This window comes from Marmota monax, unplaced genomic scaffold, assembly GCF_021218885.2.
Source record: "Marmota monax isolate L192 unplaced genomic scaffold, Marmota_monax_Labrador192_F-V1.1 WCK01_AAM20220418_F8-fsc00081, whole genome shotgun sequence".
NCBI classification, from domain to species: Eukaryota; Metazoa; Chordata; class Mammalia; order Rodentia; family Sciuridae; genus Marmota; species Marmota monax.
In genome coordinates this window covers 5,540,342-5,612,430 of record NW_026695234.1, presented here as the reverse complement: position 1 = coordinate 5,612,430, position 72,089 = coordinate 5,540,342, and the positions used below count along the sequence as shown (strand labels likewise).

At 44.8% G+C, this 72,089-nt stretch overlaps 2 protein-coding genes across 2 annotated transcripts; one reads left to right on the top strand and one right to left on the bottom strand.

The window, feature by feature from the left end:
* Positions 1-19,025: 19,025 nt before the first annotated feature.
* Positions 19,026-31,788, top strand: Il10ra (interleukin 10 receptor subunit alpha). Its single transcript, XM_046438674.2, has 7 exons — positions 19,026-19,175; positions 21,596-21,716; positions 22,306-22,487; positions 23,691-23,860; positions 24,491-24,641; positions 26,096-26,217; positions 29,374-31,788. The coding sequence occupies exons 1-7, from the start codon at positions 19,109-19,111 to the stop codon at positions 30,289-30,291; spliced, it is 1,731 nt and encodes a 576-aa protein (XP_046294630.1). The 5' UTR covers positions 19,026-19,108; the 3' UTR covers positions 30,292-31,788.
* An 11,472-nt stretch (positions 31,789-43,260) lies between these two features.
* On the bottom strand, positions 43,261-49,301 carry Smim35 (small integral membrane protein 35). Its single transcript, XM_046438602.1, has 5 exons — positions 49,253-49,301; positions 48,505-48,651; positions 47,544-47,577; positions 46,669-46,803; positions 43,261-46,457 (listed from the first exon to the last, which is right to left on the bottom strand). The coding sequence occupies exons 1-4, from the start codon at positions 49,299-49,301 to the stop codon at positions 46,704-46,706; spliced, it is 330 nt and encodes a 109-aa protein (XP_046294558.1). The 3' UTR covers positions 43,261-46,457; positions 46,669-46,703.
* Between the last annotated feature and the right edge of the window lie 22,788 nt (positions 49,302-72,089).

The window sequence follows — 72,089 nt, the reverse complement described above, 5'->3', positions numbered from 1 at the left end:
ATGTTCATTATAGTGTTTGAAGTAAGAATTTCTGTCTAATGCCAAACAAGAGAGAAATTTGCTAGGTAGATTATGGTATTTTCAAACATTGAACAACACATACAAATAAAGGTTCTGAAGACCCCTCTTGCACCAGGCATTAATCTTTGGGGTACCAGATTGTAGAAGGGTTGGGGAGGAGTGTTCAGGGCACCCTGGAGTGAAAGGCAGATCAGGTGGTCATGCTCTTAGTAACAGAGCTAAAAACTCAACTAAGGACTTAGATGAAAATCATGCTGACATTAAAAGTGCTTGGAGTGTAAATGCATTTATCAAGACTCACCAAACTATACACTTAGGATCCACAGTTTTTATTCTATGTAACTATAACATGTTTTTAAAAATTACTGTGGTATACAGTAATGGTCAAAAGCCTATATTCTGAATGCAGATGGATCTGGCCTGGAAATACCAACTACACCCATTCCTAGAAGGGTTATTCAACCTGGGTAAGCCTCAACTTCCCATCTATAAAGTGAGAATAATGAGAATATCTACCTCATAGGATTGTTGTGAGGATTAAGTAAGATAATAAAAACTACATTAACATAAAGCTCAACACTTAGTTTTAATAAATGTTAGCCACTACTTGATAAGATAGAAAAACACATATGATAAAACATGAAATATAAAATGCAAATATTAAATTATATCCATGGTATGATTAAAACCACATTTTTAAAAGCTGTTTAGTCTACATATAAAACAAAGATGGGGAGAAAATACACAAATGTAGTAACTGCAGTAGTTATTTTGTGGGACCATGGGAGATTGATTTTTCTTTCTTTACAAACTTTCTGCAACTTCAAATATTCTTTAATAACATGCACTGCTTTGTAATGAAGAAAAACTTTTTAAAATTTTAAATGTAAGAGATCATTGCAAAATCCCATTTTTGGGACATTAGAGTATTTCAGAGTGCTAGGGTAGATTCCACCTTTCCTTGGAATACTTGGAAGGGCATTGCCATGGTTTAGATATGGTTGAGTTTGTCCCCAATGTTCATGTGTTGAGAGTTTGAGCCTAGTGTAGCAACACTGGGAGGTGGTGGACCTCTAAGAGGTGAGGCCTAGCAGGGAATTGTTACTGGTCCCTCAGCACCCTCTGACTTCCTGCTTCACAATGTGATTTCTCTTTCACACACATTCCTGCCATGATCCATCTGTCATTGGGTGATGCAGCCATAGGGCCCTCACCAGAGCTGTTGCTCCACTCTTTGGATGCATTATACAGAGGGGAAGGATTAGGATAAAGATGACCGCAGATCTCCCATCATAAACAATGCCAGGAAGAAGACTGTGGAGCAACACCTTTAAAGCACTGAAAGGAAAACACAGAAAATCTAGAATCCTCTAAGCAGCCAATATTGCTGAAAAATACAGGTAAAATAAAGACATCTTCAAACACATAAAAGCTAAAAGAATTTTCACAAACAGAACCACACTGCAAGAAATGTAGAAGAAAATTCTTCAGGCAGGAGGAAAATGATACCAGATAGAAATCTGGATCTACATAAAGGAGAATACTTGGGAGAATCATGACTACACTGTAAATATATGGGTTCTTAAAAATCACTCAAATTTCTTTAAAAGATAATGGACTATTAAAGAAAATTACAATATATTGTGTAATAAAGTTTGTATGTAAAATGTGTGATAAAAAATAGCATCAAGACTAGGAGAGGAGAAATGCACGTGTGCTTTTGTGAAGTTCTTGTACTATGGATACAGTGGCATACTATCACTTGATGGTAAGCTGTGTTAAAGATACATACCACAAACCCACAAGCAACCACTAACAAACACCACCACAACAAAGGGCTATAGTAATAAACCAACAAAAACATTTTAAAATACTCAATTCATCCAAAGAAGGCCCCCCCCCCAAAGTGGCAGGAGAACACAGAAGAGACAAAAACAAACAAACAAAAAATGATAGAATCCAACCTAAACATATCAATTATCATTTTTAAATGTAAAGTATCCAAATATCCCAATTAAAAGACTGGGGTTGCAAGCCTGGATAAAAAAGCAAGATTCAACTATTCGCTGACAACAAGAAACACACTTTAAATATAAAGATACTTATTGGTAAAAAGTAAAAGGACAGGGGCTGGGGTTGTAGCTCAGTGGTAGAGTACTTGCCTAGCATGCATGAGACACTGGGTTTGATCCCCAACACCACATAAAAATAAATAAATAAATAAAGATTGTGTCCATCTACAACTAAAAATAATTTTAAAGAAAGTAAAAGGGCAGGAGAAATAGAGATATATACCATTATAGTCAGAGATTTCAACACCCTTCTTTCAGAAAATCAACAAGAATATAGTACATTTGAATAGCACTATCAATCAACTTGACCTGATTGACATTCATAGAACATTCTATCTAATGACAATCACATATACCCTCTTTTCAAGCATACAGAGAATTTGCCAATATATATCATATTCTAGGCTACAGTGCAATTAAATTAGAAATCAATATCATAAAGATATCTGGAAAATCCCCAAATGTCAAAAAACTGAATCCTATACTTCTAGATAACCCATTGTCAAATAAGAAACTACAGGGCAATTACAAAGTATTTGAACTGAATGAAAACAAAACAAAACAAAAAGTGTGGCATATGCCTATAATCCCAGCAGCTCAGGAGGCTGAGGCAGGAGGATCGAGAGTTCAAAGTCAGTCTCAGCAAAAATGATGCACTAAGTAACTCAGTGAGATCCTGTCTTTAAATAAATATACAATATAGGGCTGGGGAAATGGCTCTGTGAGTTGAATGCCCCTGAGTTCAATCCCTAGTATAGAAGAAGAAGAAGGAGGAGGAGAAGGAGAAGGAGAGGAGGAGGAGGAGAAAAGAAAGAAAAAGAAAATGAAAAAAATATGTGAAGGTGTAAAATGCTGCTAAGCAGTACTTAAAGGAAAATTCACAATACTAAGTGCCTACACTAGAGAAGATGTATCCATTCATAAGCTCATCTTCTACCTTAATAAGTTAGAAAACAATACAGAACATTAAACCTCAAATAAGCAGCAGAAGAAAACAATAAAAATCAAAGTAGAAGCTAATGAAATAGAAAATTCACATTATGATTGATGTATGTACATTCCATGTATGTATTATATGTCAAAATACATTCTGCTGTCATGTATGACTTAAAAAATAAAAATAAATAAAAAAGAAAAAGAAATAAAATAATAATTAAAAAAAGAAAAGAAAATTCAACAACAACAACAAAAAATAAATGACACCAAAAGTTGATTCCGTGAAAAGATTAATAAAATTGATAAGCTCTGGCTAGACTGATTAGGATGAAAAGAGAGAAGATACAGATTTTTTTTCAGTATCAGGAATGAATGAGGTGACATCAATCCACATATATTAAAAGGATAGTAAAGCAATGCCATGAATAACTGTATATCAAAAAATTTAAAACTTGGATGAAACGAACTAATTGTTGAAAAACAAAAATTACTATGGCTCATTCAACAAAAAGAAAAACCAAAAACAACAACAACAAAACACAGATAATTTGAACATCCCTACATCTGTAATTTGGAACTGTACCTAAAAACCTTCCTACAAAGAAAACTTCAGGCTCAGATGACTTCACTGGTGAATGTTACCAAACATTTAATGAAGAAATAATGCCAACTCAAACAAATTCTTTTCAACAATTAGAGAAAATCTTTTTATGAGGTCAGAATTACCCTAAGACTAAAACCAGATAGAGACATTAGCAGGGAAAGAAAATTAAAGACTAAAGAATAAAACCAAGACTTCTGAGGGCTGGGGTTGTGGCTCAGCGGTAGAGCACTTGCCTAGCATGCGTGAGGCCCTGGGTTCGATCCTCAGCACCACATAAAAATACATTTTAAAAAAGGTGCAATACCTTTGTGTCCAACTACAACTAACAAATAAATATTTTGTTTTTATTTTTTTATTGGTTGCTCAAAACATTACAAAGCTCTTGACATATCATATTTCATACATTAGATTCAAGTGGGTTATGAACTCCCATTTTTAAAATATTTTGTATTTAAAAAAGACTAAAACTTCTGATAAACACAGATGCATCCTATAGTTACACAAGTAGAAGCCAACAATATATCAAAAGAAAAATACATCATGATCAAATACATCATGAGGTTTATCCCAGGGATTCCGGGTTGAATTAACATTTGAAAATCCCTCAATGCCATTCAATTCACCACATTAACAAACTAAAAAGGGAAAACCATAGGATTCTCTCAATAGACGCACAAAAAACACCTGAAAAAATTTAACATCCTTTCCTGATTTAAAAATTCTCAGCAAACTGAAAATAGAAGAGAATTTCTTCAATCTTATTTTATTTTTAAAAATCCACAAAACCCTGACAACTATCCTCAGACTTCTTGGCAAGAGACTCAATGTTTCCCCCATCTAAGATCAGGAATAGGGCAAGGCTCACCAATCCTATTCAACATTTTACTGGAGACTCTAGCCAGGATAAACAGTCCAGAAAAAGAAATAAAGAGCATCTAGATTGGATGGAAGATGTAAAACTGATTTCATTTTCAGGTAACATGATCACATAAGTGGAAAACCAAAACAAACAAACAAACAAACAAAACCCAAAAATACTAGTAGAACTAGTGAGTGGTAACAGGCAAAGTAACAAGTTGCAAGATTCATATACAAAAACCCAGTATATTTTTTATATTAGCAACAAATCATCAGAAATTGAAATTTATAAAACAAATACATCAAAAATGAGCCCTATTCTGAGTCATAAATCAAGCCTCAATGGCTTTCAAAAATTTAAGCCATGTAAGGGTGTTCCACAAATCAATAAACAATGAAAAAGTTAGAAAACCCTCAACTGCCTAGGAAGCAAACAGTGTACTCCCAAATAATCCAAGAAATCAAAATGAACATTTAAAGTATTTTTACCAAGGTGATACACATAACAAAAACCATGGCACAAAGGGAAACTGGTAATCTTAAATATATAAATTAGAAATGAAGGAAAACTGAAAATCAATCATCTAAGTTACCAGCACAAGATGATAAAAAAGGCCAGGTGAGGTGGTCCATGCCTATAGTCCCAGCTACTGGGGAGGCTGAGGCAGGAGAATTGCAAGTTCAAGGCCATACTGGGCAATATAGCAAAACCATAAAAAGAGAGAGAGAGAGAGAGAGAGAGAGAGAGAGAGCGAGCAAATCTTAAATCTTAAGAAAGTAGAAGGGAATATATAATAAAAGATAAGAACAAAAGGTTAGGAATTGAAAATATAGAATTAAAAACTCCAAAAACTCATTCTCAAAACATTAATACATTTGATTTAAAAATTTAGCAAGAACTGATTTTTATTTTTTGGCATAAAGCAATCAGGGTTTTTCTTTTATAGTTACACATAGTAGTTGGATTCATTTTCATATAATCAGAATCAAGGAATCAGTTTCATCCCCTTTCCCTCCTTTTTAACCTTCCGCCCCACCCATTCTCTCTCCTCTACTTATCTTCCTCTTACTCCTTTGTTTATTATCTAAATTTTTTTTAGTTGTAGATGGCACAATAACTTTATATTATTTATTTATTTTTACGTGGTGCTAAGGATGGAACCCAGTGCCTCACACGTGCAAAGCAAGCACTCTACCGCTGAGCCACAACCCCAGCCCTTATTTATTTTTGATTGGTACTTTCTACATATACCATAAAGGTGAAATTCCCTTTGGTACATTTATATATGACCATAACATAATCGTATTAAATTAATTCCGTATTCCCTTCCCTCTCCTATATACCCCCTCTTGCACTCCACCTCCTACTTCACTGACCTTCCCTGTATTTAGGATATCGGATGCCACCCTCCTTGGTCTTTTCTCCTTTATTTTGCTTTAGCTTCCTAATATAAGAGAACACATTTGACCCTTGACTTTCTGAGTCTGGCTTATTTCGTTTAGCATGATGTTCTCCGTTTCCATCCATTTACCAGCAAATGCCATTATTTCATTCTTCTTTAGGGCTAAGTAAAACTCCATTATGGACAAATGCACATTTATACACATTTTCTTGACCTACTCATTTGTTGATGGGCATCTGGGTTAATTCCACAATTTGGCTATTATGAATTGTGCTGCTACAAACATTGAAGAGGCCATATTGCTATAGTTGGCTGATTTTAGTTCTTTTGGATAAATACCAAGGAGTAGGATGGCTAGGTCATATGGTGGTTCCATTTCTAGCTTTTGGAGGAATCTACATATTGCTTTCCAGAAATCATTTACTAATATTCAGTCCCACCAATAATGTATGAGTGTACTTTTTCTCTGCATCCTCTTCAGAGCTTATTATTATTTGTGTTCTGGATAATTGCCATTCTGACTGAAGCGAGATGAAATCTTAGTGTAGTCTTGATTTGTGTTTTTCTGATTGTTAGAGATGTTGGACTTTTTTCCATACATTTGTTGGCCATTTATGTTTCCTCCTTTTGAGAAATATCTGTTTAGTTCTTGTGCTCATTTACTGACTGGGTTATTGTTATTATATTTTTTTTAGCATTGAGCTTTTTGAGCTCTACTAATTCCCTGTCAGAGGAGCAGCTGGCAAAGATCTTCTGCCATTCCAGAGGCTCTCTCTTCATGTTCTTGTTTCCTTTCCTGTTCAGAAGATTTTTAATTTGACAAATTGAATGGAATGGAAAAATTCTTCAAAAAGGCTATTTAACAAAAATATGAGAAGAAACGGAAAATTGGAATATTCTAATGTCCATCAAAGACATTGAATCTCTGCCTCCCAGTTCCCTGCCAGACTCCTCAGGGTTTGCTGTACACATGTGCAGAACATGAGTTAAAAGATTAAAGAAGAAGCTGTATGCATATTTGGGGCTCCTGATTCTATGGCTCCCTCATTCCTGAGATCATTCCTTCTCAACTTCTAGCGGTCTGGCAGCTCTGAACCCCACCTCTGGCCCAGTTCTGAGCTCGTCAGGACACACTCTTCTGTGGACCATAGTTCTGTGAGCCCTCCCCCAAGCTTTGCTTGTTCTCTAGTGACTTCAAAATAGCTGGGTTCGTTCATTTTGTAGGTTACATAACTTTTGGGGAAATGATCTCAAATGTACAGACTTCTGAAAGCATTGCAAGAATAATACAAAGAACTCCTGAGTAGACACAGCCTCTTCAATGGCCAGCATATTTCCCTGATTGGTTTCCTTTGTTGATAGTAGATAGGTGACATACGTCTTTGTGTGTGTGTGTGTGCGTGTGTGTGTGCGTGTGTGTGTGTGTGTGTGTTTAAATGAACTCAGATTTTCTAGAACATTTTCAGATTCATTTTTAAAATGAGGAACATAGCACATAGAGTTCCCCTATTCCCTGCAGTTTCCTCTATTATTGACATTTTAGGTTAATGTTGTTCACTTCTTATAATTAATGAGTCGATTATCATTAACTATAGACCATACTTTCATCACATTTCCTTAGCTTTTACCTGATGTCTTTTTTTCTGCTCGAGGGTCTCACCCAGGCTATCATATTAGGTAAGTTGTCACATCCTCCTTAGGCTCCTCTTGGCTGTGACGGTTTCTCAGACTTTCCTTGTTTTTGATGAGCTTGACAGTTTGAGACTTACTGTTCTGGTATTTTCTAGGGTGCTCCCTCTTGGAATTTGGTGGATGCCTTTCTCATGGCTGTGTGGGATTGTGTGTTTGGGGGAAGTGGAACACAGAGGTGAAATGGCATTCAAATCTCACCACACAAGGGTACATATGGTCAACTTAAGGAGTGAGGAATTTTTCCCCCATCAACCACTAATGGAATATGGACTTCTTTATAATTAATGGAATTAATATGGAATTCATTATGATTGATTCTTTACAGTTAATTAATTCCATATTATAATAACTTATTTATTTATTTATTTATTTTTGTAATACTGGGGATTGAACCCAGGAGTGCTTTGCCAATAGGCTACATCCTCAGTCCTTTGTTAAATTTTTATTTTGAGACAGGGTCTTGCTAAGTTGCTGAGGCTGACCTTGAACTTCTGATCCTACTGCCTCACTCTCCAGAGTCACTGGGATTACAAGCATGAACCACAGCTCTGGGCTTATATGGAATTCTTGTACATAGGAGATTTGTCACCTCTGAGACAAAGTGTTATCCAGTAATCGTTTGTATTGGAATAAACTTTTGGCCGATAACAGGTATGAACTCTGAGCTGGATCTCCCCATTTCTAACACTGATCAGACACTCACAGGGTACCATACTCTGTGCTAAACACTTTCATGTATTTATTTCCTTCAGTCCTTGCAATCACACTGTGCAGTGAGTATTATTGTGCCCATTTCATGCACAAAGAAACTAAGACTCAGAGTCACTCTATTTGTGAGCCCCACTGTATTCCTGTGCACACATAACCTAAAATTTGGAGTGCCTTTCCTGACCCTCTTTGTCCACCAAGCTAGGTGCAGCTAAGTGGGCCCTGTCTTGACTCCTCCACACATTTCTCAGTCTATTCCTTTCTTTTAAACATTTTTTTTGCTGCAGATGGACAGAATACTTTTAATTTATTTGTTTATTTTTATGTGGTGCTGAGGATCGAACCCAGTGCCTCACACATGCTAGGCAAGTGCTCTACCACTCGAAACTCCAGCCCCTCTGCTCTAGGGTCTCACCAAGGCTATCATATTAGGTAAGTTGTGGCTATTTCTGAGGTTACTCATCCCCTCTTCCCTGCTGGACCGGATTGTACAGTAACTAGGCATCCCATTTGCTCCAGAGCCCACGCAGAATCCAGTCCCAGAATTTTCCATGGGTGCCTGGACACTCAGACAACAAGACATCAGTCACCATGACAGACCCAGAGAGCAGCAGCCCCACACCTCCAGGCTCATCAAGTGCCTCTGCCACCCAAGGGCAAGAATAGTGCCTCACACTTATGAGGGCCAGAGAGATCTAGAAGCCTGTTTCACACTCTGAACAAAATCCCCCACCCAAACAATAAAGGTGAGAGGACAGGGAGGGAGCTGAATATTCAAAAGCCGTTATGGTTGGAAAAGAAAAGCAAACCTGATCACTCAGGGCGGTTACCCCTCCAGCCCCCACAACTGCCAGCAGAGGAGGGAGCATGGGTAAGGAAGGCTCAGCCACCTTAGAGATGAGCACTCACTAAGACCTCCCCTCCTCAGCATCTCCCCTGGGCCTCGAGCTGGGCACCACAATGGAGTGAAAGCTGGGCTTGGCTACAGAATCTTGCTGGATTTTCTCAAAAGCCCCAGGAAGATTAAGGGAAGGGATTAAGACCCTTACTTTCCTCTGGACACTGAGGCCTAGAGAGGCAGTGGCTTGTCAAACACAGTCCAGTAAATTGGCATGCTGTCTGACTCCTTGGGCTTTTCACATGGGATAATCTGATGAAAAACACTGGAGCCACGCCCATTAAAAAAAAAAAAGTCAAGCAGAGGCATCTAATAGCAGTGGTCAGTAACAAAGGTGTAGATGGGAACTGTTGGCCAGAATAGTACTTCCCAAACCTGGAGCACCCTGGGTTAGAATGGCTCATGTTCATCAAGGGAGGTTCTCTGGACAGTACTGAGTATTCTGCAGGAGGGAAGAGAAGGTCGGACGGGTCCCCACTCCCAGGACATGCATCTCCTCTGAATGAAGGCCATCTCCTGGAGAGTTGTGCCTGAGGTGGGGTAAGTAGCAGATATGAGTCTGAACCCTTAAACCTCATGTGCCCCTCTACCTGCTGCCCTTGCCTCCAGACCCAGAATCTCCAACACCAGGTCTGCCATGCTTTAGGCTTTTATTAGAAACTCTTGTTGACTGGAGTTTAGATAGAGGTCTGGTCCCAACCCAGAGCTAGGAGAGTTTCGTCGCTAAACCACATGCCACACCAGGCAGGAAGTGGAAAGATGGGCCTCTGTTAGGAGCAGGAAGGAAGGGCCCCTGGATGCAGCATGGTGGCCAAGTGTGAAGACTGGGATGGGGGTGCAGAAGAGACACTCCATAATGATCCCCTCGGGGTCTCGGAAGCCCTACTTCCCACCTCTGGGCCACCCCAAGCCCTGCACAACCTGGCAGGGCCATTCTGTTCCAAGTCTGTCACCTGTCTCGGCTTCCTGTAACTTTCTTCCCTCCTTCTTTATCTGGTGACTCCAACTCATTCCTCAGATTTCAACTCAAAAACACCTCCTCACAGAAGCTTCTTCAGGCCTTTCTCACCAGGGAAAGCCCCCATTGCAGCTCTCCTGGCACTGAACCTGGTTGTGACTTGCATTTCCTCCAGGTGACTATTTGATTCACATCCATTTCCTCTTCTAGAATGTAAGTTGCATGAGGGCCCTGCTTTGCTCAGAGTGTATTCTCAGCATCCCCCACACTGCTGGTATTGAGTAAAATGTTCAAAGAATGTGTGTTGAATAAATGCATGAATGAATGTGTACAGACATGACTGTTGAAACTTGACCAGCCTCGTTTGTTGGATAAAAAATGATTCCCAGAGATATTCACATCTGAACCCCTTGAACCTACCTTATATAGAAACAGGGTCTTTTCAGATGTGATTGAATTAAGGATATTGAGATGGGGAGATTTTCTGGATCCTTGGGGATAGGCAGGTTCTGACCTACCTCCACAGAGAAGACAAGGAATCTGGCAGCCATCAGAAGCTGGAAGATACAAGGAATGGATTCTTCCCTACCGGCCACAGAGGGAGTGCAGCTCTGCCAGTACCTTGATTTTAGCCTAGTGAAACTGATTTCGGACTTCTAACTTCCAGAACTGTGAGATAAGAAGTTACTATCGTTTTTGGATCACCCATTTTGTAATTTTTGTTACAGCAGCCACGGAAAACTAATACGCCTTGACCTCCCTCCTCAGTCTAACCCCAATCCTCTTCCCATCAACCTTCTCCATGACCACACTCTTTGAGGGAAAGAAAAGAAACTAAAATGGGAAGAAGAAAAGGGGAATCAAGGATAAAGAAAGGGAAGGGTGAGGGTAAAAGGGGCTAGATTATGAGTATGTCAGGGTTGTGGGATTTATTCAGATGCCAGAGGCTAGGCCCAAGCTGCAGGAAGGAGCCCTGTGCCCATGCTTCTCCCACCCCTCTCCCAAAGAATATTCCTGAGGGGAAGGGGGAAGGACTGAGAGTTCTCCAATCCTCTGTCTGTCTGCCTGTCAGTCACTGTCTGTCAGCCACTAGTTATGATCCCCAGGAAGGAGCCAGGTGAGTCTCTCTCACCTGTGAGTGGAAGGTGTAGCCATTGTGGACTTTGTAATCAAATTGGGACTTCAAAGAACTGTTATTAACTTACACTTTAATATGTGGTGACTTGATCAGAATTGGCCTGGGGAGAAAAAAATGAAGTCCTAAGCTCAGGAACACTGGGCAATAGAAAGAGGCTGGGACAAAGAACCAGAAGAAGTACATCATTTGTGAGTGGACAAGGAGCATGTTCCAGGGTTCCAGGCCCAGCAGATGAGCAAGCACCTAGTAATCACATGGTAACCTTCTGTAATTTATAAAGCTGGCACAAGGAATGACCACTCATAAGAATTTCATAAATCTCAGAGCGTTTGTTGGTTTTAGTTTTTCAAATCGAGGCTTAGAATTATTATAATTAAAAAAAAAAGAAAGAAAGAAAAGAAAAAAAAAACATGAATTTGTAGAAACATGAAGTATCTTAAACATGAATCATTTCTTGCAAACTTCATACCACACATCAAAATTCTAGATTTCTGAGCATTTATTTACTTAGCAAATAATTTTTATGGGTTTTGAACACTTGCTTATCCATAAAAGTTGAACATTTTTTAAGAAGTGTGAAAATGACCACATCATATACAAGAACTCTAAAAATTTGCCAAAGAAATTTCTAATTTTCAACTTGGGAGGCTGAGGCAGGAGAATTGCAAGTTCTAAGCCAGCCTCAGCAACTTAGTGAGGCCCTAACAACTTGCACAGACCCTGCCTCAAAACAAAACAAAACAAACAACAACCAAAAACAAAAATCGTAAAAAGGGCTGGGGATGTGTCTCAGTGGTTAAGCACCCCGGGTTCAATCCCTGATACCAAAAAAAGAAAAAGAAGGAAATTCTAATTTTTCTAATCTTTTCATGGGTCCTGGTGATTTTTTCCTTTGAGTTCCTTGGGTGTCCTGAGAAGAGGGGGCTGGGGTAGAACCCAAAGAGCGGTTAGTACAGATAGAAAGGGGATTGGCTACTGGCTACCAGAGACACCACTGGGGGCTCCCCCATCAAAATCACCCAGATGTTGGCTTGTTTAAGAATTTGGAAAAAGAAGGTGAGAAGAACATGGGCTGACTTGTTCTTATGTCCCAAAAGGTCAGATCGCCACAGAGTGAATCTGGGGGTGAGGTGTGAACCTGCCATTGTCTTGAGATAGCTCTTCCTCTCTTTCATTTTCTTATAAATTGTAAGAAGTTCAACTCCACCCTGGGACTGTAGCGCTTCCCTCTTCTACGTCCCCTTCCCATGCACCCATCTACTGGGCACAAGTGCAAGTACCCCATCTGCCATCCCTGGCTGGCTTCCAGTTACTATTTCTTGTATTGGTCATTAATTCTGTGAAAAAGGAAAAAGATGGCACTTTTTAAATGTCCTGGAAAGAGTGCTGGAACAGTGTGGGGAGACAGATCAGCTGGCCTCCCGGGGAGGATGCCAGGACTCCAAGGGTGCAGTGAGACCTCATGGAACCAGGGCACAGGGAGGAGAAAGCTCCGCTGTGAGCTGCTCAAGACATGCTTGGTTGCAGTGAACTCAAAGAAGTCACAATCTAGAGGGCAAATGACAACAGTAGTACTGACATGACACCTTCCAGGTGTATAACACCTTCTATCCTGGCTGGCCCTTCTCATATCATGTTAAAGTTATTTACTGCAGGTCTAAAGCCCCCCAAAGTACATGAACTGGATAATGCCAGCATCTGACTTATTTTTGAATCCCACTGTACCTACACAATGGTACTTAACAAATATTTGCTCACGTTAATCATCTCTGCAACCCAACAGGTTGGAAGAAGTAGTATCATGCTCATTTTACAGCTAACGAATCTGAAATCTTGGAAATTCAGGACGGAATGATGGTGGCCTCTGGGTGATTGTGACAAGATACAAATCTTGCCCATGAACGAGAGAACTGGGGCTTGAACCTCGGCCTTAGGTCTTGCCATTGAGCACTCTCACTACTACAGGAGGTGTTGGAGAACACAGAACTTTATATCTTTGGAGCTAAGACACTGTAAGTCAAGTGTTTACCAACAATTTCTGCATTACAGACTGGAGACTAGTTTCCCACTGTCCTAGGTGAACCTTCTCAGTCATGTCCATATAAACAGATGGTTGCCCCTTGGTTTGGAAGAGGTCCTGGGCATCTACAGTGGGTCCTGGGCAGATGCCTCAGACTGCAGTGTTACAGGTTTAGTTAAGCAATGCCAATTGTCTCCTTGGAAGAATCATGTCCCTAGAAATCAGAGAAATGGTTTTCTGAGTTCAGGCTGTTCCATGCCTAAAAATCATTGTTCTTAGTCCAGGTAGGGTTCACAGAGGACCAGAGAACCAGACACAGGCAGAAGGAGCAGACTGACTTGTTCTTTTCCCTTCTGTGCAGGAACCACTGAGGGGAAAGACAGGATTGGGCCTCACACGCCACTGAACGGGGCCACACAGCTCCTGTCTCACCGGCATTGTGGTTTAAGGTTGAAAACAGACTAAGGCAACCAACGTGCATGGACCACTGGAGCCAGACTATAGCTTCATGGTGCGGCTGGGAATTTCTCTTAAAGGATGGTAGTACTCCTCTCCTGAATCACCTCAAGTGCAACAGAAAAGAAGGAAGAGGAGGACAGGGCGGGGGGGGGGGGGCGGCTTTTGTCCAGTGAAGAAAGGCTCCTTCTCTCTATGGACTAAAAGGTATTCAGAAACGCCTGGAGATGTCCAAAAGCAGGGTGTTAGCTGGCCTCTCCCACCACAGAGACCACCAGGCACTCAGGAAGGTTTGCAGACTGGGGTGAACCAATGGATGCTCTGAGAGTCTACTTCTGGAAGCAGTTGTAAATGGTAAACTTGTAGGTACTTTGGAACAGTGCGGGGAGACAGATGAGCAGGCCTCCCAGGGAGGATGCTAGAATTCTGGGGGTACAGAGTTATTTATAAGCCTCCAATAGCATTTTAAAACGTGATGGGCCTGTCTGTGTCCATACTTGAAGCAAGCAGCCGGCACCTAGAGGTCACCATCATTGAATAGGAAGAGACGAGATACAAGCCCACCAGCACAGCTCTGGGAAGGAAACCCGAGAACAGATGGACTTCTTGCATTTGTGGGATGGAGCTCAGACTGTTATTATTTTAGAAGCAAGAGGAAATGACACCCTTAACAACTGGGGAAGTCAAGGCCATCTGGGCTACAGAAGGAAGACACAGCTCTCTGTTTAAATGACCCAGGATATTTCTACCTTGTGTCGGTCATCTCTGGCCTCTCAAGTTTATAAAGCAATGATAGTGGGCTAGGTCCAAGTGCTTCCTGCCAAGATGATTTTCTTAAAAATTTCTCTGGTAGAAGGAGTTGTCCCAAGAACAGTCAAAGGCCCCCTTTGCTCTAGGCTGGTGCCCTGGAGCTCAGCTCATCACACAGCCTGGGGAGACGCCAAACAAATCCTGGCAATGGAGAAAGGAACTGGCTCCTCTGGTCAGCACGATGCTCTTCCTCCTGGAACTTCTCCTGACTAACTCCCTCACTGCAGAAGCCTTTATCAGTCGTCAGAACTCATTTGCCTCTGGCCTTCCAAGAGCCCAGCAAGGTTATAAAGGTTCCAACCTTGCCAACGACTGATAAAAGACAATGGCCTAAGGACACACACACAGCTGGCAGTGGCCAAGCTGGAGCCAGAACCAGGTTTCCTGTTTCCAAGGCTCATGGCTCCTCCACCTCGGGCACTGGCCAAGAGCAGTATCCTGGGCAGACTACTGGGGGAAAAGGTTCTCAGGTCCCCTCTCTGCTGGCTCAGAGTGTGAGCACAGGGGGTCAGTCTTTGTTTCCCTTTCCTCTAAGCTGATGGGCAAAACAACCCCACACCCTCTTCATAGCTCCACAAACTTAGCTGCCGTGGCGTGGCAGGCAGGGCTGAACCTCAATCTGGAGACTAGGGTTTTAATTCTGCCACTAACTAGGTGAGTCATCTTGGCAACTTATCCCCATGCTCTGAGGATGCAAATCTGTGGGGTCCCTCTCCTGGTCAGAACCCCCCTACGGATGTCTGTCACCCACCCAGCTGAAGTGCAAGCAACTCCTTATTCAAGCCTGAGCCACTGTCACTTCTGAGCTCTTTTAGACTCAGGGAGTCAGGTAGAGGATGAGAGGATGCAGACATTAATTGGGTTCTATAGATGGCCACCAGAAGTCCCATGGGGCCGGGCTGGAGTTGGCTCAGCAGTCCCAGCAGGCCCTTCCATTCACATTCGAAATTCTCCTCAACCGCAACATAAGGACCACCAAGCTTCCCCAGGCAGCTTCCTTCTTTCTGTCTCCTTCTCAGGGTCAGTTCCCTCTGGGTTTCTCTTCATCATATGTAGCTCCAACACAGTGATCACAAGGCCTGGAACTTCCCTAATCACTAGTCCAGGGACAGAAAACTGAAAGTTGTGCTTGTTACCACATTTGATCACAATTTCCTACCCACTCAGAGGCCCACTTTACCCCGCAGCGATACCTATTTAGGAGCATCATCCCGAAGTCCTGGATGGAGTGGACTGAAAGGAAAACAACAGCACCTCCAGAGCTCCAAATCTGCTCTAAGAATTTCCCAGGAGGTCACAAGAGCAGACTGTCCACCCAGCTCTGCCCACAGGTTTCTGGGCTTGCCTCATCCCTCTACCCTCTACAGCACTCTCTCAGGCTTAAGCTGCTCCTTTTTCTCTTTCTTTCCTTCTCTCTCTCTCTCTCTCTCTCTCTCTCTCAAGTCTTTTTAAATTAGTCTCTCACAAAGAACTCTTCAGAGATTGAAAAGGAATCTGTACCAACATTGTAGAAATATGGGCTCTGAAATAAAACAGACCCAAACTGACCTCTTAGTCCTACCATTTAGTCCTGAGAGATAAGGGCAAGTGACTTGATCTCACTTGACCTCACTTCCCCATCTACAAAACTCCATTCCACTGGGTGGTTATAAGGAGTAAATGAGACTATGTTCGCAGATTAATCAGGATAGTCAACTGTAACTGCTATAAGGAAAATCTCAGTGGCTTGATACCACAAGGGTTCATTCCCCTCTTGTTTAACAAATTGATGAGGATTAGGTGTCTTTCTTGCACAGCTCTCCTCCAAATGGTGGTTCAGGGACTCAAGACCTTCCATTCCCTTGGGGTCCTCCACTGGAGCCCTTCCAGATAGCTGACAGACTTGCACAGAGTTAAAAAACAGGCTGGACTTGGCACCCACCAGTTCAACTTCACATTGGCTAAAACTCAGCCACATATTCCACCGAACTTCAAGGGAGACAGGGAAATCTAGTTGCCCCACATGTACCCAGGAAGAGGAAATGAGATTGCTAGCTAGACATCTGGCCAGGCTCTGCTACAACAAGTATTTAGCATAGTGCTTGATATACTGTTAAGAACTCAATAAATTCAAGATACTGTTATAATTACTTTCTATCATCTGTCCTAATACTGTTTTGGATACCAGAAATCCCAGAACCTCAAGATAGACTTGTCCAAACACTGAGAATGAGTAAGTGAATACAAAACAAAACAAACTAGTAAGCTTTATAAAAAAAAATTTAAGATATAGAAATCATGCTTGATATAACTCTTACTCTGGGTGCTTTCTATGAGGCGGCAGATATGTTGAAATATCCTGCATTCAGAGGCTGGCTCTGCACTCGGGAAGGTGTTAACCTATGTCAGCCACTGTAGTTTTCACATTCCAAAACATAAATGCCAACTTACCCATTTTATAGGGATCTCCAAAAATGTCATATTCTCTCATCTCCAATACCTATCCTCATACACTTACCTGTCTGAAACACCCTTCCTATCACCCGACACTCCACTGGGTCACTCTGTAAGTGTGATTGAGAGTCTCTGCCCTGTGTCCCAAGTTAGTCTATACTTCCCTTCCCAGAACACTTACAACAGATTATCAAAATCTCTGCTGTTTCTCACTCTAACTAGATCACTCCCTGGGTAAGAGACTTGGTTTTGATCACCTGTTAATTCCCAGCATCAGCAAATGTCTGGGTCATAAGTGTGCACATGACCATGTGAATGAATGAAGAATCCTGATCAGAAGAGTAACAGAGTTAAGACTTTCAAATTCTCGCACTCAACAAAAACTAAAGGCAAGAAGGCAAGATAAGAAAGAAATACCACAGCATTCTCTTCCTTAAAAAGGTTAACAGGAACTAAGAAGTCATTTCAGAAGGTAGCCACACCTCCTGCATCACGCCTGGGTACTCCTGGGCAATCTGTCATCTAAAGTTCTCAGCTGAGCACCAGTAAGTACAAAAACCATTCTTACACTTTAAAATAAACCTGGAGCTCTCCTTCCTGGCTGATCTGAGGGTGTGGTAACAGGAGCTGTACCCCAAGAGAGGGCTTAACTGATCATATGTCCTGGTGGGCCAAGCGGATACCACTTTCTATTACCCAGGTAGCTGGGGCACCCTGGCCACTGCTGACCAAGAATGAAATATTTCTAGTCCCAATGTATACCCACAGGCACAGATGGGACCCCCAACTCCTACCCTCAGCCAACTTAGAATACTCTCGGTCCAGACCACTGGGTAACAGAGTTGATCAAAACTGTAATTGGGGGAAAAATAAAATTAAAAAATTTAAGAAAAAGCTGTAATGGGGTAAGACTTTCAAATTCTTTCACTCCCACAACAGGGTATCTCCACAAGCCATTCTTACTAACTCGGGTGCCATGCACACCTATCCAAGTTGGGTCCCCTTTCTCAAAAGCTACAGATAGGCCTTCAGTGTGGGCTCTGGATACTACCAAGGAAACATCCCAGGAACAGAGAGAGCCTGGTGACCCCAGGCTGAGCCTGGAAATGTCAAGTCCCCCTTCTTTTGTTCCCATGTCCTCTGAGAATAAGAACAGGGCTCCCAGGTCAGCCAGTATAGACACTGACAAGAAGACCCACAAGTACATGCTCAACATCACAAATGAATCCAAATCTAGACAGATTCACTACTGCATATGTGAGTGCAAGCACATATGCACATTGCAAGGGTATGCATGTATGTAGCAAGTTTCACCCTCCAATAAAAAGTGATGTGATAAAGTTTTTCTCCCACACCCTTACATCTTTAGCACACCCAGAGGGCAGTCTCAGCTGAGTCATGTGACACAAAAGTGTTGGCTCCAATGTTACTGGGTACCCCAGCAGTGAAACTCCAGTGAAACCAAAAGGGGCTGGGAGATGTCGTGGATACCCCTCCAAAAGTATAAGTCAGGTAGGCAACACCTACTCTAGAGTCAGTTTAGCTGAGAAGATTGGACAGAGGTCCTAGGGCAACACTGAGAATTACACACGTGTCCTCAGACATCTGCATTCAGCACCTGGAATTGTCTGCTTCCCCATTTCAGGGCCACCTTGGACACAGGAACAATTCTGAGCCTGGTAGCCTCATATAATTAGCTAATCTGAACCCAGGTGCTGCCCTTTAGGGCAAAGCTGTCTTAGGCCATCTGCACTCCAACACGTACGCACACACACATACACACACACACACACATACACACACAGTTTCAATGGCGCTGGAAGCCCAATGGGGAGAAGGGCAGAGTTGGTTGCAGCCTTCTCTGCCTCTGCACAGACTTGCCCTGCCTCTCTCGCCAGCGGGGCTAGTGCACGGAGCACTGTCAAACCAACGTCACGGTGCCGAAGGGGCGGGGCGCATAGAGGCCCCGCCCCGCCTTCACTGACGTCAGCCCCCCAGCCCCGGGCGCGGGCTGGGCTAGCGGCTAGAGCCGTCAGTCTCAGCCCAGCGGAGTAGCGGCAGGAGGTTTTCAGGCGGCTCCGGACGATGCGGCGCGCCCAGAATGCTGTCGCGCCTGGTAGTGCCTCTGGCAGCGCTCCTCAGCCTGTGCCTTGGCTCCAGTGCGCACGGTAAGGCTCCGGGTCCCGGAGCAGTGCTATCACCAGCTCTAACCACGCGATTTCAGGCAAGCAAGGGAAACCAAGAGGGATTGGGAGATGTCGTGGACATAACTCCAGAAGTATTAAGTCAGTAGAGGAACGCCTCGACCTCTTCGCGGCTGCCCCGCTGGGCTGTACGGATGGCCAGATCCCACTCCCATCTGTCCTCGGCCCTCCTTTATGTTCTGCTTCCCACAGGGAACTCGATTTAGCTACCCTCTCGGAGAGGGATGCTCATAACCTCCCTGTCCCTGCCGGGGCTCCTTCACTCTGGCAAGACTGAGTCTCAGGCTCACCTGCTGTGGAAGTGGAAGAGGTTGAGATTGAGGGGTGTGGGGGATCAATAGCCCCTCCCCACTCCAAAACTCATCCACCCACTTTATTTTTTTAATGCACTTCTTGAGAAAGCAAAAATTTAGTCATAGTTTTTCTGCTCTTCTGGTGCCATGATGGGACTGCTTCTTCCCGTGGGGAGTGATTTGGATATTTTGATGCCCTTCTGACTCTCCTCTCCCTTTGCCTTCTGGTCTCACCTCCATCTCTGCCCTTTCCCCACCCTTTGGATTACTCCTATGTGACCATCAGAGATGGTCTTCAGCCCCCCAGCTCACTCCCATTGCTCCCTGCCTCCCTCCTGCCTTACCCCTAGCTCTTAACTCAGTCTGAGTTTCTGCAACCAAGAAGCCCCAGAAAGAGAGAACGGAAAGGCCCAGAGTTGGAGGGACCAAAAGCAGATGCAAGGAGAGCAGGGACCCAAATATCTTCTACATGATGTCAAAATACAAAGTAAAACACTTTCACATGATTGGGGGCTGAGGTGGGGATATGCAGCCCAAACCCTGCAAAGACTTGCTGTGTCTTTCACTTTCCATCTAATGTTTTGCAACGAAACAGAATTAATGCTCAAAGACAGTAAATGAAAGGATGTAAGAGACAGGAAGGTCTGAGGCAGGAGGATCAAAAGTTCAAGGTTGGCCGAGGCAGTTTAGCTAGACCCCATATGTGTGTATGTGTGTGTGTGAGTGGGGGTATATTTTCTAAATGAAAATGGCAGAGTCAGAAAGAAAGCAAGATTTGAGAGATGTTGAGAAGTTAGAGAACTGGGCAAGTGGGGGCAGAGCCACTGTCAAAGGAGACGCCCTAGGGGAACCCACTTGCTATTGACCTTCACTGTACTTTGTGCTTAGCACCACATTGGCAAGGGCTAGTTTGAGGTTCCTGGAACCAGTGCTGCCTGTGGTGAATGGTGTGTTGGGGCTGAGAGGATGGTAGCGTAGAGACAGAGCTTGGTGTTTCAAATCTCACCTTAGATCCAGGGGTGCTAGTTCTCTGAGGAGAGGTCCTCAGCACAGTCTAAAACAAGGGCTGATTCCTGGCTGTCCTCACCTAGCCTCAGGTGGGTATCTGACTATAGGTGAAACCCTTCTAGGATTCAGGGAATGGAACCAGCCCTCAGTTTGAGTGGCCCAAGAGACCATCTGCCCAGGCAGATGTCAATAAGTAAGATGTCTGTGTAGCCAGAAAAGTGGCCTTGGACTGGGATTGGGTGGGGACCAGGTGTAGGGGTGGGGGACAGGCCTTAGGATGATACTGGAGCAAAGACAGTGTTCAGGCAGAGCCAGAAACTAGCTCATCTGAGCTTGCTGCTGACATGCCTCAGGCCTCCCCCTGTCTTTTCCCCTGGGCTGTGTGGGACTCAGCTCTGTCTTCTCATCCACCACTGAGCTTCTGGTCACCAACAGTGCAGGACCCAACCCTAGCTCTGGAATCAGACACATCTGGGGGCAAGTCCACACTCTGCCTCTTACCAGCTCCATTGGCCTTGAGCAAGTCACTTACCCTCTCTGAGCTTCCATTTCTTCTTTAGTAAAATGGGGGCAATAAATGTTCTCCATGCAGGGCTGATGTGACATGGAACATAGCAAAACACTTAGCACAGTGCTCAGCTTATTGCAGAGGACCCAGCAAATGAATTCTAATTCTTGTCACCATCACCCGCTGGAAGTAGAAATGGAAGAGGTTGAGATTGATGGTGTGCGGGATCAATAGCCCCTCCCCACTCAAAAACTCACCCACCTACTTTTTTTATTTTTTATTTTTTTAGACATTGATGGACTTTTTAAAAATTCATTTATTTGTATGTGGTGCTGAGAATCAAACCCAGTGCCTCACACATGCTAGGCAAGTGCTCTACCGCTGAGCCACACTTCCAGCTCCCCACTTTTTTTTTTTTTAATTCAAATGTACTTCTTGACAAAGCAAAAATTTAGCCATGGCTTTTCTGCTTTTCTGGTGCCATGATGGGACTGCTTCTTCCCGTGGGGAGTGATTTGGGTCCTCCTGGTCCCAGGGGATGGATTCTACAAGCTATTGACATCTCTTCTCCCCAGGAACGGAACTGCCTAGCCCTCCATCTGTGTGGTTTGAAGCAGAATTTTTCCAGCACATCCTCCACTGGACACCCATCCCTAATCAGTCTGAAAGCACCTACTATGAAGTGGCACTCCTGAAGTAAGAAAAGGGGAAGATGGAGGGAGGAGAAGGGCGGTGAGGGATGGGCCAGTTGGTCTCCATCTGCTCCCCTTTCACAGGAAGGTGCCTGCCTCTTTATTGAGGCAACACAACAGGGGACCTTGAAACATATCTACCCAGCTGACATCTCCATGTATACTAAGCAGCATGCTGGGATCTCTGGTGTGAGAAGGCCAAGAATGGCTTTCCCCCACCAGGTTTCTCCATCTTACGGGGAAAGCCTCCACAGTATTGTTGGAGAACAAGGAAACCATATGTCTGCAAATGTAGCTGGGAGAAGTTAGAAAGAAGGCTGAGGGACAGGGCCCGAAGGTCTTTCTGGAGGGATAGCACTTGAGCTACTCCTGTTCCCTCTGTTGAGTCTTCTACACCACAGGAAAGCTGATATGCGGTCCCAAAACCACGAGAGACCCCTTGCAATTAGATGCCCTGAACTACAGGAAATATCCCGAGCGTGTTCCGCTTTCTTCCATGATGGAAGCTCTCTGCCCAGACCTCTGGATGCCCTCTTAAAGGAGTAGACTTGAGCATAGTTCCTACCCTAGTGCCTACCCTGATATCTCTTCAGGTACGGAAGACAGCTCTGGGAAAACGTCACCAGCTGTAGGGGTGCCCTGGAGTTCTGTGATCTCACCGCAGCCACCCTGGACCTGTACCACAACAACGGTTACCGGGCCCAGGTCCGGGCCGTGGATGGCAGGCGGCACTCCAATTGGACTATCACCCAAACCCGCTTTTCTGTGGATGAAGGTGCTTTACTTCCCCTGGAACTAGTGCATGGCTTTGGCTCCCTTCCAGCCAGAAACCCTAGCCTGAGGCTTTTCTTTCTGTTCCCATATCTCCTCCCGTCATCAGACCTTCTAGCCGGGAACTAGTTACCCAAACAGGCCTGAGTCAGGTCTTTGGAGAGGTTAGATGAAAACAGCCAAGTTTTCTGAGATTTAAAAGGGAACTGGAGTTGTTTATCCTACAGAAGGGAGGTCTTGGGGTGTACTGGAGCCGCTGAGTCATGAGGGCCAGGCCTGTGAACTTGTGGAGTTTGGGGAAAGGAAGCGAATCCATTAGCACTCAGCATAGCACCTGGAGCAGTGGGCGTATTTGGTCCTCCCACCTGTAGGGGAGAATTCCCAGGGGTCATCATTTGGAGCAGGAAAGTGCTGCTTAAGAAAAGGCAGGAGTCTCCCTGGAAGGTAACAGAAACGATGAAGCCTCAAGCCCAGTGGGATTCTTCTATTCCACAAATTGGGACTGAGCTTGGTCTGTGTGCAAGTCCTGCTCTGCGGGATTCCAATTGGAGTCGATGGCCTAGAAGGCTCCCAAATGCCTGCTCACAGACCAGTGCTCAGCCAGCTGCAGAAACATTTTTTTAAGGAGTGTATTTAAAAATATATTTCTAGCCAGACAAGGTGGCGCATGCCTGTAATCCCAGCATCTTGGGAGGCTGAGACAGGAGGTTGTAAGTTCAAGGCCAGCCTCAATAACTCAGAGGGGCCCAAGTATCTTAGTGAGACCCTATCTCAAAATTTTAAAAAATAGTAAAAAGGGTTGGGGATATAGCTCAGTGGTAAAGCACCCTGGGTTAAATTCTCAGTTAAAAAATAAACAAACAAACAAATAAATATATATACATATGTATATATGTACATTTATGTGTACATATATATTTGTGTGTATATATATATATGTGTATGTATATATATATATATATGTGTGTGTGTGTGTGTATGTATTTCCAGGGTCCAGCCTGCAAAATTCAGGTTCCCTATGTCTATAGAGGCCCCCAGGGCATCTGTATTTCAAACATTTCCCAAGAAGTTCATATGTTCTGTGGGATTGGAAACCTGTGGCCTAGGTTTTGGGGGAGGTAAACTTGACCCTGGAGGAAAGTCATGGGTGGGATCTCCAGGCCCTCTCCATGCCTCAGCCTCATGGCTTTGTCCCTTCCCCATTCAGTGACACTGACGGTTGGAAGCGTGAAGCTAGAGGTGCACGAGGACTCCATTCTTGGGACAATCCAGCCCCCCAGGCCCCAGATAGCCCCTGAAGGTGATACGTATGAAAACATCTTCAGTCACTTCCGCCAGTATGAGATTGCCATCCGCAAGGTGCCAGGAAGCTTTCCGGTACGGGGTCCCCAAGTCTTCTCTGTCCCCTGGGCTAGCATCACCTTTGTGCAGAGTAGAAAGAACCTGGGTACCGAGGAAGGAGTTGAAATGACCTCAGCCCTCGAACACACACTCCTGCGGGGAAGGCACTGCCTGCCAGGTGTCAGCAGCTCTCAAAACATGTGATGGATCTTGTTTCTGACGCCCTCGGCGTGGGTACTTTATTTCATTTTACAGATGAGGCTGTGGAACTTTCCAAGGGCACCCCTGCGGGTGGGAAATCTGGAATGGGCAGAATCCATCCTCTTTCCTCTTCACCACAATTGATTCAGGTTCCTTCTAGAGAGATCCTCAGTTTCTAGAAAAGACTCCCTTTTCTCTATTAATGCAAAATTGGTTGTGGTAATTACAGAGATGCTGGGCTGTACTGGTAAGCACAGTTGATTATCTTAGGAATAGACTGAAGGAGTTCTCGAAGGCCCCTCCAGGGTCAGGGATATTTGGGGCTCAGTGGTAGAGCACTCGCCTAGCATGCTGGAGGCCTGGCTCCATCCTCTGTATCACACACCAAAAAGGGGGGCCTCCAGCTCTTCTAGGTACCATGGCATAAGAGGATTTTGTTCATTGTTGTTCTTGTTTTGGTTTCAGTTGAGAATAAAGAAGGTCAATCATGAAAACTTCAACCTCACAGCCTCAGGAGAGGTGGGAAAGTTCTGTGTCATAGTGAAGCCATCTGTAGCCTCCCGGACGAACAAGGGGGTCTGGTCGGAGGAGCAGTGCATCGTCCTCACCAAGCAGTGTGAGTGGGCTCAGATTGGCATCCGGGTGGAGAAGGATCTGGAAGGGCTGGCACAATCCATAAAGCCTCACTCAGGCTGCTGGTGCCAGGCACTACACTGGCCCTGCCCTGTGTAGCCAGTTATTCCTGCACAGCCCATCAGAGAGGTCCTGTTGTCCCATATTAGAAAAGCTCCATGAAGACAACTTTCGAGGAAGGGGTGGGCCCATAGAACCAGGTTCCCTGATTCTGGGGTCCTACATACAGCTGTGCTTTCCAGGGACCGCCTCAGGACCCCACCCCACCACCCCACCTCCCAGTCAGCTGTGCTAGTTCCTGTTTGTTACAGTCTGTACTGTCCTTCCTCAGAGCTGGGGTACAGAGGGCTTCTCCTTGCCCCCTCTTTCTCCCCTGAGAGGAAGCAGAACTGAGCTGTCTCCTGGGAAGAGCTGCTAAAGTCAGCAGTAGTGGGGGAGAGATGTCAGTGTGGAGCCAAGTCCTGCCCACTAGGATCCTGCCATCTGGCTAGGGGGCAGAGTGTGCCCTGCCCAGCAAAGATGGCAGTGACTCTACTTTACAGTAGGGCCTGTTGTATGAAGAACACTCAACAACTCATCGTCATTGAAGTGCCAGGGCAGACTAAGGCACCAAGGATGCATCAGGCAGTGTTAAAAGATTTTTAAGGCCAGGCGTGGTGGCACATGCCTGTCATCCCAGCAACTCGGGAGGCCAAGGCAGGATTGCAAGTTCGAGGGAGTTTCAGCAACTTAGCATGGCCCTAAGCAACTTAGTGAGACCCCAGGGATGTGACTCAGTGGTAAAGTGCCCTTAGGTTCAATACCAAGTACCAAAGAGAGAGAGAGAGAGAGAGAGAGAGAGAGAGAGAAAATTTTTTTATAGAAGAAATAGTTTTGTTCTGGTCTTAGCTTGTAACCTTGGGCAAGTGACTTGGCTTCTCTGAGCCTCAGTATCCTAATCTGTGAAATGGGGGTGATGATAATATTTATCTCCTCAGGTTGTTAGAAGGGCCTGATGAAGTAAGTAAAATTCTTGGGACAAGATTATACTTTACAACCATATTATAAGGTATAATTTTTTCTCATTTTATAGATGAACAAACTGAGGCTCAGAGAGATTAAGTACTTTGTCTACAGTCCAACAGCTAGCAAGTGGTGCAGCTGGGATTTGAACCCAGGTCTGGCTGCCCCCAGAAGCCTCTGTTCTTGCCTGCTCTGCTATCCTGCCCTATTGTTCTGTTTGCCTTGGGTGCAGAGAGCTGGAAGCAGAATTGGTGTGCCCAGCGAGGGGACCCCACACAGAGGTTGGAAGACTGGCAGAGATTCACTATGGCTAAGAAGTTGCCTGTAGGGGTGGGTCACTCACTGAGTAGTTCCTCAGAGTGGCCAAGGGACCTCTGGGGACAGTCCCTTAGTGCCCCATGGTGCCAGGCTACTAATGCATCTGTCTGCCTGCAGATTTCACTGCGACCAACCTCAGCATCTTCTTCTCCTGTGTCCTGCTGCTCTGTGGAGCCCTGGTCTACTGTCTGACCCTCCAGCTGTATGTGCGGCGCCGGAGGAAGCTGCCTTCGGTCCTGGTGAGTCTCACAGGGAGGCCATTGCTCCATTTCCCAGGCTCTCCAGAGTTCCCTCCCTCCCAGGCTGTCCATTCCCTTAGCTAACCTTGGCTTTCAGCCCTGACATTATCATGGGCACTCTCATCAAGCACTATGGGGACAGAGGGAGGAAGTAAACATAAAACCCTGTCCTGAGAACACTGTCTTCTAGTAGCCCAGATACCACAGGTACATGCTGAGCAATCACAAACCCAGTGACCACAAGTCTTGTCATTTCTATTAATAATTGGCCATTGACCAGCCCCTGTACATTAGTACCAGTTACTATCCTCATTTTAGAAGTGAGGACAGAGAGATTGTTCCATGCACAGATTTGTACAGCCAGGAAAAGTCATGAAAGGAGCCCATCTTCCTACACATAGTGGCCAAGAGCAATGACTCCCAACAAGACAGGAAGAAAGACGGGCTCAAGCTGTCAGAGAGGGAGGGGGCAGAGTAGAGAGGTGACAGTGGAGAGGAAGATTCTTGAAGGAGGCCAGGACCTCCCACCTCTCCCAGTGGGCCACATCTGGGCCACATCTGGGAGTGGCATGTCAGCCTCCAAAAGTTATCCTGTAAGAACTGTGCAGCAGTTCAGAAGTTCAGCCCACCCCCACCTGGGCTCAGGCTGCATGGAGGGTCACCACAACAGCCCCCCGAGCTGGTCTTGCTGTGTGCCAAAGGACCCAGCTTGGGCAGGGAGGCAGGAGCCCCAGGGAAGCTCACAAATGCGGTGGGAAACTCCAGAGGGATCCCAGGCTCTCTAAGGACAATGATGAGAGAGACCGAGTTGTTTTGAGTTTACCTTCTGGATCCGTGTGTGCGCGTGGCGGGTGGCCGGCTGCCTGGCCTGATTGGTCTTTTTCCAGGTGAGAAAGCACCGTGTCCCCTGCTCAGTACCCTGGGTAGACAGATATGAGGAGGAGACTGGGGCAGGCACACTTAAACAGCCCTCAGGGGTTTTATAGTATCTCCTTGTGTCTAGCTGAAGTGTCTACTCATCATCCTTTCTCTGTTCCTGGGAGAGTCAGCTCCTCGGCCTGTTTCCCATGCACTTTGAGCATATATTCAAGACAGGGCCTGGAACTTGGGTGGTAGCTTAGGAATGTACTGGGAGACTGGGACGAGATGGCTAGAAGAAAGTTGGGGTGGGAGGAGGGTGGTCCTGAGACCCAGGATGGGAGATTCTACTTAGGGGTCAGGAGAGGCATCTAGAATGTGTGAGGTGGTGCTTGAGCTGGTTACTGAACATCCATCACATGCACAGTTCTGTCTGGGAAGGAGCTGATTCATGTGGCCCCTGGTCCCAAGGGACTTGATTACAACCAATATGTAAACTGTGAGCTTAGCACAAAGCAGGGAAATAACATCCGAGCAGCAGAGATGACAAGCAGTTTCTGGGGTTTTGTTCCTTCTGTACATTTGATCACAGAATTCACTTGTCCTGGAGGGTTTTTTCTCCTTGGGTTAAATACAGCCCAATTTCCTTCCCCTAATAATCCGAGTCATCACTAATGTATAATGCTGAGAGCACTTTCACATTCTTTAGTTTGTCCTTGTTCATTAGCTGGCTTGATATCCTCTTTCAACTGTCCATCCAGGGAAGTTTGATTGGAAATCAGGGGATCTCACAGGACAATTGAGTATAAATTTCAGGTTTGCTCTTCACTGCTGTGTGATTTTGGGCAAGCCATTTAACTTCTCTGAGCTTCAGTTTTCTCCTCTAAGAAATAGAGGTCAAAATACTTCCCTTGAAAAATTACTGGAGGATGAAATTCAATTGAGCACATATTTCCTGAGTTTCTTCTTGGTATGACTACACGCCTTAATGACACAAGTAGGCATGTGCCGTTATTGTTTTCACTCTGCAGATGAGGAACCAAAGCACAGAGAAGATAAGTATTTTGGTTCAACTTATAAAGTTTATAGGAGGCAGAGCTGGAATTTGAACTTGGAAAGTCTGGCTCCTGAGTGTACGTCTTTAACACTAAGCAATGGTTTTAAAGTAAAAGAGACTATAATAGAGACTCAGCCAGTGAGAGTTGCATTTGCATCATTGTGTACTAAGGAAGTGAGGGCAGTTGTGTGATGGTGAGTCAATAAGTCAATCAACAAACCTTATGAGTGTCTACTTGTGCCAGCTCAATTCAGGTTCTGGGGACAGAGTGGCAAAAAGACTAGTCTGGCCTTCACAGAACTTAGATTCTTTGGGGAATGGGGAGTGAATGAGTGTGTATTATTTCCAGGAACTAAGTACTAGGAAGAAGTAAACAAGGCTAATGTGGAAAGCATGGCTGGGAAGGGCTTGATGAAGAGGTGACATCCAAGCTGAGACCTGAATGATGAGGGGACCCAGCGATGCAAAGTGCAAGACAGAAGAGTATTCCAAGCAGAAGGATTAACATGTGCAAAGGCCCTGATGTGTTTGTTCTGGGACAGAAAGAACACAACTGCAGCTAGGGCAGAGGAGAGCCAGAGAGAGGGGTCAAATGACTTCCCTGGGACCCTTGGCCATTGATGGGGAGCAGGTCTTTGGCTGCTAGTTCTTCACTTATTCCGCTACCCCACACTGCAGCCACCCTGTTTGTGGAGATCACAACTCAGAAACTGGAGAGATTAATTTGATGTCTCACACCCAGAAATTTTTCTAAAAATGGGTGGGATGGGATAGAGTAGACTAGATGGATCCGTCGCGGTGCACTGGGAGTAGGTATTATTTTGTGAAGCTGCTTCCATTTGCTTCTATATGAGTTATATGAACAGATTATCTTGTAATATTTGTATCTTATTTGAGGTCATTGTCAGGAAGTTTGAGGCACACTTCTAGATGGGTGGGCACAGGTTTGAAAAGCCCAGAGGGTGGAGCCGCCTGGGGGCTCGGGGGTTCCCTGCAGGCTCCCATTCCGCCTGGCCTCCCTTTCCATCTGGCTTCAAGAATCGCAGCTTCTTGTGCATCTGGCCTGGGCAGAGAATGCCTCAGGAGAAAAGCTGATTCCAAAGAGCTCCCTGCGGTGTCATCCAGGCCTTGTGGTCCCCTTCTGTTGATGCTCCCTTCCTGGGTCTTGGGCCTCCCTTGTGGCTCTGGGGAGGGCTCCGGCAGGTGGCCCCAACCAATCTCACTCTGTCCTCTCCTCCCAGGTCTTCGAGAAGCCCAGCCCCATTGGCCCTGTCAACCAGCCTCCCTGCCCAGACATCATCTACCTGCTTGATGAGGAGGCCTTCCGGAAGGTGTCCCCAGAGCTCAGGAACTCAGACCTGCATGGCAGCACAGACAGTGGCTTTGGCAGTGCCAAGCCATCCCTGCAGACCGAAGAGCCCCAGTTTCTCCTCCCTACTCCCCACCCCCAGGCCTGTGGGGCTCTGGGAACGGAGGTCCCCACAGAGCTACAGGACAGCTGCAGTAGTGGCAGCAGCAGTAGCACAGACAGTGGGATCTGCTTGCAGGAGCCCTGCCTGTGCCCCGGCAGGGGACCCACCTGGGAGCAGCAGGTGGAGAAAGCCAGCCAGGGCCAGGATGACAGTGGCATTGGCCTAGTCCACAGCTCTGAGGGGCAGCCAGGGGATGCACAGGACGTCTCTGCCTTGGGCCCTGTCAGTCTCCTGAGGCCTGAGGTGCCTGAGGAGGAAGACCCAGCCGTGGTGGCATTCCAGGGCTACCTGAAACAAGCTAAATGCACAGAAGAGAACGCAGCCACAGCAGGTGGCCTGGAGGAAGAGGCACCCTTGACAGACAGCCTTGGCCCCCAGTTCAGGACGTGCCTGGATGCCGAGGCAGACTGGCCTCCGCCAGCCTTGGCCAAGGGCTATGTGAAACAGGATCCTCCAGGAATGACTGTGGCTCCCTCAGATGGCCCCGCCGGACAGTGGAACCAACTGCCTAAGGAATGGCCACTCCTGGGCTTGACCAGCTGTGGTGACCTGGGAACAGCTGACTGGAGTTTTATCCATGACCTTGCCCCTCTGGATTGTGTGGCAGCCTCAGGGGGTCCCCTGAGCTGCTTTGACTCAGACATGGTCACCTTGCCGCTGATCTCCAGCCTGCACTCGAATGAGTGACCTGGGCTTAGGGCTGCTTTTGGTTTCAGTCATGCCTGTGCCTCTGCCTGGATCAGGCAGGCCATGCTGGGCATTTTTCTGCAAGCCTATCGGGGCCAGCCCTGGACAGGCCGTACAGGACAGGAGGAGACTGTCTCGCTGGAGTAGTGCAGGGCATGAGGATGGCATTGGCCTGTGCTGCTCAATGGGGCCCTGCAGACTCTAGCAGCACTAAGGGCGGGGCAAAGACCTCCCCTCCTTGGGACTCCTTCCTGTGCTGTAAAGGGTTCTGTGCTCAGGGGAACCTCCGGGGTTCTGGAGTCGTAGTGAGGCTGCCAGGTTGCAGTCCACTCGGACCCTGATGCCTCCTTCAGGCTAGTGAGGCATCAGAGCCTCCTGCAGGTTGGAGTGCTAAGAAAATGGAGTTTCAAGGCCTCCCTGGAGGGGTCATTTCTGGGGAGAGAAGGCAGGAGCAGAGGCTGAGTTTGATCTCTAGTGTGGTGGCAGGGAGAAGCTCCCCCACAGGGAGGTGTCTGGACTGGTCAGAGCACCAGCCTTCAGGTGACCTCTGGGCTTGGGCACCAACTCAGGAGATCACCAGAGAGACAGGGCTGGGACTGGCACCTGTGCTTGCTGCTCATGTCTAGCCACAGACCCAGAGGTCAGGGCCCTGGGCTGGGATCCTGCATGCTTGGTGTTCAGTCATGTGATCCTGGGCCAGTCACCTCTCAGAGGGCTTCAGTTTCCCCATCTGTAAAATAAGGACTCAATCTTTAGAGGGTCTCTGTGATGGATGTTAGCCAAGCTGGCCCTGGGGTGACATTTCAGACCCTGTCCAACTCAGTGCTGGGAGGAAATCGACTCTGGAACAAATCTTCCCAGTGAGCTTCCTGCTCACTGCAAGGGCTAATAGTTTTAGCATCGGTCTATGGGAGCATCCTTGGAGAACTGCCCATCTCTGAGGTCCAGAGGGATAGGTGTGGGCCCTGCGTCCCCACTATCCATTTGAAATCTGTCTTCAAATAAAGGCCGTTGAGAGTCCCCAGACAGGATGCTGGGAAGAAGGGCAGGCCTTCCCAAGCTACCTCTTGGCCCTGAATTTCTCTGAGGAATTTTGAAAACAGGCCTTCTGGCCCAGGGAACCCACCCATGGCCCCTGCCACTCTGCCAAGAAGCTCCTGGGTACCAGCCTGATAAGTGAAGCCCCTCTGGCAACATGCTCAGGAGAGGATTCCTCAGGGTTTCCTTGACAGCTTACTTATTTATTTTGCTCCTTTATTTATTGAAGAGGCAGCATAAGACAGGAAAGAATTCTGTTTCTAGCCGTGTGACCATGGCCAAGTCACCTTTCCTCTTTGAGCCTCGGTTTTCTTGTCTGTAAAACTGTAGAAGAATGTCTGGCTTGTCTAATTCCCAGGGACACGAAGTTCCCCTGAGAAAATGGAAACACGCCTTGAACATGGAGCGCTATGAATGACGGATGTATTGTTATTCCAATAAATGTCTAGACCACGGAAATCTTGCGAAACCAGTCAGATTTCTGGTGACGCAATGGCTGACTTGGTTGATGATACTTGGGATGTTAATGAAGAGGGTGTTGCTCAGACAGAGCCCTCATTGAGAGCCTGTGCTCACATGTATTGCTGTGACCTTGAAAAGATGATTTATCTTCTCAGAGCTTCCAATTTCCCATCTGTAACGTGGGGATGGCAAGTCCCCACAGGGATGTTGTGAGTTTAAATGAGATTATGTGTCAAAGGAGTTTAACATGGAGCCAGGCATGTGGGGTTCCCATGTGAAAATAGCTGTCCTTGGTTATGAAGGCTGTAAAGGAGATTTTTTTCTTGGAAATGGGTGAAAATGAGAGAAGGAGTTTGCACAAGGATTCTTTCACAAGATGAGAAAAGGAACCGGTGGAAAGTGCACTGCAGCATTTCAGATGTGGATTCTGACAACCTGGAAAGGAAACCCACCACCTGTCAGGAAGGCAATAGCCCCGCCTTCCTGGAGCCTCACCTGCTCGCCTTGCCCGGGAGATGTCCCAGGGAGTTCTCATAACTGCGGAAGCTCTCTGCACTCTGTTCCGAAAGCAGCCTTCTCTTTCCTCGAAAAGCCACACGTGGGTTTGACTGTCCCTGAGCTCAGCCCAGTGGGTGGAGCAAACCACAGTCCCGTGGCCTGAGCCTCTGGTGTGCTGTACTCTGCCCCAGCCTGGATCCCCCTGGAGGTGACACCTCATCTCTTTTACCCTGTATCATCTCCACCATTTCTCTCCCTGCTTTTGCTCTGAGAAAGTAAGTTCTGGAAAAGTGCCCATTTTATGTCCTTCCATGAACTTGACCATTTGGAGTCCGCTCGCACTTTCATCTGGAATTGTCAGGATGGAAAGGGGAGTGGAGGGTTGGAGGTGGCGCCTTCCCCATGGAAAAGGCCTCTGGGCAGGTGGGATGAAGCGGACCATGAGGTGGGGAAAAGGTTGAGAAAATAAGAAAAATTCTCAGAAGAAATTGGGGCCAGTTTGGTGGAAGAAGGCAGCGTGAGGAGCGGCCTGCATGACAGAATGGAGTTAGATGATGTGGCTCTCAGGGCAGCCCTCAGCTTGCTCCAGTGGAAGGAGTGGGAGTTTGCTCTAGCTCCTGGGCCTCGGGGCTGCTCTCTGAGCACCCAGTAGGGCAGGGCTGTGGGAGGGGCTGAGAGCTCTCCCAGGCCGCAGGGTGGATGGGACACTTGCCTACTTCTCTGGAATTGGAATTAAAGTCCCCAAGAGAAGGCCCTAATGGTTCTTAATCTGAGCAACCGTCCTTCTAGGGCTTTTCCAGGCTGAGGAATGTGTGTGATGCTGTGTTTCTGTGAGCTAACGGAACTTCCTCTTTAGAAAGGCGAGGGGTGAAATGGGCCCATATTGACGGAAGAGGAAATTCTATTGAACTGTGTTTTCCCAACTTTGCTAACAGCTGTAGTCAAGGGATTGCCTGTCCTCCCAAAATATCTCTATCCACCACCCCCATGCTCACAGTCTCACAGAGCACACCCAATCCATGAGCCTGGGTCCCACCCACAGACTCCCTGCGGCCCCTACACTGCCCTGGGCAGAAGTTCTCAGAGCCCCTCCTGTGAATGGCAGATAAAGGGGAGTCATGGGCTGTGCCCACCTGAGACAGCAGCCTGGTAATTGTGAAAGCCAGGTCCAGGAGTCAGGGTTGATTGTATCAGGCCTGAGCTAGAGGCCACTGGGTACTGGGAAGTTTGACTCATTCATTTCCTGCAGTGCTCATGGGTTTGAGGGTTTCTTTCGAAGCAAACCCACAATTTAAAGGCATTGTTATTAATGGCCTTCATCACCTTTCTTCACTGTCATATTGATCTTAACTTTTCTTAATTTCCCATAAACTTCAAAAAAAGGAGATAGGGCTCAGTCAACACTGATGAGGAAGGGCTGGCTGGGATGAAATTAGTATTTTAAAAACACAACCCTGGCCGAAACACAAGGCTCAAGTCAGAGGGGTGAGGCAGGAGGCAGGGAGACCTGCTTGGGAGGTTTTATTGTAGTCAGCACTTCATTTCTTCCACAAACACCTACTATGTGCTGGACATGATGTTCAGCCCCGGGTATGAAAGGGGCTTGGCTTCGTGGAGGGTACCATCTGCTTATAAAGGCAAACAGCCAGCAGACGAGCTCAGCGACAAATATACCATGATGAGTGCCATGGACGAAATGGTATTCCACCCGAGGGATGAGGCAGGAAGCAGAGAAGCAGGGTAGGGGGCTCTTAGCTCTGGCTATAACAATAGTGTAACCTGGGGGGCTTTCACAACAGACATTTATTTCTCACAGTTCTGGAAGCTAGAAAGCCCAGGACCAAGGTGCCAGCTGATTCAGTTCCCGTGAGGCCCCTGTTCCTGGCTTGCAGTTGCTCTATGGACTGTGTCCTCACGTGGTGGAGAGGACTCCAGCCCCTCTCCCTTTCTTCTAAGAACACTGACCCCATCAAGGGCTCCTACCCTCCTGACTTCATCTACACCTAATCACCTCCCAAGGGACCCACCTCCAAATGCCATCTCATCGGGGGTCAGGGCAGAAACTGATGAGTTTGGGCATCAGGGTTGGGGACACCAATATTCACTTCATTACAGAGGCTTATACAACAGCCCAATCGAATGACAGTATTGACCAGGGGCAGCAGAAGGGACAGATTCAAAAGACATTTTAAAGAAAGAGTTGGCAAGACAAGATGACAGGGTGGAGTTAGAGGTGCTCAATGCACTTGAGCTCCATGAGAAACATGAAATATGGACATGGAAGGGAGACGGGTGCAGGGGGAGAGGGTGAGCTCTGGCTTAATAACGGTGTCCTCCAAAGGAAAGGTCTTTCAGCAGCTGCAGGACGGAGGATTCCAACGAGAACTCTGTGCTCTCTGTGATCTGCTTCATATATGAGCGCACAGTCCTTGGTGTGGGGATGGGGAGGCAGGCCTGCAGCAGATCTCTGGGCCCCCTGCAGCCAATATGCAGTTAGGATATTCACCTGGTGACCTCCCGTCTTGAGATAAAGCAGCCTGCCATCCTTTGACTTACAGAGCAAAGTGAGCCATGCTTGTGCTTGACATCTGCCTGCAGACCCCAGCCCAGAGTCTCCCTAGATAAAAATCGCAACCTACCACTGAGGGCGTAACAGCTGAGGGCTCTCATTATGAATTGTCCCATCTGCAGAGCTGATAGACTCTGGAGTGGGCATGAGCAGGGGAAGGGTACAGATAGGCGTGTGATCAGCAAAATCCTGGGTGGAGGATGTCACACCTGTACACCTACCTGCTCAGAAAGGAGAGGGTGGTGGAGTTTAAGGCCTCGCAATGACCCTGGAGAGCATGGAACATTCTTAGAATCCTGCTACCTGCTCATCCCAGCCCTGGCAGAATCCCTTGCCCTCTGTTTCCCCATATCGCCTCTACCTACCCCTCAGGGCACTCTCACCATGTCACTGCATGGGAATCACCTGGGGCATTGGCTTCCTAGGCTTCTCCCCAAGGCCAGGACTTTCTGAGTGCTGGCTTTCAGGACCTGCTCAGGAAACAAATCACAGGTGATCCAGCTACATGTGATTCCAGCACACAGCGAAGTTTAGTTGTGTGTCACTGCTTTAGGGAACAACTTGATGATTTGCCATTCTCTCCCTAGATGGTATCACCCAGTCCTTAGAGGGCCATCTGGATGCTGATGAGTCCAAGTGGCCAGGCAGGATTTCTCCCCCAAACTCTATTCAGCTGGCTCAGCAGCCCCACTTGGATGCCTGGCACAGATCTCAGAATTATACTGTGACTGCATCCTTGATACCACACATCCATGCTTCTTCCTCCCAGAGTCTTCCTCACCTAAGTAAGTGGCCTTACTCTCCCCACAGTTCAGGCCCCAAACCCAGGAGTCATCCCTTCCCACCCCACCCCAACCCATCAGGTGAGTCCTACCAGTCCTACCTTCAGGACAGATGGTGAATCCAGTCACTTGTCACCACCCCTACCTACCAAATGCATACCACTGGCATTTTGGTCAAGTTCATTATCACCTCTCCCCTGGACCAGCTGCACCTGTCCTTTCCCTCTGCTTCCACTCCTGCTCCCTTGATCTTCTCTGGGCCATCATCAGCGTGGTGTGGTGCACAGGGCTGCCTAGGCTCCCTAGAACTGGAGGTGCCGAGGGCAGAAGGCAAATGACTGCAGTGGGCATGGAGATGCATCTCTGTCTGCACAGAGGCAGCCCTCTCAGAACTGCACTTTCCAGGTGAGGAATCAGAAGGTGCTGAGAGGAGGTGATGTGGGCCTGAGCGGCAGCTGCTGTGTGTGCTGTGTTGGACATGTGCATGGGGGTCTACAGCAGGTGCAGAGAAGGCATTTGGCCCAGCTGGAATGTTTTGGGGGGCTGCTTGGAGAGTACAGGCCAAGGGCTCTGAAAACTTCCTGTCCAGCACCAGCTTCTTTCTCTTCCTACGCAGTCAACTCTTTGAAAGAGCGCTTGCCACTCACTGGCGACTTCCAAATGCTTCTGTTGCATGGACAACTCCAGAGACACCACGCACTTCATATTCTATAGGCTATCACAGCACCCCCTGAAGTTGTGCAGCCTAGAGGCCCTGCTCGCAGCACTCCTCAGACACCAGGACCATATTTTTGTCCCCACCAACTCCTTCATGTTGATAACCCCAGCGCAGATTCCCTCCTCCAAAGCCTAGTTATGCAATTAAAGGGCTCCATGTTCCTTCAACATGTCCAAGCCTGAGCCACCTTTTCCCCAAATTTGGATTTTCTCTAGTGTCTCCCATCCTGACCAATGCCACCACTCCCACCCACATGGCTATGGGGACATGGGGATCATGCATTTCCTTCTACACCTTCACTTTTCCCCTAATGGGAAAGGTGACCATGAGGTGGCCTGTCAGCCTTACCTCTTCAATAGTCCTCCAGCTGTCCCCTCCATCCCCGCCCAGATCCCCCATCAGGACAGTTTGACACCATGTCCTGGGCAGTTTCTTTTTCTCTAGCATCCCCCCCCCTCCCTCCAAATAACCTTCCCTGCTGCTCACTGGGTTCAGGGATCTCAAATGCAAATTTGAGCTTTTAATTCCATTTGCCAGTGGCTCCCACCACCTACAAGACCACACTCACAGCCTTAGCCTAAACGAGAAGGTTCTTCTGGATCTCACCCCTGCCTCCTGCGCCAGTCCCTTTCCTTCCCTTCCACACCCTCCCTCCTTCTCCCCTCCGGCCCTCACATCCCCTGCTGTCCCCAATATGCCACACCTTGCCACGCCTCCGGACCTCTGTCCACGCTGGTTCCTCATCCCCAAATGCTCTTCTCTCTCTTCATTCTTTCAAGGCAGCTCATGTGTCCTCCTCTACAAAGCTTCTCTGGGCCCCTCAGAACCTGTGCATGCTTCTAATAGGTAACCTGCACTGGACAGCAGCGTTCCAGGGTCTCTTGTGTACAAGAATGAAAGGGTAAGAGTGACATGTGCCTCTTAGTGCCTCTGTGCTTGGAACAGTGCCAAGTACCTAGTCCTGGATACAACAAAGTAAAAGGAGTGAAATTCATGAATTATTATATTACACTTCTTGGAGGTGAAGACGCAGAAATTGAGTTCTACAGCAGGTACTGTAAGATCTGAGCTCATGATTCAAGGCTGGGCCTAAGAGAACAGGCACATGTAATGCAGCAATCACTATGCAGCCACATGCCAGAGGGTAGAGAGAGCAGGGCAGTCACACCAATGGGGTTGCTGCCAGTCCACTCAGGCTAAAGGACTCCCAGGGGAGAGGTTGTTGGGCTAGAGATGTCCCAAGGACAAAAAGGAAGAGGCAGAAGGTCCAAGGATTAGAGTGGAAAGTATGCTATGCCTGACTGACCCTCAGAAGGTCTGGGTTCTAGGCTCGCCCAGCTCAGGCACTGTGTGTTCTCTGGACAAGTCCATCAGTTCAACTCTGGGTCTCCGTCTTCTTGTCTATCAAATGGAGATAGTCCTCTTCAAGCTGATTTCATTCATTGATGTCCTGGGTCTATCACTCTCATTAACATAGTACAGTCAGTACTCATTTCATTGCGAGGTCTTTGAGAGCAGAAGTCCTCTTGATTCATCTCTGTATCCCTTGCACCCAGAAAATGCCTAACAGACTGTAATGGGTGCTCAATAAATTTTTGGTAAGTCAACGAATGCATGCATGAATAGTTTTCTTCTGTTCATGTAACAGAGGCATTTGAAAGCCATTGAAAGGAGTTGAAGAAGCATAATATCCAACGTGAGGGGCAATGTGGTAATGGTGGACTGAGGCTAAGCAGATGCTTGGATGACATTAGACTGAGCCTTAAAAAGGAGGCAGCACCTAGCTTTGATTGAAGTTCACACTCAGGCCTGCCATCTGCTCAGCTTAGTCATATGATAATATGATTTTTTTTCCTGCCCTGCTATTCTCACCCTACAACTCCTGAGTGCTGTAGGAACTCAGGGCCACAGTCAAACAGGAAGCCTGAAGTGAGGGGATATGGCCAAGAAGACAGGCAAACGATCATGAAAACATCTGGCACACAGTCATTCACTCTGAGCAAACTGGCACTGAATATCTAGCCTGGGTGCACCCTCTGGGAATACAACGGGCAACCAGATGTGCTGTTTTTCCTCCTCGGCGCAGTTCTACATTACTCATACACATACATACATGCAAATACACAGACACACACACAACACACATGCACACAAATACAAACACACAAACACATACATAAGCACACACAAACACACATACAGACACATTACAAACACACGCATACATACACAAAAACCACACACACATACACAGGAACACAGGGCTATGGTCTTTTCAGCCTCAGGACATCCCACTAATGCCCTGGGGAGCACCCCTGGCAGATCAGTGCATGCACACACCTGTGACTTCCCTGTTTCTCTCAGAGCACATCAGCCCTGCTGTGACCCTCTCAGCCACCCTTCACTATGAAGCAGACCCAGGGGAGCCTCCACAGAAGGCCAAAAGGGCCACTCCAGAGTGGGAGGCAGCCCACTTGTGTCTGGGGCCTCCCTGTGCTGACCATCCCAATGCACTGTGTCCTCAATTTGGGCACAGATGACCTTATTGGGGGCCTCCTGGGGGCCCTGCCACCCTGAGTTTCGAGTCCTCCTACTCCAGCAGGCGCTGTGTCTCCTTCTTGCGCTCCAGCTGCTCCGGGGGGGGGGGGCTCTCCTCCTCCTCCTCCTCCTTCTCCTGTGGGGACGGGTGTCAGACTGAGGAAGCCACCTTACCCACCCCGCTGGCACTGGGGTTCTGGTTTTCATCTCGGCCAACCTGTACCAATGCTTTGCTGCATGTCGGGCTCTGTGCTGGGTGCAGGGACACAGCAAGAGCAAGAAGGGCCCAGAGTCTGCCCTAGCAAAAGGCTCCCGTCCCTCAGGAGTGTGAGCAACAGGGGAGCCAGGCCAGGACAAGCAGCAGCCCATGGAGCTGTGACCCGGGATGGGAAGAAGGGTGACCAAAGTGGGGCCCCTCCTTGGTGGAGGGTGTGGCAGGTACAAAGGACTATGGCAAGATGGCTTTGGAGGCTGGTGTGGCTGGAATGGGCAGCTAAGTGGGACTGTGGAGAGAGAAAGGCCAGAGGATGGAGGGCTGGGCCACAGAAGGGTCTGCTCTGGATTCCAAGAGCCATGGAGGTTGGGGTCCCCTTGTCATCTGGGGGACATACTGCCCATGTATTAGTGAGGGCGGGGTAGGTCCCACCCTGGCCCCCAGGGAGGTCCTGATGCCAGCTGGGTGAGGGACAGCTGGTCTGTGGGACTTACCTTGACCCCTGCCACTCACCTACCCACAGGGGAAGGGGGCATTCCGGTCCATTCATAGCACAACTGCAGGCTCACCGTGATCCCCTGCCGCCTGACCTCAGACACCCCACCTGCCTGCTCACTGCCTGGGACTCTGCCATCTCTTAAACCAAGTTCCCCCAGGGACAGCCTCCACACCTGCAGCAAGCCCGGAGTAGGCAGGTGACCTCTGGGCTGCGTTGCTCACAGTCCCCAACCCTGCAGGTGCCCTGCAAGTGCTTGATAGAAGTGTGCTAAAAGAATGGATGGACTCTGGAAGGTTCCAACAATTCAGGAAGGACACATAGCATGTGGTCATTAGTGCACAGGACTGAGCAGGAATGGGAGGTGTGCATCTACTTTGGTAGGGTGTGATTGATGGTGGCATGCCTGTGACCCCAGCTGCGTGGGATGCTGGGGCAGCAGGGACACTTGAACACAGGAGTTCAAGACCAGCCTGGGCAGCACACGAAGACACTGTCTCAAAACCAAGGTATCCTTTTAAGAAAGGGCTAGGGGTGTAGCTCACTTGCACATGTAATTACGCAATAGTCATACATTTACACACATACACTTATGCACACTCACTAATTACGCAATAGTCATACATTCACACACATGTACACTCATGCACACATACTCCCACACACATGCACACCTTCATGCACATACACACTCAATACGCAATAGTCATACATTCACTTATGCACACTCACACACCCACACATAGATACACCCATTCATACTCACACAAACTTTACACACTCACACACATTTGTGCACACCTATACACACACGCACACATAAGCACACACACACATGCAAATATGCACACACGCATGCACAGACACCCTCAATCTCACACACACAGATACGCATACCCTCAATCTCACACACACTGGCACACATACACACTGACAGAAACATACTCACACACACATACACTAATACACACTCACAAACTCACACATATAAATAAACCCTTTCATACTCATACACTCACATACTCTCATGCACACTCACACACAATACACATTCCACACACTTGCACTCATAAATGCACCCATACACATGCACACACTTATACACACTCACATGCTCATTAACATGCACACACACACTTACACAGATATGTGCACACCCATAGACTCATACAGACTCACATGCACTCACAACACTTACACTCACATATACATTCACACACATACACATATTCACACACTCACACATATATACACCCTTTCACACTCATGAACACTCACACACCCATACATGCTCATGCACACATGCACACTCACACACAAACTCAAACTCACACACACAGGCACACACATACACACTTAAACATACAAAGACATGCACACTAACACACACATCTACACTGACATACCCAAGCACACATACACATATGCATAGTCTCACACACACATTCAGATACACTCACATACCCATACACACATGTACACTCATGCACACATACTCCCACACACATGCACACATTCATGCACATACACACTCAATATGCAATAGTCATACATGTGCATGTACACACTGACACATATATACCCTCGCCCTCACATGCATTCACACACATATACACTGTATCAAGCACTCACAAATTCATGCACACACACTTCCACACACATACACACTCACACATTTGCACATACACTGACAAACATACACACACATACATACATACCAATACTCATACAAACACACTCACTGACACACACCCATACACTCACATACACATATGCACACTCACACCACATACACACTCACACATTTATCCACACTCACACCACATACACATGTACACAGACACACCCACACATATTCACAACACACTCACAAAGATACACACTTTAACATGCACACTCACACAAAAAAGCACACACAAACACACATATACATACACACAAACACATACACACACACACACATTCTCCACTTGCTCCTTCCCAGATCCCAGCACCGTGGAGCTGAGGTTATCCATATTCTGAAATAGCCTCAGAGCTGGAAGGGAGCTTGAGACCCTCAGGTTCAATGGCAGCTGTATGCACAACAGATATATGGGACCCAGAGAGCCTGAGCCCAGCCACTACAAGAGGAAGAACTAGGATTAGAACAGAAAATGAGGCTTCCTAGTTTCCCACCCATCCTTCTCCCACTGGCTCCTTGCTTGGATTGGATATGAGAAACTTCACCCAGCTTTGGGAGGAGCGACCCCCACCTCTGCAGGGCCCACCCAGTGGGCCTCCGGTGCTGCCCCACCTGTTGTTTTGTTGTTCTGCCGATACTCTGGGCACAGAACATTTTCACTTCTGGTCCCCTAGTGTGAGAATTCACCAGGCCACTGGCTTCCTGTTTTGTACCAAATCTGCTTAAATATCACCAATTCTAGATGGTTTTTGATCACTAAGCAAATTTTTAAAAATATAATATTGACACTCCCTTGCGCTCCTACTTTGAGTTTCCCAGACTCTGGGAGCAGAGAGAGGACACCATACATGCTTCCCTCTTGGTTCCCATCATCTGGTCCATGGGGCAAGGCCATGAAGACTCGAAGGAGAACCCAGAGTAAAAGAGCCCGTCCTCAGCTGCCAGGATCCTCACGGTTTTAATCATCTCTTGGGTTGTTCCTTAGGTAGAAGACCTCACCATCTGTGAGTGCCCTTCTCTAGAAGTTTATCTGCTCATGAGCACAGAGTTGGATGTGGGTGAAGATGTGGAGAGGAGATCAAATTGCTGGTTTTCAGAACACCTAAGACTGAGCCAGGCAAAAAGCCCCACGAAAGATGCCCTGAAGAAATTGAGCAGCCTTTCCACCTGATTTCCTGAGAAGTTGCTGCCTAGGGCCAGGACCAAGCAAGGCTCCAGAGAGAGCTCAGAAGGACTATCAGGCCTGATTCTGTCTCTAAGAAGTGGCCCCCAAATAGGAGAGAGCAAGAATGAATGAGCACAAGGAAATCATCACGTTATGGAAGCCAGAGAGTGTTTATGATTCAAATCACAAGAGAACAAGAGCTGCAGGTTTTTGAGGCGGCTCCCTGGAGAAGCAAAATTTGAGCTGGCGTGAAGGATGGGCAGAAGGTGATGCCTCGGGGTCAAGGAGGGTATGGATAACCAAAGGAAGAACGAGGAGTGGCCAGTGAGATGCTCAGAGCTGAGATGGGGCCAGGAGGCCTGAGAGTCCTGCTCATGGTAGCAGTGGACACAGAAAGGAGACCTGTTGGAGACAGGGGCTGGTTTCTTGGGGACCAAGGACCTCAGGGTCACTGCTGGCTTGGACTGAGGGTACAGGTGGGCAACAAAGGGTTATAAGGAGAGTAAATTCTCTCCAGGCCTGGAGCAGACCACTTCACTGTGCTCTCAGCCTATTTCCTCACCCCTGGGGTTGGCAGGCTACAGTGCGGATGTGTGAACGGAGACCCCACCCTGCACCAACGTGTGCCCGCCCCACAGAGGTTGGTGTTTTCCTTCCAGGGAAAGAGTGGCTTGGTTGGGAACGGTCTAGTCTTCAATCCTGGGCAGATCTCAGCAAAGTCCAGACAATGCCCAAGTAGCAGTTAGAATCTTGGCCCATTGGGGTCTAGAGCCACTACAACTCATAAATGAGAGCATTGGGACTATACTTTGTGCTTGCATCTTTTGTTTATTGAGCACCCACTGTGTGACAGCACTTATGCTAAACATGCATACAGAGAATTTTTAAAAAGCAAGACAAGGTAAGAGCCAGGAGGATCCTTGAAGAAATAGTCCAGTCTTTTGATTTCCTGATGCTGAAATAGATGACCAGAGAGGTGGAGTGACTAACCCAGGGACACATAGCATGGCAGGGCAATGTCAGAATCAGACTCTATTCTCCAGAGCTCCATCCTTACCTCACTAAGCCCGGAGGCCAGGCTGCATCCAGGAGGCCACAGACTCTGCTCAGGCTCCAGTGCAGACAGTAGTGAGCAGCTGTGGAGCTTTAGGCAAAGCATGCTACCTCTTGGAACCTTTCAGCTCCCATATGTAAAGTGGGACCAATCATAATTCCTGTGTCACAGGGTTGCCACAATGTCCAAAATGCAATAACAAGTGGGAAAAAAAGTTCCCTCTTCTAGGACAAGGCCGATTTTCAAGGTTATATTCGCTGTTTCCTCTTTACTCCACAAGCACTTATCGAGCACCTCTATGTGCTTCAGTTTTAGGGGCCCCTAGAGACCTATAGGACCTAACCTTGCCCGCAAAGGGCTCAGCTTGGTTGGGGAACAAGACAAATGGAGCAAACACGGCCCTCTACAACCAGGATCAAAAGGGGTGGTATCTGAGTCTCGAGTCCTAAGAAGAGTTGCAGGAAAAATGGGACTTGAGCCACACTATGCAGGGGCGGGTGGGGGATAAGAGGGCACTCCGGGCTGGGGAACAGCCCTGACCAGGAGAGGACCTGGGAGTGGGCAGCCCACAGTACCGCAGGCTCCCAAGGTTGCGTCTCGACTCATCTGCTATGGCCTGAAGGAATGAAGAGGGAGGGAGATGGTGCAGCAGAGGCCCTGGCACAGCAAGGGCTGGGCGCCCAGCCAGGGCCCAGCCCACAGACCTGTAGCCTTGATTTCTAGGAAGTTCTCCTCTCTTATTTATGAGCAAGTGGGAATCTGGCCCTTCAGAGTCCTCAACAGAAACATGTGGAGTCCTAGGGTGGGGCCAGGGGGGGCCAAGAAAGCTCTGCTGGGCCTGCGGAAGTAAGGAAAATGATGGGGGAGGAGAGGGGACAAGGAGCACGTCAGAAGGCCCCAAAAGAGGAAGCAGCCCACTCTCAGTTCCGCTCCCAAGGATGGGAAATACCCTCCATTCTCCCAGTCCTCAGCAGCTGTTCCTGCATCCTCTCCTGAAGCCACCAGGCCTGGGACCAGGACCACTGGGTTGAGCCCCAACCTCCTTTCAAGTGTCCTTGAAGCTGGTGGGTCCAGAGCACTTTCAGGGACCCTTGAGCAGCCCTGCAGGGACTGCAGACCCCGGATTTACACTGAGAAGGGCATGATTGAAAGCGTCACCAGGAATGGACACCCTATAGGTTAAACTGTGGGTCTAAACCAGGTGCCGTGGCGCATGCCTGTGATCCCAGCAGCTTGGGAAGCTGAGGCAGGAGGATTGCAAGTTCAAAGCCAGCCTCAGCAAGTAAGTGAGACCCTGTCTCTAAATAAAATACAGAAAGAACTGGGGACATGGCTAAGTGGTTAAGCATCCTTGGGTTCAATGTCTGGTACTAAAGTGGGTAGGGGGACCTGTGGGTCTAGTTCTCAGAGCTGAGATCCAAGGAAGAAGGAAGCCAAAGTCAATCCGTCTCCTTTTCTCCATTTCTCCCAAGAGACCTTCAAGGAAGAGAGGGAATCCAAAGCCATTAAGGGCTCTTCTCCACTCCCACCTAGTCAGAGGTAGAAGACCCAGTAAAGTCTTCCAAAAAGACTGTGTTTATGAAGTCAAGGCTTGGTTACGTGGAGGATGACGCAGGAATCCCCTGACAGGAAATGAGGGGGGAGGGGTTGGCAAGGCCACTCTCCTTCCTTCTGCTCTGCTAGATCCCAAAACCAGAAAGAAACAAGGCCTCAGGAAAAGAAAGATAGGAAGATAAATCACATGACCCCTCTCCCCCTCCCAGTCAGCTGCCTGGGGCTCCTAGTGGCCTTGGTGCTGGACAATGGCAGAGAAGCCAGGGCTGTAGTTGTGTCAGCAGGTTTCAACAGCCACCGCTGCTGATGTGAGGATCCCCTCTCACGTCCTGCTCCATCCACAGCTGCCTGGGGACTCACCCCCTCTGGATAGAACAACAGCATCATCAAGGACCGACTAGGTCAACACCCCAGGGCCAGCTCCGCCTCTGGCCCCAGTAGGTCCCTCTACAGGAAGGAGTTATGACTGGCAAGGCACATTGTCCTGCTGTCCTCGGGTGACAGCTGTTTCTTCCTTTCTCTTGTTCTTATCTGCTTCCCTCAGCCTCGCCTGGGTTCCTCTTTCTGCTTTCTCCACTCCACCACTCTACCACTTTCTGCTTCCCAGGGCCTACTTGGTTCAGGAAACCCAGGGCACTGGGAGATACTGTCCCCTGTGCCCCATGCCCACCCTGGCGCAGGAGCCCAGGCTACTGGGACATTTCTAGTCTATTCTCAGAACTACCAATCAAAATTGAGAGCTAACCACATTCGGGAGGCACTGAGGCCTGTCATGGAGGGAGAGCGGGCCCAGGGCAGGGAGTAGAGCCGGGTAGAGGGCAGCAATTCCAGGGAAAGAATGGAAAGTGCCAGAACGAAGCATAGAGGGAGGCAGGGCAGAGTAAAGGCTGAACTCCGTCTTCAGAGAAGTTGTCCTCTGATGGGAAGGTAAAAAACCCTGTCTGGAGTCCCACCTCTATTTCCATAGAACTTTGCCCAGTGAAGATATGACTGTCTTTCCAGCCCCTGGTGTCAACCCTATAAGAGAAAGTGATGGGACCCGCCACCTGAGGTGCTCCCTCTGGAGTCTGGGGGCTCCTCCCACACTGTAGGGTGTGGCTTGGCTCCTCAGGACGCCTCAGCAACTCCTGCAGGCTCAGGGCCTCCTGGAGTCCAGTCCTTCTCCCTGGGGTGGCCGCCTCCTCGCTGGTTCCTGTGAGAAGGCTGCTGCCACCTGGCCAGTCCCTCCCCAGAGGCCTGACTCTCCCCAGGACTCTCAGGTCACAGGCTAGTGAAGTATCCAAAGAAGACTCCTCATCCTCCACCTTCAGAGGCCAGGCCAGGTCTTGAGGACCCAGAAGAGGGAGAGCAGCCCAGGAGAGCCCAGGATGGTCAGGAGCTAAGCCAGGAGTCTGTTCCTAGAAAAGAAAAGGAAGGGGGAAAGAGAAGAGGTGTGAGAAGGTTCCTCTAAACCATGTCACCTAGTGAGGCTTCTTCCAGCAAGAAAGAAGGCACTAAATCATCTCTGAATTTTGAGTGGTCCTTGGCGCTGGGCATGGGTGCCTGGACCCCCTTAGGGCTTTATTTGGACTTGAGATTCACTCAGGAGTTCTGCAGCTTCTCACTCACCTCTCCCAGGCTCTAGAAGCCAGGTGCTGCCCCCGTCAGACTAGCCCGTTGGAGAACTTCATGTAGCCGCCATCTGGACTGCTGATATGGCCACTGATGGTGAAGGGTGGCCCCACTTCCAGATCCTTCAGGGTCCTGAGAAAGGTTATCTTATTAAGCTCCTAGAGCTGAGAACCCAGCCTCTCCCTGGGGCTGCGTATCCCTGGACTAGACATAGGAAGACATTCCTGGCTGTGGGGGCCATCTCCAGGTAGCTGACTCACTGACCTATCTTCCAGAATAGGACTAGTCCCATTTCTCAAGGCCAGGAGGAGCAGGACTGCAGGAAATAGATGAGATGACTCAGCCCAAGAGGACCTTCTGACTCCAGCTCCCCTCTTCTCTTTCTTTCATTGCTCCTCTTTTAACACCATACTGTGCCAAAGATGGCATTGTTCATGATCACAGCGTCTCCGGCATAGACAGTGAAATGCTTGAGGACAGAGAGAATACCTAGGCACCTTTGTCCCCTTAGGAATGCATACCACAATACCGGCCACACTAGAACCTTACCAAATAAATGATGAATGGATGGGTGGATGGATAGAGGGATGGGTGGATGGATAGAGGGATGGGTGGATGGATAGAGGGATGGACGTTCCCTGCCTGAGAATGATCCCTGCTAAGAGGATCACTGTCATTAGGATCTCACATGGTTCTCTCTATGCTCAAGTTTTTCATGGAACTTTTCCAAATGGATTCTATTTGGTTTGTGTAGGGGTACGGAAAGGAGATGGGAAGGGAAACAGTAAGTTCTGGCTCCATCTTTGAGTCTTTCTTCATCATACTTAACCCCCAGTGCACACCCCACCCAGATCAGCTCTGTATCTACTCACCGGATTTGGTACAAGTTGAAGACAAAATTAGGCCCTGGGAAAACAACCAAAAAGAGAGTTAGTAACTCCAGGGAAACTGCCAGGACCCTTCCAGAATGATCTGGTACTCCCTCACCCCTGTCTGGAGGAGCAGATGACTAGGCCTTGGGATGCCGTGTGAGGGCCCAAGGCTTCTAAGGGCCCTGCCCCTGTTGGGAGGGAGGCAGTGCCAGCCTAGAGTTCAAAAGAACCAGGCCTCCTCGGTTTCAATCCCACTCCATTCTTTTCCACCCCTGTGACTTTAGCCTCACATCCTCCTTTACTTCAAAAATGGAAGCTATAATAACTTTGTCCTCCTGTGGAATTTTTTAAAAAGAATAATATTAGGCAAAACATTGTAGGTGCTTAACAAATATTTGTAGACACCAGTTAAAGTTTACTATAGATCTAAGAAATTTTCACTACCTCTCGTCATTCCATCATGTCCCTCCCACTTTCCCAGAGTCCTATGAAAAGCACAGATTTGTCCCTAGAATTGAAAACACCTCAGTGAATTCCAGGAGACTCCCGGGGAAGCTGGAACGTCGGCACGCTTAGGAGAGGACCCAGGACCCACGGATGGGGCAGGGTCTCCCAGGAGCCAGACAGGACCACCTGGAACTTGGCCTGCCAGTCCCTTGCCCTTGGCCTTGAGGGCCCACACAGGCCCCTGGGAGAGACCCCTGTGGGCCATGAAGAAAGGGGAAGCTGGCTGTTTGCTGGGGTGGGAGGAGCCCCCATTCTTTCAATAAAGGTCACATTGCCCCACCCCAGCCAGTTCAGCGCTCAGCTACCCAGTCAAGGCTTCAACCACAGAACTGCCACAGGAAAGAATTTTGCATCCCGCAGTGCTTCAAGACTGGCAGTTCCGCTGCCTTGGCAACCGCTACAGGACAGGTGGGGCCGGGCAGAGCTGGGGTGACGGGGGCCAGTGCTCACTTACCCTCCCAGCAGTACCCACGCTGGTACCACTTGGCCAGGCTGTAGCCGAGAATGGACACGAGCAGCAGTGACAGCCCCACGCTGAGGATCAGGCCCAAGGTGCTAATGGAGTCCTCCCCTGCAGAGGGACACAGCAGCCTCGAGTCCTCTCACAGCCCCTCGCACTGGCTGACCTGCACCATGGGCCACTGCCCATCAAAGTCACTATCCCCTGGAAGTCTCAATCAGAGCTAGTTCACTCAGCCCGACCACACTACCACATAAAACTCAGATACTTAAATTGTTAGAGTAAGACATGCAATAGTTAATCCAAAGGAAGTGACCTCTGATAACAGCTTGGAGCTGGGAGGCCTTCCTGAATCCTCAGGCATTCTGCTTGATGGAAAAGTCACTGCTGTTGGGGGATGAGCCCGGGACATCCAGCCTTGGTGTGAGTGAGGTGGCTGGGAGGGGCAGGCTGGAGATGCCCAAGAGCACAGACCCGAGGAACTGCTTTCCCCTGCCCGCTCTTCAAAGCCCATGTGCCCAGCAGCAGGGTGAACCCCGGGCTCTGCCTGCTGCTGGTACTTGCCCCTTCTTCCCTTTTTGTGGTATGAGCACTTGGCTAAATTTATATTTTGTTTGTAAAGCTTCACCAAGAGACGGAAACAGACTGGAAATATGTGGGGCCAGAGACGAGAGAAGCAGAAGTAGAGGGAGACAAGGTTCTGAGGAGAGGCTGAGGGTAGGCGCACCATGGGACAACCCACTTGGGGTCAGGGTGCTCATGAAGGGGAGAGCAGACCCCTCCAGCCCCATGAGGCACCAGGACTGTGGCAGAGCACGATGATTTGCCTCCTTGACCTAATGGCTTGAGGGGTGTTGCCTAGAGGTCAAGAGGTGCACTGGTCAGGCCCAGACCCTGGGTGCTGGCTAGCATCTGAAATCCAGCTCTGTCACTTGCCAACTCTGGGGCCCATGTCGCTCCCTTCACCTTGCTAACAGTCAATTGCCGTGGTGCAAAGTGAGACTAAAATAAGTACACATAGAGTTATTGTGATGATGAAGGGAGATGTTGAGGAAGGAGCACTGAGAAGAGGGCCTGGCACACACAAAGTGCTTAATAGATGCTGGTCATATCATTTGTTGTTGTTGTCATTAACATTATCAATAATGCAAATACATTTTTATTTGCTTTTTATTTATTCTGGTGGTGGGGATTGAGCCCAGGGGCACTTTATCATTGAGCCACATCCACCAACCCTTTTAATTTTTTTATTTTGAGATAGGGTCTCACTCAGTTGCTGAGGCTGGCTTTGAACTTTCGATCCTGCTGCCTCAGCCCCCCAAGTGGCTGGGATTACAGGTGTGTGCCACTGCACCCAGCTTGCAAGTACATTTTTAAATACTTCACAGTTCTCCCCACCCACACCTTTCTGTCTTTCATGCCCCTTGGTCCTTGCCGTTAAAGCAGCCATGTGAAAAGAACATGACCACCAGATGCAGAGAAAAGGGAGTCTCTCCTCTGTCTTTAAGGGATCTGTCCCCTGGAAATCTCAATCAGAGCTAGTTCACTCAGTCCAGGCCCTTAGAGAAACACAAAGAATTCACAGTATAGACAAAAAATAAGTGAGCCTAAGATTTACCTTCTTGGTCAAACTGTTATTGCAGTTTAGCCTACCTGGCCAATATAATTACTAATATTATTTCCTCCCCTGGGATCCTCAGCAGCTCAAGAGCTGGATAAAAAGAGGAAGCAAGAGATGACACAGTCTAAGGAAAAAAAAGGTATAGGGAGCGACCACCAGTTTCTCACTGGGGGGTTCTTCTTCCTGCGGAGGAGGGTGTAAACCACCTGAGAACTTAAAAGTCTGAAATAATTAGTGAAGAACAAAAGACAAAGAGTCAGAAATGTATTTACAAAAGTAGAGCCCCCTGATAGGTCCATTCCACACGAGAGCTGGAAGTAGACAAAGGAAAGACGGCTCCAGTGGTTTACTTAAGGGGGTACATTAAAGGCAGGGATAAGGTTAAGGGGCAGAATCATGCTTCAGGATATCTTGTAGTCAGCAGGTTGATTGGCATCTTGGCAGGTCACACCTGTCTCAGGTGCTGTGTGGGACTTGGCAGAGTGGGATAGGAATTCACAATGTGTCAGGGCAGTTAACCAGAGGAAGGGTCCACTGGTCATTCCCAGACACAGATGCTCTTACCACATGAAGCCCATGGATGGCTCCCCACAGAAAGGCTTAGCCGATGCCAATATTGGAGTCCAGCACAGGAGCCAGCCACAGTGCCCCAACCCAGAACCCAAGAACAACTTAGAAGCGGCTGCGATGGTCTGAACTCATCCTCCAAAATTCATGTTTAAATGTAATGGCTAATGTGATAGTATCTGCCATGTGAGGACAGAGCCCCCACCTACTTGGAAGGACACAGTCACAGGATGCCTTGTTAAACAGATAGCAGCCCTCACCAGACACCAAACCTGCCAGAACCTTGACTTCCCAGCCTCCAGAAGTGTGAGAAATAAATTTCTATTCTTTACAAATTAGCCCCAGTCTCAGGTGTTTTGTTATAGCAGTACGAATGGAGGAGAAGCAGAGCAGTGGCCTGTTGAACTGGAAGGTGCCTGAGGGGAGGCAGGTGCAGGTGGGTGGGGAGGGGAGCGGACCATGTAGCAGCCCCTTGCGAGGCCAAGCAGTTCTTTTTTTTAATATTTATTTTTCAGGTGTAGATGGACACAACACAATGCCTTTATTTTTATGTGGTGTGAGGATCGAACCCGGGTCCCGCCTGTGCTAGGCGAGCACTCTACCGCTGAGCCACAATCCCAGCCCCTCTGGAAGTATTTGATCTTATCTTCTCTGCGCCAGGCACTGTTGCAAGCACCTGAATTACAGCAATAAGTAGAGCCAATAAAAATCCTTGTCCTTATGGAGAGTGCATACCAGTGGAGGAAACAGGCAAAGCACAAAGAAATAAATTACATGGCACCCGAGAAGGAGGTGCCTGCTAGGGGCGGGGAAGCAGAGAGAGTACTGTGAGGGTGGAGGGGACATTTTAAATAAAGTGGCCAGGGAAGGCCTTGTGGAGAAGGCACAACTGAAGAGCAGAGATGTAAAGGAGGTGAGAGAGTGTTGAGAGGCTGTGGCTCTCAACAAGAGAGAGAGACGGGGGAGGCCATGCAGATACCAGGTAGGAACGTGCTAGGCTGCGGAAGCAGTAGGTACAAGGGAGACAGGAGCAGGGCCCGCAGGCCCAGGAGCGCAGGGCAGCCCTAGTGGGGAACCAGAGAGCAGTAGAGGAGGTGGTTACGGGAACCACTCCTGGGGTTCCTGGAAGGCAATGAGGGGAACTTGGCTTTTCCTCTGAACATGATGGGGAGTCCTAGAGGACTTAGAAAAAGGACATGACCTGAAGTTTTGAAAAGATGTCACCAGCTTGCTACTGTGTGTCAAGAATAGACAGGGCAGAGATGACTGAAGACGTGTTACTGAGGCAACTGAATAACCCCTGCAGCTTCACCTGCTATAAATTAACTTAAAAATCATTAATTTGGGAGGTCACACCACTGGACGATACATTATTAGTCTCCTACTGGCTTTGCTGTAGGCAGCACTTCTAATGTGGGTTTTGATGGGAACGGTTGCCTAGGTTACTGGGCAGGGACCTGAAGGCCACTTTTGCTGAAACACTGACTCTTCCCTTTGGCCTGCCGAGGTCCCGCGGGTGGCTGCAGCAGGATGAAAAGCTTGTCACCTCTGCCTTCATACTGTGTCTGTTGCCTTTGCTGCCTTAACCTTTGGGTCAGATTTTACTCATCTCTCCATGTACATGGGGATGTTCTTTCCAATGTTGATCAGCTGAGAAATGTTTTGTCCAGAACTATAATATAGGGTTAAGTTGACCTAGACTTACCAAGTCTCTTTTTTTCCCTCTTCAAGACAAAAACCATCTATCATCTGCCATGTCCAGAAACACCAGACCATGAAAGAAGCAAAAAGAGGTAGAACCCTAGTTCCTAGAAGATCTCAGCCTATTTCCAAAAAAGACACGAATATCCCTTCCCTTCCTTAGACTCTGTCCCTCATTATTCCTGACCTGTATCTGTAACCCTTCAACTCCTTGGAGTTGAGAAGTTGATTTGCAAGCACAGCTCCTGCTTCTTTATTCTTTGGACACTATTTGAATAAAGTTCTTTCCTTTCCCATCACCTCTTGAGTCTCTGGCTTTATCAAGTGGCAGCAGAATCAGATTTTTTTTCCTGTTATAGAAAAACAGAAAAGGGGGGCTAACTGCAAACATCCAAGCAAGCAATGATCTTTGCAAGAAAGTAGGGCAAGAACTAAGACGGGGTCAAAGAAAGGTCATCTATGTGGGTGATCAAGAGAGGGAGAGTGACCTAAAAGTTCAGGTCTTTAAGAACTAGGGAGTGGTGACCCAGTGGGCAGGGCCCGTGACTCAGCACGGTGTGATAGTAGTACTGGTAGTGTTTGTGGAAGTTGGGGTTTTGAAGGGTTTCATCAGAGGAATGTCAACCAGGGGTTGAAAGTACCAGAGGAAAGCACCAACAGGGGAGTCCCGGGCCTTCCTGACATCCAGAGGAGAGGCAAGGGAGCTGCTGCTCTTTGACCATCCCTCCTCCCAGGAGCGCCTTTGGCCTACAGGCGCTGGCCTTTCGAGGATGTTCCCTTAAGTAATATTCCTAGTCGCCCTTTATCTACCCTTTCACTTTTATTATAAAATGTTTCATGCATGTAAGTACATAGAATACCATAATTAACATCCATGTAGTTATTACCAATTTTAAAAAGGTTCTAAAATTTGCCATTCTTTCTTCTAAAGCATCTCAATCTCAGAGTAGTCCTTTCTTCTCACTCCCTTTAAGTAACTGGTCTCCCAAATTTGTTTATCTTTCCTATGCACATTTTTAATTCTGTCGCTTCATAGTTTTTCCATAAATCCTATAAAAATGGTAGTAGAAATACTTCTGCTTCCAGCCATCGTGGAATAATAGGGACCCAATTTACACTCCCATCTTCAATAACTAGAAAACCAAGCAAAATATGTAAAACAAGTTCAAGGTAGTAAAGGACGGTGGTCCTGAAGGAAGAAAATGAAGTGAGCCATCCTCTGAGATTGCCCAGTTTACTGTCCAGGTGAATTTCCAAAACCTAGTACAGGGAGGAGGAACCCACAGAAAGCCCAGCTCAGTCTGAAGTTGAGGAGACAAAATCTGGAAATCAAGGCAGTTAGCCAAAACCCCAGAGAGGAGGGAGTTGGACAGAGAGAATGATTTCCAGAAATCCATCAGCAAAGGGGACCTCAGAGTCTTGGGCTGTGGCTTGTCTTTTAGTTTTACTTTTTTTTTTTTTTTTTTTTGAGCAGATTTTTAACTTTTATTTTGGTCCAATTTGTCCATATTTATATTTCTTATAAATCTTAAAAAACTCATCACTAGTTGGATATATACCCAAGTTTTAAAAGTTTGTTTTTAATAGTTATACTTTACCCAGCATTCATTTGTTATTATATCCATTCCATAATTTTTATATGGAAAATTCATTTTCTTTCTTTTCCCTAATACTCTTCATTGCTGCTGCATTCAAGTTTAACAGAAATGTACGCTTCTTTTTCTGGACTTAATACTATCTTCTGCTGCCATAAGTGTCTATCATTTACCATTCCTACATTGTTTTATTTACCTATGGGCTCATAATATATCTTGATAGCTGGTAAACTTAAACACTCCAACTTATCCTCCCTCAAAAGCATATTAGTTATTTCGCTACTTTGTTCTTTCTTGCAAATTTTGACATTAGTTTTCAAGGTTAATGAAACTATGTATAGAATTTTGGTTAGAATGGTAATGGACATATAGGTTCATTTGGGTAAATCTAATATATTTGTTATACTTAATCTTCAAATCTATGAATATAACACATTTTTCATTTATTTGGGCCATTTTAAATATAATGTGTAATTTCTCCTTTAAATGTTTGTTCTTCCTTTTTAAAAAATGTATTTCTATATATTTATAGTGTTGTTGCAACTATAAATGGGAGCTTGCCTTGTATATATTGGTCTTACATGTAGCAATGTTATGAACTCTCATTCTGATAGTCTTGGACACAAAGATTATACTGTCAACAAATAAAAGGTAATTTGGTCTCTTAGTGTATGTTATTATATGTTTAAATTCACTTTTTGTTTTATTGTATTTATTACAATTTTCAGTGGAATGCATTTTAAAATCTGTATTTAATGCTCCAAATTCCCCCCAAGTATCACTTTAGTTTCATACCATAAGGAATGAAGACATGTAGTATTTTTACCTTTATCTGACCTAAATGTTTTGGAATATCTTCTTAGATATCCTCTATAACCCATGAGTTCTCTGGCAGTGACTTTTTAGTTTCCAAATAGATATAGTAAAGTGTTTATCTTTGGGTGGTTTATTAAGATAGATGTTGACTATATTGTCATGCCTATTACTCTTCATAAGAAAAGAGAGTAACAATTTAATCTCATAAGGCTCAATGCTTTCATGTAATTTGTGAAATCAAAATAAAGTTTTTGAAAACTCATTCTGTAGAAGGTAAAACATCTGAAATTATTACAAATGTTATTGAAGATTCATATTAAAGATTTAACATTAATAATTAAAGTGTTTTTTGCATTTTTCATACTTTTGGCACTCTGAGGTTTAGTCTTAGATATTTATTTCTGACCTATCTTGTGGTTGACTGGTTCTTCTCCAGTCATATCTAATCTGCTATTAAACCATCCTTTATGTTCTTAATTTCAATTATTATATTTTTCATTTCCAGAATTTCTATTTAATTCTTTTTAATAATTTTCAATTATTTCTCACAATTTCCTGTCATATCTCTTAATTTCATATTATTTGATACGCCTCTTTCCTATATTTTTATTGGTAGTTCTAGGGTTGATGTATCTATCTTATCAGAGCCATGTGTAAGTTAAAAGAAAAGAATAAATAAAGGTATACCATGTAAAATACTAATCAAAAAAAATACAAAGTGACATATTTATATCAAAGTCGATTTTAGAGCAAGAAATATTACCAAGAATAAAGAAGGATGTCTTATGATAAAAGAACCAATTCCTCAAGAGGTCATAGCAATCCTAAATGTGCAAGCATCTTCATTATATGACTTTAAAATTCAAGAAGAAAAATTGATAGAATTGAAATAAATGCTAGAAAAGTCCATTATAATTATAAGAGAAGTCAACTCTTTTCTCCGTAATTACTGAACAGGAAATCAGTAAGGTTATAGAAGATACAAACAATACTACAACCCAACTCAATCTTGTAGACATTTACAGACCATTATATCAAACACCTGCTGAATATACATTGTTTTCAAGGACACATGAAACATTCATCAAATTAGATCATATGTTAAAACATAAAACTGGTTTCAATACATTTTAAAAGACTGAAATCATACACAGCACATTCCTTGACCACTGCATTATATTGAAAATAGACAATAAAAAGATATCAGGAGAGTTTCCCAACATTTAGAAATTAAACAACACATTTCTGAATACCTCAGAGATAAAAGAAATATCACAGAGAATATTAGAAATACTTAAACTGAATGATATTAAAAACACAACACTCTGAAAAATACGAGCAGGTGGTCCAAAGCAGCTGGAATTCATAGGACAGAGGTGAGATTTGTGCAGATAAGAAACGCGGGAAAGTACAGATGGGCCCTCAAGGAGTGGCTCAGTGCACATGTGTACTCAAACTACCAGAGGCCAGAGAGGAGATCACATGAAAGGAATAGTTAAGAACCGTATCTAGAATCATTAAAAACTTTTGGGAACAAGGCCTGTTCCCAAAACCAGACTGGAAAGACTTATAATTCACAGGGGATTTGATAGAGAGTGAATAATATTTTGCCACAGGATGGTCCTAGGCCAAACATTGCTCTGGACTCACCTAACAGATCACAAAACAAAAGGGGTCAAACTGTTTCCAAATAAACTTAACTGCTTCCCAGAATATTTATAGGGAAACAAAAATACCCAGTATTCAGGCAAGCTAAAATCCACAAGATCTGCCTCCAATCAAACCAATTTTTCAGACAAATCAAAGGTCTAGATTTAGTCACCCCAACAAATGGCATAGCAACCACACAAGCAAACACAAAGTAGATAAAACCAGAGGAACAAAGACACTGGCCAAGAACAAACGCCACTCCAGTAACAGAGGAATTTTCTAAAAATGGTTTCTTCCCTAGAATCCACTTAACAAAAACATAATTAAAACAAAGGAAATGAGATGTTAAGGAAACAAATTAAGAACAAAATAATGTCAGTATAGAGATAATACATTCAATAGAAATAACAAGGACTAAAATAGAGAAGAATAGGGTAGGGTAGAATAGACATCATTAAAAACTAAATTACTAACAGAAGGAGCTTGAGATAAGCATAAGGGATGGGGAAGAAAAACACAAAGAAATCAAAGCAATTAGAGAAAAAGCTAGCAGTTATGGAAGACACAGATAATCTAGGCTAAGGAATATGGGCAACCCTGAGATAGAGAACTCAAAAAATTAATTAGAAAGAGTTTTCCAAGCTATAAAAGAATTTCCCTGAAATAAGAGGAGAAAGAGAATCTGTAAACAAAGAATGTAAAAAGTTCTAAGAAAATCTGACTCAGAACACTCAAGATACAGCCTAATTAAAGTGCTTTCCCAGATGTTCAGCTGGTTTGCTCAACACCATACCCACTGTCTGTATTCAGCCTGACGCTGCTGCTGGGACCCTGCAGGCATTCCTTCTGGTAAGCTGACTGATGCCCTGCTAATAGCGGGTGACAGAGACAGGACTACTTCTGCCTGTTTGCTTCCTGTTGTCTTCCTGTGGATTTCATGCTACCATCAGCATTCCCTAATGATGACATTCCAGCATTTCTTCTAGAATCAGTCTATTTTGCAATTTTTCCAAATTCATAGAACCAATTTCATGACTTCCTACCTCTGCCCCAGAAATAGTGCACCAGTCTGCCTAAGCCTCCTCCTCTCAGAGTTCTGAGGGTGTCCTCCAGGCTCTGTGTTTTAATACTCCCAAGTTCTTCCCTTTATTCCCCAGACCTAAAGCTGGTAGCTCCTGCCTGTGATTGCTACCCATAATACTTAGTGTTCTCTAGCTACCTTTTCAGTTCCCTAGTTAATAATTCTCCATAATAAATTATCTCTGTTCCAATAACTAATACAGTTTCTTTTTTCATACTAGATCCTGACTGTCTGGAAGAAATATGAAAATATCTTGGGAAACAGGCAGGGGGATGCAGCATAATTTAGGTTGGCCTCAGATTTCTTCACAGAAACTTAATGTTAGGAGATAATGGAGCAGAGTCTATAAGGTTTTAAGGGGAGAAAAAAAGGTGAAACTCCAAAAGATTTTACAAAGGCAAGAGGTTGTTAAAATATAAAAGCAGCAGACAGATATTCCCAAATATGAAGGAACTTAATAGAATATGTACATGCTTTCCTTGCACCCAGCTTCTACTGGTTGGCGGGCAGCACCAGGTCAGTTCTTAGCAAGTAAGAAGGATGACCGTGGAGAAGTGCTGCTCCACACAAGGTGTCTGATTCCAAGTTGGGAGGACAGTGGCCACGAGGAGGGACAGACCGGTGTAGGAGTCTGAGCAAGAAGAAGTGGGCATCCATGTAGAGAGCAAGGGAAGTCTGTGGGGCATCATAGCCCAGGCAAGGTGAAGAGGGCATCCCTGGAAAAGCAATCTGGCCCGAAAGTCAGGACCTGAATGAGATGAAGAGGAGGACATCCATGGCAAGCCTGGGGAAGGTGGCCCAGAAAGTGGAGTCAAAGACCACACAGGGTAAGGCCATGACTGGGCTTCCCAGTAGGAGGCGACTGTCTGAGCAGAGGGAGATGGGCATCAGTGCTGGAGGGGAGATGGCAGCAGAAACAGGGCATTGATTACATGGGGATTAATTAAATGAATAAATATATTAACAATAATGAAAGCCAGATTTCATACTCTGGGGAAAAAAGAATTACAAATACAAAAAGAGAAACCTAGAATAAACCCTGTGGTGTTGGATTAGAATTGAAGTCGCTGGTATGGATAAAAGCTTTCTACCTATAAAAATAGAAATAAATGGAGATGTGTATGTATGTGTGTGTGTATACCTCGGTTCACCAAGAGGCTTGGGAGCAAAAATGTCCCAATATCACTGAGCACATCCACCACCAACATTTTGGCTTCCAAAAGCCATTTTACACTCAAAGAGACCAAGGCTCCTTGGAGAAATAGCTGATTTCAGGGCAGGCAGGGAGAGCACAGGGAAAACTTGATTCCTCTTCCTGCACTAAAACAAGAAGAAAGGGCACAGAGAATAATAAAAATGTGTTCAAAAGATATATAAGCCAGCTATTTGGCAAATCATTTATCATTTGAGCATCAAAATAAATAACAGTAGTAACAATCCACTGAATAAAACAGAAGCTTTAAGTCCATGCAGACATTAATCATTCAGTTGATTAAAAGTATAACGCATACTGTGACGTTTACAGAGTTTTCAAGTATTCCACACATAATATTTATTAATTATAAAGAGGACAAAAAGCTGTAACTTTACAGAGGGGCAAAATCCCCCTTCAACATCAGTAATAACACACAATGATGTCCCCAGGAGGATGCAAGAACCCGGATCACATCTTGGACATTCCTCCAAAGATGTAAGCCTGAATATGATCAAGGAGAAGCATCGTACAAACTCAAATAAGCAGAGGGGCAAATAATAACTGGAGTGTGATCTAGAATAGAGGTCACTAAAGTCAAGAGAGGAGGGAGGGACGTTCCACACTGAAGCCCACTGAAAAGACATGGACACTCAATCAACTCTGAACTGGATCCTTTTACTACACAAAACCTTAATTGGGGCAAAAGACTTGAAGTAGTGAGGATTAGATGGAAGTAGTGAACTGATGTTCATTTCCTGACTTTGATCATTGTGTCGTGGTTATGTAGGGAATGAGTATTTATGGGAAATTTGTTCTAGAGTATTCTGAAGTGATGGGACATTGGGTGAGTAACTGACTTTCGGACCACTCAGGAAAAAAAATTAGGGGTGGTTTTCTGTTTGCTTTTATATATATTTTATATATACAATATTATATAATTGTATGTTTACAATTATTTAAAAATGAAAAACCATTATTTTTAAATGCATTTTGCTATAGTTTGGATTTTAAGTGTCCCCCGAAGGCCCTTGTGTGATAGACTTGGTCCCCATTGTGGTGCCACTGTGCTGGAAACGTTCTGAGGTGACAGATTTTCAGGTCACTGGGGAGGTGTCCTTGAAGGGGATGGTGACATCCCAGCCCCCTCCTCTTCCTTTTATTTTCATTTCCTAGCCATGAGATAAGTGATTTTGCTCTACCTCATGCTCCCACCACAAGGTGCCACCACAGACTCGAAGCAGCAGCACCAACAAGTCAGTCAGGACTGACACCTCTAACGCTATGAGCAAAATAACCTTTTCTCTTTCTAAGTGCATTATCTCAGGTATTTGCTACAGTAACGGAAAGCTGACTAACACACAGTTGGTCTCTCTTTACTGGCTAAGTCCCTAAGACAATACATATATAAAAAACAAGTGAACATAGACAAATTATCTTAAAGATATATATAAGATATAAAGTTTCTGGACACATGTAGAAGAAAAATAATGTTATGACCTTGTAAAGGAATCAGACTGTGGTTGGAAAGAGCTTTTATTTTTCATTTTACATCTTCCTACAAGGTATTACCAGGCATGCATATTATTCTAACAACAAAACAAAAAGTACCTAAAAAATCAAGAATTTTCTAGAAAGTGGGATTATGGGCCATTTTAATTTTTCTTAATCTCTTGCATCCAAAATCTAATAAATAATAAAAAATGTTCAACATTTGGATGTGTACACACTGATTTCTTTTTAGTTTTCTCTCTTTAATATGGTAAAAAGTTAATAAGAATCAGTTCTCATCAGTTAAGTCAGGTTTTGAACAATCTTTGTGACAGAAAGTCTTTGCTTGGTATTTTATTTAATTTATAAGGCTTTTTAATTTAAAGATATATGTGAGGGATTGTTCTTGGCTACCAATTAACAAGAATTATGGAACACCTAGACTTCAAGGCAGTTGAAGAACCAGGAGCTGAGAAAAGACTTTGGTTTCAAATTTAGGTGTTTCCACTACTTTTTTCACCCAAACCTCATCTTGTGGAACATACTTTAAAATCAACACTCTAGTTTGTGTCAAAGTCATCAGATGAGCACTTCCCAAGCTTAAAGCTTTTGAAGGTAAGAAGTTTAAATTGGCTTGGATTTGATGAGCCTCTGGGTGTTTCTTCCACACACTGCCTTCTTGGTCCAGTCAAAGGGTGGCAGTGGTGGTGGTTGTTCCTGACAATGTCCTTGTAAAATCAAGAAAGTCTAGAGCAAGACCCACATCCCCTCAAACATGGAATGTCTAACGGATTTTGGTTAATGATCTCTTGATAAGAGATGAAAAGAGAAATACCTTCCTCTTTTAAGGCCCCTAAAAATGAAAGTTTCAAAAGATACTCCAGATGAAAGTTTAGAAGTTTCAAAAGACCATCAGACAGCAAGAAATCGCTTGCAGAATGCTAGAATCCTGTGGCAACACAGAGGAGTTTAAGAGTTTGGGTGCTTGTGTCAGACAGACATGAATTTGAATCTCAGCTTTACCATTTACTGACAATGTGACCTTGAGCAAGATACTTAATCTTAAATAGAAATGATAAAAGTATCTACCACCTGGCATTATCACAGATTCATTGAAATAACACATGTCAGCTACAAAGAAAATGATAAATATTAGTTGTTATTATTGCTTTTTAAAAATTATCACTGTCTCAATCTATATTTCTCTTCTCACAACTCTATGCATTAAAATAAGTTCAGGAATCACAATGTCAAGGGTAAAAGTAAAAGGGAAATGGCTACACTGTATATTCACTGAGAAACTCTTCACTAGAATGATAAGTGGAAAGAGAAGTCAACCACCTGGATTACAACACTAGCCCAAGGACCTGTAACTTCCTTGGACTATGTATCCATTAGACTGTCTTCAGTAAGGCCCCGTTGTGATTATGAATAGAGGGGGTGAGAAATTTTCTTCTGAAAATGTATAGAACTTTTCCTCTGGGTTCACATCAGCTCTAAGAAAAGCCCCTAGAATATCCCCTCTCACACCAGCCCCAGAATTCTATGCTCCAGGAACATGTATTCCCAGTCTCAAAAGATTTACTATGAGCCAGGCCCTGCGCCCAGTCTACACTGGGCACAGAGTAGTCAAGGCAGAGGAACCCTGCCTTCAGGCAGCCATGTTCTATGGGGAGGTGTTAAATAGATAACCACCCTAGTAATCAGGTGCTCAAAAACATATATTCGATGAAGAAGTGCAGGGGTCAGAAGAACAAGGGACCTCTACTAGTCTTTAAGCAAGACCTGAAGGATATTAGGAATAATAAAAAAAAAAGTTTAGAATAATATTTTAGGCCAAATAAACAATACATGCAAAAAGCCTGAAATAGGGGAGAGTATAAGGTACGGACAATGAAAACTTGAAAGATTAGTGTGAAACTAGAGAACACATTGGTGTGGATCAAGAAGTGGGGTGGACTAGGTAGTGAGGTGCAGAGAGAAGCAGGCATGAGAAGAGGCAGAAGAAATACATGGGGTCTTGTAGTTCTTGTTAAGAATTTTGAGCTTCCTCATCGTTATACAAAATTACATATAAGAGGAAGTGAGGGGAAGGGGAAAAAAACAAGGGAGAGAAATGAATTACAGTAGAGGGGGTAGAGAGAGAAGACGGGAGGGGAGGGGAGGGGAGGGGGGATAGCAGAGGATAGGAAAGGCAGCAGAATACAACAGACACAAGTATGGCAGTATGTAAAAACATCGATGTGTAACCAATGTGAATCTGCAATCTGTATACGGGGAAAAAATGGGAGTTCATAACCCACTTGAATCAAATGTATGAAATATGATATGTCAAGAGCTTTGTAATGTTTTGAACAACTAATAATAAAAAATAAAAATAAAAAAAATTTAAAAAAAAGAATTTTGAGCTTCGTTGTAAGAACAAGGGGAATCCCTTGAAGTATTTGAGCTAAAGGTGTCCTTTCTGAAAACTACTCTGGATGCCATATTTAGAATAATTTAGAGCTGGGCATGGTGGCACATGCCTGTAATCCCAGTGACTCAGGAGGCTGAGCCAAGAGGATTACAAGTTCAAAGCCAGCCTCAGCAATTTAGCAAGATCCTAAGCAAACTAGTGAGATGATGTCTCAAAATGAAAAATAAAAAGGGCTGGGGATATGGCTTTGTGGTAAAATAAATAAATAGAATAATTTAGAGCAGAACAAAAAATAGAGAAAGGTAGACCAGTTGGGAGACAAAAGGAGACAGTGATTATTATCCCTGCTGTAGAATACACGGAATAAGGACCGAGCATCCAGACATTTGAACAGGTAGCTCTGGTGGGAGGGTGATATCACTAAGGCTTATGTTCAGTTAATTAGGAAAGTAGATCAGGCCAAAGCAGAATTTTATTGTCTTGGCTCAGAAGCTTTATAACAATCTCTCGAGGATTATTCAAGAGTAAATGAGCCAGAGAGAGAAGATTCTGGCATGACGGTGTGAGGAGCTTCATGGACTCGCTTCCCAGTGAAACAAGGTGAGACTTAATTTTTGTGTCAGAATTTTTATTGTTTTCTATTAATTATACAGGATAATGGGGTTTTATCATGGCATATTCATACATAATTTAATTTTTTATAAAATAACCATTTAAAACCTACAGGCAAGCAGTAAACAAAGAAACATCTATTAAAGAAAATCTATGGAAATTTAGTAAGGAAGACAAGAATCTCCCATCATTCCCTGTGTTCATCCAAGTAGAAACTCCACCCCAGACTTCTCGGACACCATCACAGAGCTTCCTGTGCCCAGTAACAGTAACAAGACTTGGAAGGGAACAAACCAGGATCCAGAATTGCTGCACTATATCATGTAAAATGTTCAGCTTTGGAACCACCCAGCAAAACCACCCCTGAGGCCTGATGAGACCTCACCTCCACTTGCTGGAACTGCACTTTTCAATCTCTGCAGTGGCTCCACCCTGGGAGCACATCAGTCTGGTCAGTGCAGACAAAGCTCCAGCTGACCATCCTCCCATCCCATCCTACCTCATAATGGAGAAGAGAAGCTGAGGATGTTTGAACTCCATCTGGCAGCTTGGTGAGCAACACAAAAAAAAGAAGGGTTCAACAAGCCCAGCCTTTGCTCTCACTCTCGGTAGGAAGGCCAAGAAGAAATGGAAAGACAGACAGTCGGCCATAGACAATGTCCATCTATTCTTGTTGACTATTTTGACAACCTCAGTGGAAACAATGGCTTAATTTTTCATTAAGAATCTTTTTTCCTTTTTTCTTTTTGTCTTTTGTTTGTGTGTGTATTTACTGTGCTGATTGGTTCATGGACACAAATACATACACATATTTGTTCTTTTTTCTCATTTTTAGCATTTTTAAAATGTAGTTATTTTTTCCTTCTGTCTTTCAAGGGTTAGAGGTTTTGGTTAGTATATTTTGGTTTTGTTTCATATTGTTTTTCACTTGTCTGTTTCTCTTGTTTCTCTTTCTCTCTTTTCTTCTGCTAACACCCAAATTGTATTGTTCTCCCTTTCTCTCTCCCTTTACTTTGTTATTTCTTTTTTTCTCCCCCTTCCTTACAACCATCACATGCTACATCTCTTTTGCATTCTCTTTGTTCACTTTTTGAAATTGTAAACTCTTTTCTACCTTCCTATTACATTTTCTTTTCTCTTAATTAACTGTGTTCTCATCATCTTTTAGCACTAATTGGTTTATATAACTCCTTCCCCTACCATTAATGCTGCTGCTTCAATTATTACTGCTGTGGATGACACAGTTGACACCTGTTGTTTGCATTAATGCCAGATATAGTTCATGGTTACTTATTGATTTTGCTGTTAGCAATTGCTGACCCTACCATTTCTGGGGTTTTTGGCAATTAACATTGCAGATGTCATAGTAGGAAGCAAGTATTTAGTTTAATGGTGTATATTGTTTGCATTGGTTGTTGCTATTATTTATTTCCCCCTATTCTATAAGGTGCTGGGAATGTACAGGGTCACTACAAGTTTATAGGGCAGAAAACTCTTCTGCTGAACATAACTTAACCAAAAGACAGTGCACTTTGTTCCACACACAAATTAATGACATTCAATCTTCAGCTATACTTTAATACAAAGAATAGAAGAGATAAAAACCCAAACTAACAACCAGGCCCCAAGTAGAAACAGCTAGATGTGGGCCCCCAGGTCCCATCTGTGGATATCCATTAGTAGAGCAGAAACAGAGAGAAATAACAAAAGGCTGTGGATACCACACCTACAAAGGGGGTCTCAACCCAGATCACTCTAGGGCACTTTGACAAATGAAGAATGTGCCCTACACAGGTCCACAATAAGAGAAATCCCTTACAACAGAGGCATAAAACCCAATACATGGCCAGGTGCAGTGGCCCATGCCTATAATCCCAGTGGCTAGAGAGGCTGAGACAGGAGGATCATGAGTTCAAAGCCAGCCTCAGCAATAGTGAGGCACTAAGCAACTCAGTGAGACCCCGTCTTTAAATAAACTACAAAATAGGGCTGGGGATGTGGCTCAGTGGTTGAGTTTCCCTGAGTTCAATTCCAAGTAACCCCAAAAATACCTAATACATGAATACAAGAAATATGAAAAAGCGAATTAACACAATACTTCTTAAAGTTCATAATTTGCCAGCAAATGACCCCCAAAATATTGAAGTGGATGAAATATCAGATAAGACACCCCAAAAATATTATAAGAATGATCAATTAATTCAAGAGAACACAGAAAAACAACTGAATGAACTAAGAAAATCAGTACAGAATATGAATAAGAAATTCAATAAGGAGTAGAAATATTGAAAAAGAGCCAAACATAAATCTTCAGAATAAAGACACAATAAATCAAATAAAATGTTTAGTTGAAAGTCTCTCTAACAGAGTAGACTATACTGAAGACAATCTCAGAGCCAGAAGAAAAAGTGTTCAGCCTTGAACATTCAGAGAGGGTTAAAGAAAAAGTTAACCATGATCAGAATACACAAGAAATGTGGGACAACATTAAGAGACCAAATTTAAGAATCTCTGGAATTAAGGAGGGCTGTGAAATGTGGGCTAATGGAATGAATAAACTCTTCAAGGAAATGATAACAGAAAAAAATTTCAAACCTTCAGAATGAGATGGAAATTCAGATACAGGAGGTATTTAGAACCCAAATAGGCAAGATGAAAAAAGAACCTCTCCATGACACATTATAATTAAAATGCCTAACATACAGATCAAGGATAGAATTTTAGAATCCTCAAGAGAAAAACATCAGGTCACATTTAGAGGCAAGCCAATCAGAATCACTTCTGATTTATCAGCACAAATTCTACAAGCCAGGAGGGCTTGGAAAATAACTAACAACAAAGACTGCTTTATCATTCAAAATTGAAGATCAAATAAAAACCTTTCAAGTTAAGCAGAACTAAAAGAATTCATAACTGCTAAACTGGTACTACAGAACTTACTTAAAGAAATACTGTACACAGAAAAAAATTTTTAAAAACCCTCAGAGCTCACAAAAAAAAAGATATCATTTGAAAAGTAGCTAAGTAAATGAGAAACAAGACCAAATTAAACACAACAAATAAGTCAAAACAGAAGGAATTAGTGAACATCTCACTATAATAACATTGAATGTAAATGGTCCCATTTCTCCAATTAAAAGACATAGACTGGCAGAATGTATTAAAAGACAAGACTCAAGTATATGTTGTTTGAAATACAGGGTATTTCAGCCACAGGCTGAAAATGAAAAGATGGAAACTGATGTACCATGCAAATGGAGCCTGAAAAGAAGCACGTGCCAGGTGCAGGGGTGCACATCTGGAATCCCAGTGGCTTGGGAGGCTGAAGCAGGAGGATTGCGAGTTCAAAGCCAGCCTAAGTGCTAAGCAACTCAGTGAGACCCTGTCTCTAAACAAAATACAAAAAGGGCTGGGCATGTGGCTCAGTGGTTGAGCACACCTCTGGGTTCAATCCTTAGTACCCAAAAGAAAAAAAGAAGAAGCAGGAGTAGCTACTCTCATAAAGCAGATTCACATCAAAATTAATCAGAAAAGACAAAGGTAAAGGGAACAATCCAAACCAAAGATATAACAATAATAAATATTTATTCCCGGGGCTGGGGATGTGGCTCAAGCAGTAGCACGCTTGCCTGTCATGTGCGGGGTGCTGGGTTTGATCCTCAGCACCACATAAAAATAAAAAATAAAGATGTTGTTTCCACGGAAAACTAAAAAAAAATAAATAAATATTTTTTAAAAAATTTATGCCCCAAATGTGGGTGGGTGCAACTAACTTCATAAAAGAGATACTACTCAAATTGAAGCCCTGGATAGACCCTAGTACAATATTACTGGGTGATTTCAACACACCCCTCACCATTAGATAGGTCATCCAGACATAAACTCAATAAAGACTCTTTAGACTTGAAAATAATATAAATTGAATGGGCCTAACAGACATCTATAGAATATTTCATTCAACAACAGCTGAATACACTTTCTTCTTAGCAGCTCATGAAACCTTCTCCAAAATAAACCATATTTTAGGTCACAAAGCAACTCTTAGCAAATACCAAAAAAAAAAAAAAAGGAAAAGAAAGAAAAAAAACAATTCCCTGCATCTTATCAGATCATAATGGAATGATATTAGAAATCAACATGACCAAACTCTACAGAAGCTGCATAAACATATGGAGATTGAATAACACTCTTTTGAATGAGGAATGGGTGATAGAAGAAATTGGGAGAAATATAAAAATTCTTAGACTCAATTGAGAATAGTGATACAACATACCAGAACCTTTGGGACACTCGGAAGGCAGTTCTAAGAGGAAAGTTTATAGCTATGAGTGCCTACATAAGAAAATCAGAAAGATCCCAAATAAACAACCTAATGATGCATCTCAAGGCCCTTGAAAAAGAAGAACAAACTAACTCCAAAACCAATAGAAGGAAGAAAATAATTAAGAACAGAGTTGAAATTAATGAATTTGAGGATTAAAAAAAAGGATTGATGAAACAAAGAGTTGGTTCCTTGAAGAGATAAACAAGATGATAAGTCTTGTTTAACCAAAAGAAAAAGGGAGGAAAACCAAATTAATAAAAGTAGAGATGAACAGGTAAAAATTACTACAGACATGTCAAAATCCACGAGACCATTAGGGACTATCTTGAAAACTTATAAAATAAATTGGAAAATCTAGAAGAAATAGATACATTTCTAGACAAATATTTTCTGAATTAAGAGGACATAGAAAACCTTAACAGACCAATAACTTGTAATGAGGTATAAGCAGTAATAAAAAGCCTTCCAACAAAGAAAAGCCCAGGAACAGATGGATTCTCAGCTGAATTCTACCAAACCTTCAAAGAAGAGCTAATGCCAATACTCCTCAAATTATTCTATGAAATAGAAAGGGATGGAACAGTTCCAAACTCATTCTATGAAACCAGTATCATACACATACCAAAACCACCAGATAAGGACACATCAAGGAAAGAAAACTGCAGACCAATATTCCTGATGAACTTAGATGGAAAAATACTTAATAAAATATTAGCAAGTCATGTTTACAACATATTAAGAAGATTGTACATCATGACCAAGTTGATTTTATTCCAGAGATGCAAAGATGGTTTAATATACACCAATCAATAAATGTAATTCATCACATTAACAGAATTAAGAACAAAAACCACTTAAGTCATCTCAATAGAAGCAGAGAAGACTTTTGACAAAATTCAGCATGCATTCATGATTAAAAAAAAAACACTGAAAAAGCTAAGGATAAAAGAAAACCACTTCAACATTAAAAAGGCTATGTATGAAAAACCCAAAGCCAACCTCATAGCAAATGGGGAAAAACTGAAAGAATTTCTTTTAAAATCTAGGACAAGGATTTCCACTCTTCCTGCTCTTATTTAAATAGTGCTAGAAATTCTAATCAGAGCAATTGGGCAAGAAAAGGAAATAAAAATGACAAAACTAGAAAAGGAAAAAGTCAAATGATCACTGTTTGCAGATGATATTATCCTATACCTAAAAGATAAAAAAAAATCAAGGAAAGACTGTTAAACCATTATTACAAATTTGGAGAAGTAGCACATTACAAAATCAACATATAAAATTCAATAACTTTCCTATATATCAACAATGAATTTGCTGAAAAAGAAATCAGGAAAAAAATTCCATTCACAATAGCCTCAAAAAATAAAATAAAATATGTAGGAATAAATTTAGCCAAGAAGGTAAAAGACCTCTACAATGAAAACTATAGAAGACTGAAGAAAGAAATTGAAGGAGACCTCAGAAGATGGAAAGACCTCCCATATTTATGGATAGGCAAAATTAATATTGCTAAAATGGACATATTATCAAAAGCAATATATAGATTCAATGCGATACCCATCAAAATGCCAATGACATTCTTCACAAAACTAAAAAAAAACAGTCCTGAAAAACATTTGGAAGAATAAAAGACCCAGAATAGCTAAAGCAATATTAAGAGGCTGAAGGCATTTCAAGACCTGACTTCAATTACAATACAGAGGCATAGTAACAAAAACTGAATAATACTGGCAGGAAAACAGACACATAGACCAATGGTACAGAATAGAAGACACAGAGAAAAACCCACACAGACACAGTCATCTGATCCTTGACAAAGGCACCAAAAACATACTTTGGAGAAAAGACAGTCTTTTTAACAAATGGTGCTGGGACAACTTGTTATTCATATGTAGAAGAATGCAACAGACTCTTAGTAATCACCCTGCCCCCAAATCAACTCAAAATGGATCAAAGACCTCAGAATTAGACCAGTGACTATACAACTTCTAGAAGAAAATGTAGGGTCAACACTCCAGCTTTTAGACACAAGCAATGACTTTCTCAATAGGAATCCTAAAGCTCAGGAAATAATGCCAAGAGTTAATAAATGGGATGGCATCAAATTTAAAAGCTCCTGCACAGCAAAGGAAACAATTAGGAATGCAAAAAGAGAACCCACAGAATGTGAGAAAATCTTTGCTAGCTACTCTTCTGACAGAGGGTTAACATCTATAATATATAAAAGCTCAAAAAACTTACCCCCCATCAAATAATCCGATTAATAAATGAGCCAATGAACAAAACTCATACAAATGGCCAACAAATACATGAAAAAAATGTTCAAATCATTAGCAGTTAAGGAAATGCAAATCAAAACTACACTGAGATTTCATCTCACACCAGTCAGAATGGCAGTCACCAAGAATATAAATAATAATAAATGCTGGAGAGGATGTAGGGAAAAAGGAGCACTTTTACACTGTTGGTGGGATTGTAAATTAGTATAATCACTGTGGAGATCAGTATGGAGGTTCCTCAAAATCCTAGGAACGGAGCCACCATATGATCCAGCTATCCCACTTCTTGGTATTTACCCTGGAGAATTAAAGACATCTTAACTACAGTGATACATGAATATTCATGTTTATAGCAGCATAATTCACAATAGCTAAATATGAAACCAGCCTATGTGTCCACCAACAGATGAATGGATAAAGAAAATGTGCTATATGTACACAATGTAGTTTTATTTAACCATAAAGAAAAATGAAATTATGTCATTTGCAGGAAAACGGATGGAACTAGAGACCATCACATTAGGCAAAATAAGCCCAACTCAGAAAGTCAAGGCCATATGTTTCCTCTCATATGTGGAAGCTAGAGAGGAAAAAAGAAAAAAAAAATGGTGGTGGAGGTGGGGATCTCATGAAAATCAAAGGAAGATCAGAAAGGAAAGGGATCAGGGGGTGTGAGAAAGGAAGGGGGGGCAGTGCTGGGATAATGGCCAAATTATATTGTTCTATTGTGTGCATGTCCAAATATGGGACAACAGATCTCATCGTTATGCACAACTATTATGCACCAATAAAAAGATGTGGGAAGGGGCTGGGATTGTGGCTCAGCAGTGGAGCGCTCGCCTAGCACACGCAGGGCCCTGGGTTCGATCCTCGGCACCACATAAAAAATAAATGAATAGAATAAAGGTATTGTGTCCAACTACAACTAAAAAAATAAATATTAAAAAAAAGATGTGGGAAAGGAAATAAAGTGAATTATATATGGGTGAATTATATGTTGTGTGAAGTACATCTAAATAAAGCTGTTAAAAACAGTTAAAAAGCTACGTATCGCCGTCTATACCTCTAATCCCAACTACTAGGGAGGCTGAGATAGGAGGATCACAAGTTCGAGTCCAACCTCAGCAAGTTAGGCCGTACACAACCTAGCAAGACCCTGTCTCAAAATAAAAAAGGGTCAGAGATGTGCCTCGATGGTAAAGCGTTCCTGGATTCAATCTTCAGTACCAAAATGAATAAAAATAATTAAAACCCATGCAAAAAGATCCTTACAGGTAAGGTAAGCATCTCTCATCAATTCATCTGCTCATGTTCTAGGATAAGGGTTTTAGCCATGGGAAAATCTGCCCAGATTGAGAAAATACACACATCACCATCATGCAGCATAATGTTTGCTAAGCCATTGGGATGAACTGACCTAAATCCAGATCTTGCAAATGGTCAGCCCACCACTCACCCACCTAGATCATGATTTCTTTCTCGATTCCCCATCAACCATCATCTAAAAGTTTATTCTACAAACACCCTAGTTAGATCACTTAGATGAACCTTCTAACAAATGGATGAATATCTCTTACTTTGACCTTCATACTGCCAAGGAGCTTTAAAACAAAACAATCCCACAACAAGAGCAAATACATAAAAAAAAAAAAAAATCAGAGAAAAGTGCTAAAATTCAAACCTGAGCACAACAAACCCCCATGGGAGACCTAGGCTTGGCTATCAGATGAATGGAGAGATGATATTCATCAAGCTCCAGCTTAGACCAAAGAAACCTGTCTCCTGGTTTCCCCAGTGCTCCAATATACCTAGTTTTATTGAGCCTACATTTTGCCCCAGCTGGAATCCAGAATCCTCCTTCTGTTGTTAATTAGAACAATGATGTAAACTTAGGTTCCCCACCACCCACCAAAAAAGACTGTTTAACAAACACCTTCTGAACTATAGACCCTATTTTTTTTAATTCCAATTAACTCCTAAGTGAGAACCAGCTCCATTTAAAAAAAAATCAACCCAAATTGCAGAAGGATAGATACCATATAGTTCTGTTTATGTTGTATACACAGACGTGCAGACACACAGAGCTCTATAGGGACTCATACCACATTATATGGGAGGAGATATAGGCAGGAGTAGAAGGAGTCTTAAATTCTGCCTTCATTTGAGATTGAACCACATAAAATTGCCATTTTAAAATCAAGAACAAATATCACCAATTTCATACGAATTTC

Excerpts from the sequence above, each read along its gene's own strand:
- Smim35 (XM_046438602.1), bottom strand. The coding sequence starts at position 49,301 with ATGGGGCTGGAGGGGTCTGCTCTCCCCTTCATGAGCACCCTGACCCCA. Across the intron at positions 48,652-49,252 it reads CATGAGCACCCTGACCCCAA|AGGACTCGAGGCTGCTGTGT; the intron begins GTGGGTTGTCCC and ends AGGGGCTGTGAG. Across the intron at positions 46,804-47,543 it reads TTCAACTTGTACCAAATCCG|GACCCTGAAGGATCTGGAAG; the intron begins GTGAGTAGATAC and ends AACCTTTCTCAG.
- Il10ra (XM_046438674.2), top strand. The coding sequence starts at position 19,109 with ATGCTGTCGCGCCTGGTAGTGCCTCTGGCAGCGCTCCTCAGCCTGTGC. Across the intron at positions 21,717-22,305 it reads TATGAAGTGGCACTCCTGAA|GTACGGAAGACAGCTCTGGG; the intron begins GTAAGAAAAGGG and ends ATATCTCTTCAG. Across the intron at positions 22,488-23,690 it reads CCGCTTTTCTGTGGATGAAG|TGACACTGACGGTTGGAAGC; the intron begins GTGCTTTACTTC and ends TTCCCCATTCAG.